General features: G+C 47.0%; 4 protein-coding genes across 7 annotated transcripts in view; 3 read left to right on the plus strand and 1 right to left on the minus strand.

Moving 5' to 3' along the window:
* ERF (ETS2 repressor factor) overlaps positions 1 to 11487 on the plus strand; it is a 38965-nt gene extending 27478 nt beyond the window's left edge. For 2 of the 3 annotated variants that reach the window (XM_078380328.1, XM_072979865.2), the window contains 3 exons: positions 2979 to 3213; positions 6263 to 6378; positions 8437 to 11487. In XM_078380328.1, coding sequence (XP_078236454.1) covers positions 2979 to 3213; positions 6263 to 6378; positions 8437 to 9656 — 1571 coding nt within the window. In that variant the 3' untranslated portion in view covers positions 9657 to 11487. Of the gene's footprint in view, positions 1 to 837; positions 2855 to 2978; positions 3214 to 6262; positions 6379 to 8436 lie in introns of those variants that run through there. The other variant, XM_072979867.2, reaches the window with a different exon arrangement.
* A 15199-nt stretch (positions 11488 to 26686) lies between these two features.
* On the plus strand, positions 26687 to 39889 carry GSK3A (glycogen synthase kinase 3 alpha). 2 transcript variants are annotated; one of them, XM_072980317.2, is made up of 11 exons: positions 26687 to 27023; positions 28901 to 29088; positions 29201 to 29284; positions 30591 to 30701; positions 32719 to 32849; positions 35121 to 35227; positions 35798 to 35895; positions 36365 to 36460; positions 36758 to 36944; positions 38878 to 38979; positions 39172 to 39889. In XM_072980317.2, the coding sequence occupies exons 1-11, from the start codon at positions 26792 to 26794 to the stop codon at positions 39246 to 39248; spliced, it is 1413 nt and encodes a 470-aa protein (XP_072836418.1). In that variant the 5' UTR covers positions 26687 to 26791; the 3' UTR covers positions 39249 to 39889. The 2 variants fall into 2 exon arrangements, with proteins under 2 accessions (XP_072836418.1, XP_020663598.1); XM_020807939.3 differs by lacking the exon at positions 26687 to 27023 and adding an exon at positions 28192 to 28340.
* Positions 39890 to 43007: 3118 nt separating this feature from the next.
* Positions 43008 to 46879, minus strand: LOC110086746 (zinc finger protein 574). The gene is made up of 2 exons (XM_020807894.3): positions 46769 to 46879; positions 43008 to 45994 (listed from the first exon to the last, which is right to left on the minus strand). The coding sequence occupies exon 2, from the start codon at positions 45987 to 45989 to the stop codon at positions 43398 to 43400; it is 2592 nt and encodes an 863-aa protein (XP_020663553.3). The 5' UTR covers positions 45990 to 45994; positions 46769 to 46879; the 3' UTR covers positions 43008 to 43397.
* Positions 46880 to 47519: 640 nt separating this feature from the next.
* DEDD2 (death effector domain containing 2) lies at positions 47520 to 57829 on the plus strand. The gene is made up of 6 exons (XM_020807905.3): positions 47520 to 47658; positions 48670 to 49348; positions 49638 to 49748; positions 50068 to 50199; positions 55974 to 56371; positions 56974 to 57829. Exons 2-5 carry the CDS (start codon positions 48874 to 48876, stop codon positions 56345 to 56347), a joined length of 1092 nt encoding a protein of 363 aa, XP_020663564.3. The 5' UTR covers positions 47520 to 47658; positions 48670 to 48873; the 3' UTR covers positions 56348 to 56371; positions 56974 to 57829.
* The last annotated feature ends 11975 nt before the right edge of the window (positions 57830 to 69804 follow it).

Here is a 69804-nt window from a genome sequence, read left to right on the forward strand (position 1 = left end):
ACACTGTGTTTGGATCTCGGCAGGCGGCTGATGTCACAGCTCTCCCCCCCCCCCCGTTTCCCCCACCGCCTTGCTAATTAGCGAGAACAGGCCTGTGTGTGTGTAAGTGGGGCTGACTCAGATGCTGCAGCCCGGGGGAGGAGTGGGAGCAAGGCGTGCTTGTTTCTCTCCTGCCCCCCCGCCCCAACTGGGAGATGGGATGAATCCATCCAGTCTGGTGCAGATGGGGCAGAACTGGAACATGGATCAGGCCCAAAAAAATATATGAAAACCTAAAGAAAAAGAAATGGGGCATGTGGGGGAAGCATGGGGGGGGTCTTTTGTTTTTCCTACCCTTCCTCTCCCCCTCCCAAAAAAAGTGGCACCTGGTTTGAAGAAGCTTCTACGTCCCCCGTTCCCTAAGAGAGGGCCTTAGATACTCATGCATGATGCATACTGGATAGTTACTCACTCCGAGTCTCTCCCTGCTCTTGTGCAAAGCGCTTCGAAAGGAGGCTGGCTTCCCCTAGAACTTCACATTGCCCCCCCTTGTGGAACGGAGATGTGGCTGACGCTGGAGAACAAGGAGAGTGTGGTAGTTGTTGCTCATGCCGGGGGGGGGGTCCCGTGCGAGCATCCGATCGGCGGTCAAGTTTCTGTGCCACCGAACGGGGCCTCCTCGGACGGCCTGGGTCCCCGCCGCTTAACGGGGTGCCTGGGGCTGCCTCTTGGGGGGGCTGCCCAGTTCATGCTGTCTCTTCTCTCTTCCTCCAGTTTATTTTTAGCTTCTGTCTCCCTTGCTGTTGCCCGTTGCCTGGAGACTGGTACTTCGTGTGTGGGGTGGGTGGGTAGGGTGGTTTCTGTTTGTAAAGGGCCTGCAGTGCCAGGGGAGCGAAGCAGAGGGAACGATGCTCGGGTTCCCTTGCGTTGGGGTGCACAACTCTTGGCCGGCTGGGGTACACACACCTCAGGCCTCTCCCCTCACCTGTTAGCAAATTCTTAGCTGTGGGTAGTGTAATATGGGTCTTGACTCGGAGAAACAACCCCCCCCCCCATGGTTGGCATGTGTGTGGGGCTGGCTGCTAGCCCTCCCACCCCTGTTTGTAGATGACATCACCATCCTAATGGCTCGGTCTCTGCCGATGCCCTTGAGCCGGCGCCCGCATCCCCAGCCTCCATTACAGAGCCCTGAATTATTGATGGGCTCAGAGCGCCTGGGGTTTGGGAAATGGGAAACCACAGCCCCCCTCCCTCACCTCCCTTCCCCCCCCCCCCGGCAAAGCTCAGACATCCCCCCCCCACAAGGCATTGGGTATAGGCTCAGCAGTTTTAGAGAAAGAGATATAAAAGTGTATTGGGAGAAAAGAAGAGGGGAGGGGGAGAAGAACCTGCGTAAATGGTGCTGAGAAAGGTCCTCCTAAATTAGCGCTCTCTTGACTTTCTCAGGGACATTGTGGTTTGTCCCGTGCTATAATTACTGGCCTGCTTCACAGGGCTGTTGTGAAGACTCCGTGGGAGAGGGGAATTTTATCTCTATACCAAAAAGGTGGGATGTATTTCTGAGGGGAGAGGGGTGTGTTTGGAGGAACAGAGGAGTCCCGTTCCATTACCAAGTTTGAAAGGGTACCGAACCCCGTTCTCGTCACTTTGGCATCCCAGACATTTTGGCTTCGCTCGGTTCAGAGGGCCACTTCGTTTGCCAGACGGAAGGAGAGGATCCCATGCCCTAAAGCGTGCTGGGAAACCATCCGTGGTCCTTATTTTCCGACTTCCTGCTTCTAAAGGCAAGGCAGAGGGGGAAAAACGGGCCCTTCACGGAGCAGAGGGGTAAAGAGGGACTTTTCGTCCCTGGCCGAAGGAGCCCATTTTTGCGTGGTATCGAGGGAGAGCGACCACCTTTGTCCGCACCTCCGTTCATCCTCAAGAGTTTTGACTTTGGGGGCTGCTGGTGGAGACTGGCATGAGTTGCCGTAGGGGTTTCTAGGGGAAGCCGTGTTTCGGGCAGACTTCTGCGTCTTTTCCCCCCTCCCCAGGAATGCTTGGGAGTCGGGCTAGGCCGCTGCCTCGTGGCTGGAAAAAAGGGCCCCTTGTCTGGAGCTGCTGACCTCAGCCACTAACCATCCCCCCACCACCACTCTGCCCAGTGAGAACATGGCACAAAGACACACACACACCCTCCGCACACATGCGCATGCTTCCAAACATGTTGATGCTTCTCCCCCCCCCCCCCCCGCTGCCATAATGGGGCTGATTCTTTCCAAGAGTTTTTGAGTTGGAGCTCTGAGCTCCTTTCTCCCCCCCCCCCCGATTTTCTCCCCCTGTGCTCCCTTCTCCTGCGTCCCCTTCCTCTGTCGTTGGAGGGTGTGTGTATGTGATGGATGTCCAGGTATGCGTCTCCTGGCCCGGACTCTTGGGTTAACTTGGGAGCGGAGTCCCAGGGCGTCAGAGGCGCTGCCAGCTCTTTACCCTGTTCCTCCAGGTAGGGAGGCTTGAGATCAAGAGGCAAACGCAGGCTGTTCCCTCCCTCCCTCCCCACCTACGCTTGGAGGAAGATCTGGACAAGACCTCGCCTGGAAGTCGCAAGGCGGCTTGGCCAGCCTCCCAGCCGCCTGGCTGCACAAGGGGAGAGGCAGCGGCGACGGCGGCAGCAGCCGGTTTCCTGTTTTCCCTCCCCTCATACATGTTGGGGAGTAAGGGGGGGGTGGAATCCACATGCCCTGCCTGGCAGTTTCTGTGTCCTGGACGGAGGTACCATTTGGGGTCTTGGGTGTTCCAGTCTGACCTTGATGTAGCCATTGAGCCTTTCTGCCATCACATACTGATAGGATGCAGGAAGTGGATGCCAGTGTGGGAAATAGCAAAGCCTTTGTTCCAAGTATGTCTTTTTCCTTTTCCAAAAAAAAGAAAAGTTTTTTCTTCTCCTCTTCCTCCTCCTCCTCCTCTCTCCGTGCTTCTGCCTTTTATCCCGAACGGGCTAACTCGGCTCTTCTCGTTGCCAGGGTTCGCCTTCCCAGACTGGGCCTACAAGCCGGAGTCCAGCCCCGGCTCGCGTCAGATCCAGCTGTGGCATTTTATCCTGGAACTGCTGCGCAAAGAGGAATACCATGATGTCATCGCCTGGCAGGGAGACTACGGGGAGTTTGTCATCAAGGATCCGGACGAGGTGGCCCGCCTCTGGGGGGTGAGGAAGTGCAAGCCTCAAATGAACTACGACAAGCTGAGCAGAGCCTTGAGGTGAGGCCTGGAGAAGCGTGCGTGGGAGAGATGGGCCGACACAGACCAGGATCTAGAAAAAGTCTTCTCCTCAGTCCATGTTCTATGTTCCCATCCCCGGCCTGCGGTAACCATGGTGTCGTTGAGTGTCCCTGCAGGATTAATGTCTGATGTAGGCTTCAGCATCCCATGGCTTTTAAAAAATTTTTGCATGTTGTTAAGTCCTTAAAGCTTTAGAAATGCGCAGATCATCTCCGTTGACATCCCAGAGGTGGGCCCGGGTGGAGAGACTGTCGGGTTTTATTTATTTATTTTATTTATTTATTTGATTTTTACCCCGCCTCTCTAGACCATGTCTACTCGGGGCGGCTTACAAAATAAAACAGAACAGTATAAAAATATATTTTAGTCTTTGATAACAGTTTGCTGTCAATTGTGTTACTGTCACCAGCTGCTTTTTCTGGACCTGCTTATGCCAAGATTTAGCTAAATGTTTTGCCCTGCTCTTCAAGAAACTGTAAACACAAACAGTGCGGTTTTTCAGACTTTGAAAGCAAAACAAATTGTAGAAAACGTTCAGCTATAGACAATTACCGTGGTGTCCCGCTTAATGAGCAATTTGTTTAACGATGAATCCGCATAGCGATTGAGTTTTTGCGATTGCAAAAGCGATTGCATAATGATGTTTTAAATGGGAAAACATCGCTTTGCGATGATCGGTAAGCTGTTTCGCTTACCGATTATCGCATAACGATGTTTTTCCAACAGCTGATCAGCGGTTCCAAAATGGCCGGCGGGTAAAGAAAATGGCTGCCCGCTGTGTTTTTGCGCCCTTTCCTCGCTTACTGGGCAGCGAAAATGGCGGCCACATGGAGGATTTCTGCATAACGGTGAGTTTTGTGCCCATAGGAACGCATTAAACGTGTTTTAATGCATTCCTATGGGCTTTTTTGCACCGCATAGCGACGAATCCACATAGCGACGATTTTTTCAGAACGGATTATCATCGCTATGCGGGGCACCACTGTATTGCATCATTTATTTTTGGTGCACAGTCTGGGATTTTTAAGGGGAGAAGGTGGTAAACACACACACACACACACACACACATGTCCCTGATCATTATGTTTTGTTGTGTTCCACTTGTTTCCCAAAGAGGCTCAGAACTCCTAGAGTGGGCGTGCTTTTTTGGGATACTGTCTCACAACAGCTTTGAAAGGTAGACCTTTTTTTAAATGTCGTAGAAATGGGGGGGTGTTTAAGAGTATGGTTTGCTGAAGGCTGTGTAATGCTTAGCTCAATGGCCCAAATAAGCATAAGGCACCATCTTTAGTCCCTACTGTTGTGCAAACAGAATCATTAAAAGACTAGATGCAGCCCACGTGCCCATTAGGATCACTTGGAGAAAAACAATCTGAAATAATCCTAGTTTCCCAGGAGCTGGAAGAGATTTTAAGAGGACATGTAATCCAGCCCCTTGCTAAACTATATCCATTCATCTTCTACCTAGTCAGCAAAGGAGACTCTGTCACCTCCTGGAGCACTCCCCTCCCCTCTCTTAATAATAAAAGAGTTGTCCAGCCACCTTAGTTGGGTTATAACATACGACAGAACATGTGGCTTCCCAAAGGAAGAGATGATGGGATTTGTAGTACAGTTGCTGGAAGATAGGCACTGTGGCTGAATGACAGAGTACATGCTTTTCAGGCTGAAGGCCTCCAGCTAGAGGTGTGCAGATTTGTGACGTTTGGACTGCGGTACCCAAAATTCCCCAGGCAGAACTTTTGAAGTTGTGATCCGGAAAGCTCGGTGATTTTAGGTATCTGGCTGTGGAGCCAGAGGTGGTTGAGTTCTGTTGCCCCTATACCTTCTTGACAGGGGCTGGATTCTGTGCTCTAGTCTATAGGATTCTTCCCAGCTTGGTGGTTGTAAGGTTATAACACGCTCAGAGTCAGTCCCTGCCTTCTCCATCCTGTAGCAGATAATGGGAAGGAATGATATCTGCTAGAAAACTCCTGCCCCACCTGTCGAGACCCTACTTGACCAGCTGGACATAAAGCGACCGGACCCTGAGGGTGACCGTGATTGCCATCCTAGTGCCTTGCACAAAGTTTGAGACCACAAGGTCTGACTTCCATCAGAGGCCAGAATTACTGATATTCTCCTAACTCGGACTTCCTTAACTGTACGGATTTCTCATGCAGTAGCTCCCACCCGTTCAGCAGCCAGTTTTTCATTATGAGAGTTCTACATATCTGGAGGAAGTCGTGTTGGCTGCTTTTACTGCTGGAGAAGAGGAAAGCATAGGAAATTGAGGGCTCGGGGCGATTTGCGCCTGCAGCCTAGTAAGTGCAGGTTACTAGCCTGCGACCACAAAAACGGTGTCTCCTCTGTTTATCTGCAGACTCCTTTTTAGGATGGTGAAAATCATCTCTGGCTGATTTCTGTCATCCCCTGAAGGAGGGGTTTCTTTCCCACAGGGTGGTTATTGACAAGCCAGGTGATATATACAGTACAGTGGTGCCCCGTATAGCGAGGTTAATCCGTTCCGGATTAACCTTCGCTATACGAAAACATCGCTGTGCGGGTAAGGAAAGCCTATTGGAACGCATTAAACTTAGTTTAATGCGTTCCAATAAGCGTCCAAACTCACCCCTCCAGCGATATTTTCGCGTCCGGCGGCCATTTTGGAGCCGCCGATCAGCTGATCGGCGGCTCCAAAATGGCCGCCGGACGCCCCAATCGTCGCAAAGCGAGTGCGGCGATTGGGGCAGATCCGTATAGTGATCCCCAAAAAGGGATCGCTATACGGATTCTTCGTTAAATGGTGCGCTCGTTAAGCGAGGCACCACTGTACTACTTTTGCAGCGATAACTGGACCCTTCTGAATAGGAATAGTTGCTGTTCAACAACCAGGCTGGAAAAGTCGACCTTTCAAAACGGTGCAAGAACCACAGGCCACCCACCACGTTTATTCAGAGCCTGAAGAGCCTCTGTAGTTGGTGTTCAATGGGGCTTATGAGTCACTGACCTTGTTCTTTCTCTTCTCTGCCTCCTCCTCCTCCTCCAGGTACTACTACAACAAGCGGATCCTGCACAAGACCAAAGGAAAACGTTTCACTTACAAGTTCAACTTTAACAAGCTGGTGCTGGTCAACTATCCTTTCATTGACATGGGCATGGCAGGTGAGTGGGAGGAACTGGAAAAGCAGATTCAGAGGTAAAGATAGATGAATGTCCAAAAGAAGGAACACACCCGAGCATCACTAATGGGGCCCAATAGCAGTCTTCAAAAAAGGACACACAGAACAATGGGCTGAAGCTAAAGGGAGCCAGATTTAGGCTGAATATCGGGCGGGGGGGAATCTGGTTGCTGTTAGAGCAGTGCAATGAGACCCATGACCTCGGGAAGTGGAGCGACGGCATGGAGTCTTTAAAGAGAAAAGTGGACCATCCTTTGTCCAATGTGCTTTGACTTGGATTCTTGCCTTGAGCCAGGGGTTGGACCCGATGGCCTTAGAGGTGCCTTCCAACTCTGTTATTCTATGATTTTCAAAATGAGAAGCAAAAAAAAAAAAGGCCCCTGCCTTTACTTAGCTTTGGACAGTGTTCACTCTGCTCTGAATGATCTTGAACATTTAGAGGTGCAGTGAAGCATCAGCTGAGATGCAAGCAGTTGCCCTACACACATCGCCTCATGCATTATGGGGGCAGTGTGATAGCGACACTTAGAGCATTGATTTCTCTTCATTAGCGCCCCTGGGATCAAATTGCTTAGTGGCTTTCAACCTTGTGAATCTCTAGATGTCATTGGAATTCAACTCCCCAGAGCTCTGGCCATTGTTGCACGCATCCAGGAATTCTGGGTGTTGTGGTTTTTAAAAACGTGGCGAGGGCCAACAGCTGAGAAGGGATGTGGCAGCCTGTTGTAGAAGTGTAATTGAAAGGGGATTGTGTTTGAGGAAGGGTAAAGAAACAGTCACGTGGGAACTATTTTTGATGATTTAAATCAAGAAAATAACTTTTTAAAAATTTAACTTGGGATTTAAGGTCAATTTTGATTTTTAAAAATGTTTGATTTTTATCCACCTTACATGGGAAAAATTGTACAAGGGCATATGCTTGGCATTTGTGATGTTCATTGCCCCATGTTTCATCTAAAAGAGCCTTGAATCATTCTTATGAAGGGAAGTACAGTGGTGCCTCGCTTAACGAGCGCACCGTATAACGATGAAATCGCATAGCGATGGGTCTCAGCGATCACAAATGCGATCGCATACCGATGGCCCCTATGGGCAAAACTCGCTTTGCAAAGATCGGTAAGCGTTTCGCTTACCGATCTTCGCAAAACGAAGCCCAACAATCAGCTGTTCGGCGGCTCCAAAATGGCCACCGGAAGCCCCGAAATGGCCGCGCGCAGCGTTTTTGCGCCCTGCCCTCACTTAACGAGGGCGCGAAAATGGCTGCCAGACCCGGGAAGCATCGCTGAACGGTGAGTTTTCGGCCCATTTGGACTTTTCTGTCCCGTTCAGCAATGTTTCGCCATAACGAAGGTTAATCCTGAACGGATTAACCTCGCTATGCGAGGCACCACTGTACGCTTCTGTATATGTTCCTAGAGGACAAAAGTCAGAGCAAGTACAGGACTTACAGTCCTGATGGCATCTGGTTAGCCATCATATGTACAGAATATTGAACTAAATGGGCTTTTGGTTTGACCTAGCATTGCTTTTCAAAATTCTTAGGACTGTATGATGCAACTGGTTACGTGTGCAATTATGAGCCTATCAGGAACTGAGGTGGTTCGGTGCACAGGTGCATCTAGTCCAGCTTTCTGTTCCCAAAGAGGTCAATCGCATGCCTATGAGAAGCTCACAACAGCTAGTATTCAGAGCCATATGATGGTCAAGGCAAAGTATGTTGCTTATAAACCACCCCATAGTGTTTAAAACTCTCTCTGGGTGGTTTACAGTTCCATTATGCAGGTAATAGATTGCCTGCCCACCCCTGCCGGCTGGTTACTCAGTTTGCCAACCTCAGAAGGATGGAAGGTAACCTTGAACCAGCTAACTGAGCCCGCGGTCGAACGCGGGTCCTGAGCAGAGTCTTCACTGCGGTCCTGCAGTTTAAACGTTGCACCACCATGCTCTATAGTAACCTTGTGAAGAAATGGTAGCACTAGATGAGCTGGGGATTTTCCCAATGCCGCCATTTTCCTAACAACTTTTTTTCCCATGCCCATAGGCGGGGCAGTGCCTCAGAGCGCTCCACCAGTGCCCTCGGGCGGCTCGCACTTCCGCTTCCCTCCCTCGACGCCATCCGACGTGCTGTCCCCCGCTGAGGATCTCCGCTCGCCCAGCGTCTTCTCCGCCGTGGCTCGCCGCTTGGCTCGCGGCTCAGTCAGCGACTGCAGTGATGGCACCTCGGCGAACTCAGAAGTGGAGGAGTCCCTGGCGGAGGAGCAGAGGCGTGGCGGAGGGGAGGCGGTCGGCTTCCGAGGCCCCTCTGTGCCGGGCCACCCCCGCTTGGCCCACGATAGCCTCTTCAGAGTTTATCCTCGCCCTCGGGTACCGGAGCCCCTCAGCCCTTTCCCCGTGTCCCCGATGGCTGGACCCGCGGCCCTCCTTCCCCCCCAGTTATCCCCAGCCCTCCCCCTCACACCCACCCACATGAACTACACCCCCTCGCCCACCCTCAGCCCCATGTATCCGAGCGGCTCCCATTTCTCCTTCAACCCCGAGGACATGAAGCGCTACCTTCAGGCCCACACCCAGAGCGTGTATAACTACCACCTCAGCCCCAGAGCCTTCCTGCACTATCCCAACATTGTCATTCCTCAGCCTCAGCGCCTCGAGAAGCCCCCTCTCCCGCCACCGCTCCCCCAGGCCGAGGAGCCCCCGACCCCCTTCAAATTCAAGCTGCAGCCGCCCCCGTTGGGGCGCCGCAACCGCGACAAGCAGCAGCCCCCCGCGGCGCCCGCCGGAGAGTCCAGCAGCGCCCTCTCCATGCCTTCTCCGTCTTCCTCGGCCTCCGCCCCGGAGCCGGCGCCACCACCGCCTCCGCTTCCCCAGATCAAGGTGGAGCCCATCTCGGAGGGGGAGTCGGAGGAAGATCTCACCGTGGAGGTGACAGACATCAGCGAAGATGACGAGGAGGTCTTCAAGATGCCCCTGGCTCCTTTGGAGAAGACCGAAGAGGAGGAAGCTCAGGCGTCGTCGGTGGCGCCCCCGGTCTCTCGGGCCGGAGAGGGTGGCAAGTGCATCCCGCTCAAGCTACGCTTCAAGCGGCGTTGGAGCGAGGACCAGCGTCTGGAAGCCGGCGCGGGGGCCGAGGAGACCGACGACAAGAAGGTGAAGGGGGAAGAAGACCCCAGCGGTTACGGGGAAGCGGTAGCGGGACGCCGGATCAGCACAGAGCTCCAGCGGGCCACGGCGGAATTGACCCTTGAGAATCGGGACTCTTAGAGCTGGGGGGGGCGCAGCTCCCCTGCCTCCGTCTCCCTTCCTGGGACAGATGGACAAATGGATGGGGCAGAGGGGGGGGGGGCTGGTTTTGCTGCCTTAACTCAGAGATGATCTTTTGGATCTTTTCATCTATTTTCCTTTCTTTCTCTTCCCCATTTATCTTGGAAATCCTGTAAATTTTATTCTCTCCTTTCTGGATGCCAGGAAAAAAAATGTAGGGGGCGGGGGGAAATATTGAACAGTTTTTACTTGTCTATATACATATATAAATATAAATATGAATATATATATAAACTCTTTGCAAGGGTGGGGGATTTCTAAAAATTAATATGCCAGTGCAACTTTTAAGTTTACCCCCTTCTTCAAAATCCTTTTAAGGTGTACAGTCCAGAGCCTTTTTAAAAAAATTAAAAACCGATAGGAGGAGTGAAATATCCTCCTGTTTTGCCTTTATAGGGGATTGTGTGGTGGTCTTACGAAAGCTACCTCCCCGGGATTTTCCTTCCCCTACCCTGCAATTGGCAAGCTTAAGCACAATACACTTTTTCATCCCCAAAACGGGTTGAAAAGATAACTTAGCCATATATTTCCATCCCCATTTCATTCGCCCATCCAAAGGACACTCCAGGAAGTGTGTTTGTGTTGGCGTGGGGGGGGGCAGTTAACCTCTCCACTGTAGGAATCACTTCTTGCCTTCTCAAATTTATAACCCATCTCGTCTGTTTTCCCCCTACTTCCCCGCCACCAAAAAAAAACCCAACACCACCAAACAAACCCACGTTGACCTGGAGGGCAGGGTAAAGTATTTTGCTGCCCTGATTTTTTTGTTTTGTTTCTGGGCAACCCTTTCCTCTGCTCCCTCCCTCCCTGCTCCATATCCTGTCATTGCGAATCTGTTTGCAAAATCCTTCGGATGGAAAGCAAGGTTGAAAAAAAATCTCTGCCCGCCCTCCTCGCACCTCCATGCCCTCCAAAGAAACTCCTTCATAATGCATTGCTTTATGTAACCAAAAAAAGAGAGAGAGAAGAAGAGAGAAATGTGGGTCTGGGTGTAGTGCAGCCCCATCAGCTTGTCCCGCTGTAGGGTTGGGGAAGGGGGGGGTGGGACTTGAAGGGGTTTCTTAAGTGCCTGTTGAAGTCATGTTTCCAAGGGAACATAAGCAGGGAGTGGGCACTCTTTCTTTCTCTCTCTCCTACCCCTACTCTGGACCCACGAAACCTATCTTTTCCTACCTCCCGAAAGAACTCGGCTACTGCTTTAGCACCTCCTTGAATAAATTCCTTCTTTCACTTCCAAAGAACAGAGTGTCTGGAGCCACCTGCCTTTCCCTCTCCCCCCCCCAAGCTTTTAAAGAGGGGGAGAGGTTGGAGATCTTTCAGGGTGATGGTGCCTTGGAAAAACAGAAAGTAGGGACCGTTCCCACCCACCCACCCCCCAAAGCATTCCCACGTATCTCCGATTTGTGCTCCAAGCCAATAAAGGCATTCCTTTTTGCCTTTCTTTTCAGCTGCTCCCCACTCAGGTCGGGAAGAGATGTTCCCGTTCTCAGCAAGGGGGGGACTTGGGGGGCGGTTGTTGTTTTTAACGTCCAGACAAAACCTCAAAAGATTAGGTTTCGGAAGGGTGCTCCTCCCCTAACGACTGGATCGAGACCATAAACTGCGGTTTGTGGAGCAAACGTAAAAGCAGGAACGTACTTGCGGGTTCTTTAGAAAAAAAAAAAACAGCCTTATTCAAATTCTTGTACATATCAAAGAAATGGGGGTGTCTCATTTTAAGAATGTAAAAAAAACAAAAGAATAACCAATAAAGGGTTTTGAGATTTCATAACTTTGGCGTCCTCTTCTTCTTTTTTTCTTGCCAAACAGCATGGCTTTTAGAAAGATCTGTCGGACGGTATTATTTTTGTCAATGTTAATATATATATAAGCCTGAAATTTTTATAAGTGGTAGAAATTCTGCATCCTGGTGATAGCACTGTTTTCACCTGTGTTTTAATTTGTCTTTTACCTTGGTTAGACCCAAGCAGTGCATTGACAGAAATCATACACACATAGACTGCTTCTGTCGCTGTAAAGCTGTATCATACCTTACACAACCCCTTTTGTTTCAAGTAGATAGAAAATTTTGACCCAGTTGATCCCACCCACAATGTTCTAAATTTGACACCCCCCTCTCTTGCCATATATATCTAAAGTTGCTTTGTGAGGATCAGTGGGGGGTTTCTCCAGTGTGTGTAGATCCTTGGTGTGATGAACTACAGCTGCCATTATCCCCAGCTAAGCATTACAGCTTTTCAAGGTGGCTTGTAGGATGATGCTCCGGGTTCCATACCATTTCCCCACCTCTATTCAGTTGTGGATGGTCTCAGCACCTCATTGTTGATTAAGTTTCAACGCAACTTTCCAGGCCTTGCATCAAGTCGTCTTAATATTCTCTGTGAGAGAGTGCAAGCAGTTGGTTGCAGAGTGAGTGGAAATGAGCAGCTGAGATCTGAAAGAAAATGATGTGGAACCTGGAACAGGCCTTTCAGGTTAAAACTTTCCAGAGATCTTTCTCATAGTTTGGAAAAATCTTGCGATACGTAGTAGTGCACGCACACCAGACCATTACTGTACTGCCTTGCCTTAAACCTTTTCAGATTGGTTGTGTTGTCTCTTATTTCTTCACTCTCCTAGATGCCCTGTTATTCCAACTGCTAAATAAATAAATAAATAACAATGAAAAGACACTTAAACAGAAACACAGATGTCGTTGGGTTTAGCTTTAGTTAAATATAACTCGGAACCTCGTGAATGGTCTGGTGGTAAACTGAGGGAGAAGCCAGATGATAAATCAAACCTATACTTCGAACAAGGCCAAATGGGTCATTCTTTGTCAAGCTTCGAAGAGAAAGTTATTCTGCTTTTTCTTGCCGTTGGTGGGTTGGTTGCACTTTTAAGCGTCGGGAGAGGATTGGTGGAATTGGAATTTATAATTTGTTTTGCTCCATTCCGTTTAGAAGATGACCCGATAGTAAACTGCAGATAGGAGCTATCCTTTGCTCTTGATGGATGTGCCACCATTAAGGAGTGATCGACTTAATATTGTGCCTGCCAGCCAGAAAGACCGGTTTGTGCTGAAAGACAGGGCTTGTCTTCCACTGTTTCCTGGGGCAGGCTTTACCTTTGAAGGCTGTAAATGTTTTAGCACATTGGCTTGCCTATAGGAGAGAGCGAGCAGATTTAGCACTCAAAAAAGGAGCACACCAAGATTTGCCCCCCTCACCCTCTTGCATGGCTTTCCTCTACCAATATTCTGTAGATCGTCTAGCAATATTCTGAAGAATACGTCTCTTATCAACCACAGTTGGGGATTAGCCAGTCGTAATGGGCCATGGCCATTACTTGGTGTCATTCAGCCCAGCTGCAAGACTAATTTAGGGAAGGCTGATGTAGATCAGACCTGGGCAAAGTGCGGCCCGAGGCCACATACGGCCTGCGAGCCACTCCCGTCCGGCCTGCGGACAGTTTTGAACATCAAAACCATTTATAGCTTTTTGTGTAAAGTTGATCAGTTGCTTATCTTTAACACCACAAAAAACCTCTTTAGTGTTTGTGAAGATTAACAAGTTTAAAATAAAAACAATCATGACATCACTGTTTCATTTTAGTTTTAAGTAAAGTTGGTTCGGCCCCCGAGCACAGTTCAGATTTTTCATGTGCCCCCCCCATAGAAATTAATTGCCCGCCCCTGGTGTAGATTCTTTGAAAAGGTGGTAGGACTGGCCTGAATCAGCATCTCATGCGCCTTCATTTTCAAGCTTTCCAAAGAAAGAAAGAGAGGTCTTTGATATTATTCAAATTACAATCAAGGAACAAGCAACGCTAGCATTTTGAGTGACTAGTTAGAAGCAACTTACCTGAAATGAATTGGTTTGGGGATAATGAAAAGTCTGTTATAGTTAAAAATTAGTGTAAATCAGCGTCACCATTACAGAATTGCAGGGCTAGAAGGGACCCTATAATTATAGGGACCCTATAATATATATGTTACTAAGGAATAAGCCACAGTGTTCACTATATATACTGTATATAAGTCTCAAGGAAATATATATATTTTTAATATTTGTATACTACTAACTATTTTTTTAGCTTTGAAGTAATTGTCTTTTAATGATGTAAGCTGCCTCGGGTATCCCTTTTTTTAAAGAGAAAGGCAGGGAATAAATAAGTGTAGAGACACATGAATTGTTGGCAACGAATTTTTACCTATTTATATTTGAAGAAATACCAAGTTTAGGATTCAGGAAGGAGAGCGCTGTTCCCCACCCCCTGCAGAGATGCTTAGCAGCACCAAGGAAATAAGAAATAGAAGTTCAAAGTGATTTGGGAAGGAGAGAGAACTATGAAAGCAGAAAAAAAAACCTGTGATCCTTCTAGTGGCCAACCCTAATTTTAAATGAGGAAGTACGTGAAGCAGCGTAGGGGGACTTTCAGAGGCTCTCTGTACGTCTGGGCTAGAAAAAGAGGAAATAGTGCACCCAAGCAAACCAACGTCTGGAAATTGAATAGGTTTTTTTTGGGGGGGGGGAGAACTTGAGGGTCAAGGGCTCCAAAGCCTGACTCCCCCACTTGCACACAGTTATCTATCCTCTGTCCATCTTCTCTGGCTTGAGATTTTGGTAGCCTTCCTGTGCAGTTGTACAGTCACGACAAGTAGAATCATAAGGTAAAGGTAAAGGTTCCCCTTGACAATTTTTGTCCAGTCGTGTTCGACTCTAGGGGGCGGTGCTCATCCCCATTTCCAAGCCATAGAGCCAGCGTTTTGTCCGAAGACAATCTTCCGTGGTCACAAGGCCAGTGCAACTTAGACACAGAACGCTGTTACCTTCCCACCGAAGTGGTCCCTATTTATCTACTCGCATTTGCATGCTTTCGAAAAGCTAGGTTGGCGGGAGCTGGGACAAGTGATGGGCGCTCACTCCGTCCCGTGGATTCGATCTTATGACTGCTTGGTCTTCTGACCCTGCAGCACAGGCTTCTGCCGTTTAGCCCGCAGCGCCACCACTGTAGAATCATATTTGTTAGTATTTACTCATTTAGACACTCAAAGGTCTGAACTTTTGGACTTCTAGGCCTTTCTCTCTGGCGGATCATTGTGCACACTTGAACATCTGTGTGATGTATATTTTAGTTATTTTTCAAAAACTCTCCTCGAGACCTGCCTTTTCCCATGAAATCTCGTGACACAATTCCGTAGTCTCCCTCCTTGGCTGGGCAATGTTGTCTTAATTATGTGGTCTTTCCTTCCTCACCACTTTTCTCCTCCTCCTTGGGCTGTTCCTCTGGTGCTACACAACCCTAAGCCAATTTTTAGTGGTCTAATAAAGATACTACCCATCCTTGCCTCCAGATTGAGTCTGAAGAAACCCACACAGCTTCCCCCCCCCCCCACTTTTCTTTCCTGAAGATTTGGAAGCATAAGGCCCCTTCATGGCAGGAAACCTTTTCCTTGCTACTTCATATAACACCATTCCCCTTGTAAATGTGAAATGCAAATACAGTAGTAAGAACAATGAGGTCTATTAACTCTCAAGAGCGAAGAGGGTCAGTGTCTAGCAATAAGCCTCTGAACCTCAGGGCTTTCTACTGTCCTAAAGGTCTTCTAAAAGTCCCTTGGGACTTTTTTCTGTTCGAGCAGAAAGTAGTAGAAGGAAGCATGGATCAGATGTGGGTGCCAGAATATCTTGTCCTTCCTGCTGTTCCTGTCGTGCCTAACAGAAAGAGGAAATTCGACAACCCAGATGAAATCAAGACTCCACGATTCTAAGAACAGCAGAGACTTCCTTAGAATATATCAGAAACTACAGTGGGTGCGGGGTGTGTGGCAGGAGGGAGTAACTTAATTGTCTGAAATGGACCATGCCATTCACAAATTCGCTTTCCCATTTATTGAGCACTAGGCACCTTGACCGGGGGGGGGGGCGGGGGGAAACGGGTCATGTGCTGTTCTACTGCAGGCTGTGGCACTGAAGTGGCCTTTCGCTTCATGCACGTATCCTGCTGCTATGGAATGCTGATTCCCTTGTCTTGCTCTAACAAAGGATTCTCTCCTTTGACACCCAGTTTGTGCAGGGGGAGGGAAAAACCCACAGTTGCCTTATAAAGTGGCGTTAGCTGATGAAAAGCCTAGCTTTATTGGCTGCAGTGTGTGAAGATGCACACGATGGTTTTCCTGCAGTGAAGCCGGTCCTGCCATTAGAGCAGGGTGGGAAGGGGGCAGAGTTTGTGTAACTGCAATTCCCAGCATGTATCATGACCGGCTATGCTGGCAAAGGCTGCTGGGGGTTGCAGTCGGATGCCATCCGGAGGGCAAGCCTTTGCCCAGACTTCCTTTAGAGCAATGTTTCCCAGATTCTAGTTCCCAGATGTTCTTGGACTACAAATCCCAGAACTCCTGGCCAGCACAGCTAAGTGTGCTTCTGGGAGTTTTAGTTTCAAGAACATCTGAGGGAACCAGTGCTTTAGACCAGTGGTCCCCAACCTTGGGCCTCCAGATGTTCTTGGACTACAACTCCCAGAAGCCTTCACCATCACCTCTGCTGGCCAGGATTTCTGGGAGTTGAAGCCCAAGAACATCTGGAGGCCCAAGGTTGGGCAACCACTGCTTTAGACAGAAGGAAGCCAGTTATCTCAAGGAGCAGATGTATGGGCAGTAACAATGGCAGCCTCCTGGTGATTAAGGCTCGACTCCATGTTGTTACCTTCTGTCACATCCCTAGTTCTGAGTTGAAGCTCCCTAAATTAGCCCCACCGCTCAGTTGTAGAAGGAGGTTGTTCTCCCGCTGTCATGTGTCGAAGCGACACGGAAGTCCCGTTCCAGATGTCTTGGGTGGAGAGGACAAGGTGGGGAGCGACCATCTTGTCCTTCCTTTAGGCAGCAAAACATCTTGGGAGGAACCTGAGCCGAGACTTCCAAGAGTTCGCGGCTGCGTGTAGAGACACGAGGCAAAAGATTTTTTCCCTGCCTCGGGCCCATGAGATGTGGAGAGGAGGAGGGGAAAGCGGTGGGTAAAAACAGCAACTCGCTCGAACAAAATCTTAAACAGGTAGACTTGCGATGATGCAACAGAAGAGGCCTTAGAAAGCCAGGACCGCTCCCAGTTTGGAACACGTTTAATCTGCTTATTTCTCTTCCTCCGGACAATCTGAGGAGGTGTCCATGGGTGGTGGTCCTTCGTTCTCTCCAACCATCCCTTTATCCTCACGAGCCACCTGGTGAGGCTGGTTGCACTGAGAGACAAGGGAGGTATATTTAGTTTCCTTCTGTATCTCCCAAGTCCTTCTTTCCTGAGGTAGATCCAAAAATACTCTCTGAATTTGTTCTCGGGCAGAGAAATCATCCTTGTTGGATGCCCACGTAGATCGTGTCAGGCCCTGCATGAGACAAACACTCTGTCTCGGGGCTGAGATCGGCACCTCATCGGGCCGACGGCCTCGCCTGGGCTTCCCGAAGGACGGGGTGGGTGCAGGTATGGGGAACCGGTTGGGGTACCTCTCCATGACATGACTATTTTGGGAAGCGGGGCTCTGAGCCAAAAGCAGTGCGTCTCTTAGCAACAGTGATGTCTCCCTTCTGAGCAGAGGGAAGGTAAGAGGGGGGCCTTGTCTTTGTGGCAGCGGGAAGTGTGGGAATCTCCAGGAGATGCTTCGGTACATTGGTGGACGCTCCCATAGGCCTTGCCTCTCTCTGCTGTCTCCCCCTTGCTACCTCCGAGGTTGCTGGCATGCAACCCTGTTGACGGTGGACTTGCAGGTGTGCATGCATGTGGCCCAGTGCTGTCCTTCCCTAATTGAATTAATCTCGCCCGCTCCCAGTGGGAGGCTCTTTGCTTCTTGCTCTTGACTGGCTGCATAATTCATTAACCTCCTCTCCGTCGCTCTTGCGAGCCCCTCTTCCTCCTCTTCTCCCCCTACCAGCTTGACCTCACCTGCTGCCACCATGTTTAATCCTTTGGGATTTAAAAGACTCCTGGACTGGGAAGGCGGGATGAGGGGGTTGGTGGGAAACTCCCTTCAGGCTCGTGTGTGGCTGGCGCCAGACTGGGCCCAAAAGTTTCATGTGGGTTTGGACAACCGATCCTCCAAAGCCATTTGATAGTTTCGCACTGAATTGGCTGGATCCGTGCATTTGCTGGATTTAATGAGGATTTAAGCTTGGGTCTGAAACAGAGACTCTGTCTTCCAACAGGCTTGCTTTCCAGAGCTATCCACAATGTTTGTTTGTGAGCAAAACAAGGAAGAAACAGCCATTCTCCGTGACTTGCTCTAGACATCTGTGAATCGCAGGTATACTGTCTCTGAACACAGAAGTTCTGTTTCGCTATTACGGCTAATTGTCACTGAATGACCAACTAACTGTCCATGAGATAACTTCACAAGTGTTGTGTTGGATCGAGCCCAACGCTTCCCCATTCCAGCATCCTGTTCTCAAAGTGTAGCTGCTGCGAAAAGAACATATATCACATACGTCTGCGGAAGAGCTTCAAAACATTTGTGTGTGTTGTATTTTTTTAGGTACAAACTCCCACTTTCTTATATACTACAACTTTCAGAAACTCATACGGTATGTGAAAGGACCCAGGTCCTTTCTAAACCCTTCTAGGCAGCTGGTTACCTTTGAAAAGGAGATGTTCTCGCTGAGCGAGTACGGGAACCCCCATAACTAGTGGACCTATGATGGGCCGCCCAGCGGTCTAATAACAGGTGAAGGACACACGTTGCCCACTCTGTAAGAACAACAGCCTCGAGGAGCGGTGAAAAGGTGTGGAGAACGTTTCTAAGAATTTGTAATGCGGCGTATTGAAGGTTTAGGAAAGCAAAAAAAGTCTACAGAACCATAGATAGTACATAGTTATACAGTATAGGAAACACAAATAGGGCCATAAAATGAGTAATTTAAATTGGTAGGTTCCTTGTTTAAACTGGTATTCCTTTGAACTTTCTTTCCCAGGAAGGTCCTTTGAAATTCCTTGCTCAGGATTTCTTCCTTCAGGAAGAAGGCCGAGTATTTTGTTGTTTTATCACACCTTTGCTAAACGTGTTTCTATGCTTCTCACACAATGGCTGACTTCCCATGATTCGTGGAGGGACGCTATATACTGGACTTTGCCATACATATCAAATTCATTGGCTCTCTTTATATAATCGCTAAATCCTAATATATATGGTTATATTTCAAAGTTGCGTTGTGCAGGCAATAGGAAAAAGAAGCAAAGGCGAAAACCCATATGGGGAGGTAAATGCAGGTAACACCCAACAATGCATCTGGAAACTTGGACTGCGGTTAACGAAAGCTTATCCCCAATAGATGTATTAGCTTGCAAGGTGCCGTGAGACTCTGCTTTTGCTAAAGAAAAGGTCGGTCCTCTAAGCCCTTGGTAAAGACGTTCAAAATCATATTACACATGGGGCAGAGTTACTCGTTTGCGAGCAAAATGAAACCCAAATGGTGTGCAGTCCTAGCGCTCAGTATGCCAGAAAGTGTTTTATTATATATGGATTACCATATGCACTCAGATTTGCTTTGAGCTTGCATGGCTTTTGATCTTTCAAGGCACTTGAGAAAAAAGCAGCAGCAGCATGTGTTTGTGTGTGTGTATGTATATATATGTGTGTGTGTATATATATATATATGTTTGTGTATACACACACACACACACACACACACACACCAAAAAAATGAAGAACAAATGGGGGGGAAGAGGGGGAACCTACCAAAAAACCCACAAGACCATGGAAGTTAATCACACCAGGAAGATTTGCCCCTACAGTAATTTGGAGCCATCTGAGTTTCTATCATGGAAGGAAAGACATTATTTTGTACAAGTACAGAGACACTTTAATTTGTAATGGTTTTATAGATTCCAAAGATGGGGGGGGCAGAGGGAGGAGATGGGTTCTGGTGGCTTGCCCCCTTGTTCAGAAGAACAGGGAATGTATTCCAGAACAAAACGTTCGGGAAGGGGCTTACTATTGCTGGCTGGATAGCTCAGTCGTTTAGGTAGGTTGCGAGTTTGATTCCTTGTTGTGCCTCCCAAGGAGAAGAGCCGGCCTGTGCGGCTTTGGGCAAGCTCCACTGTCCCAGGGCACCCCAGAACATGGGAATGGTAAACACCTTCTGTGTACTTATTGTTGTTATTCCTGTCCGACGCGATCTCTCCCTCGGTTATATGTACAGCCTTCTCCGCCTGGTGACCTCTAAAACTCACAGGCCCGACATAAATCAGGGCCGTTGGCATGGATAGCAAAGGATGGGCCTCCTCCCAACTTGTCACCTTTCCAACAACACTGGACGGCAGCACTGGCCATATGGGCTGGGGATAATGGGAGTCAAGAGTCAGAAAAGGTCCCACCGTCTTAAGCAATACAGGATTCCAACTGGAATTTCGGCATTCTGGAAGATTAGTTTTATTATGCTACCCCTCCTGTCTTCGCTTCCTTCCCCATTTTCTGAATGTGAAATTTATAATCCTATAGCTATAGCTAGCATATCCCTTGGACTGCCTTCCACCCAAAACCGTAGTGGTAAGACATTGTGTGGGTCTACAAGTGGGAGCCCTTTTTGGTCCTGCATGAACAAAGTGCTCCAAGCACCCTCTAGCGGGGACCCAGTGGAAAAGCACTGTCCCAGACGATCTAGGTTTAGATCCCTCCATGCCCGGAGTGGACCGATCGCTGCCAGGCTTCTGATGAGCTAGCTAAACTGGTTGTGGGTTTGCTAGAGAACAGTTCGAGGGGTTGGCAACTCTGGTCTTCCAAATGGCTTTTGACCCTTCCCAGCATCACTACTGCTATAGGACTATACAGTAGTCCCAAACTTCTGGAAGGCCAGAGTAGCCCTATGCTCTCCTGCAGAATGGGTTTTTGTAAGGGTGGATCTACTACGAAAGTAAGGAAGTATAAGCTTCGGGGCTCCTCATCCTGGAGGGGGGCCCAGAAGCATCTTTAGTCCACATTTTGTTTTTAAATAAATGGTGTTGATCCCTCATGGCACAACCCCGCTGAAGAAGATGACAGGGGTTACCCAGACCTTCTTGTTGATTGTCAAGGGGGCCCCATAGCAGTTCAAGCTTCAGGGCCCCAAAAATGGAGGTCTGCTACTGGGTTTTAGTAGTCAGTTGGGGGCACCAAGTCCAAACATCCCTGTTACTGTCAACAGCGGCTGTTGGCAGCTCCGTGGAAGGATTTCCCCAACCCTATACCACACATCCTTCAACTAGAGATATTAGGGCTTCAACCTGGGACCTTCCACAGCAGAGTTCAAGGCCTTTCCACCCAAATAACAGAGGGCCTGTAAGAGAATCCATCTTGCTGACTAACAGTGCGATCCGGTACGAGCCAATTCAATAATACGTTCCATTGAATTCAGTGAGACTTGCTTCCAGGTAGGCGAATGCGGCTTAAAAGCCCTTTTGCATCGGTGGAATGCCAGGAAATGCTATGACTCATATTAACATGCATTATTATTTAACACATTCATCACACATGGAAGAGTATCCAAGCTTTCCAGCACATTTTTATCCCTATAGCAACCCAGTATAGGAAGGCGACATCCTCTTATCTTAGTAATGTTTCCTTACCCCCGTCTCTTTTCATCTCTGCCACAGCTAGCTAGCTATTGATTGATTGATTGCATTTCAGCCAAGTTCTATAACCAGAACAGCTCTCAGAGCAGTATACATTTCAGTACAACTAGACAGGCCCCAACTTGCAGCATAAAAAGATATAACACACAATCTGAAGGGTAAACGAAGGTAAAAAGAAAACAAGAACATTTTAAAATATTTTTTCTTAAATGTTACGGAGCTCCTTATCCTGAATGATAGCTAGGATGGCCTTGTGAAAAACAAGACAACACTTGAAATGTCCTCTTTGACACAACTCCTAATGGTACAGAAGCTCCGTCCTCTCTTTGTTAGTTATAGTTCCACCTCGCCTTAAGCTCTGCGTATTCATTGTCTATCTCTTCCCTATCCCTTCAACCTTACGACACCCCAATGAGGTAGGTCAGAGTGACGTCCACGGTCAATCAGCATATTTCATGCCCAAGTAGGGATTTAAACTGAGGTCTCCCAGATGTGTCCAAAACGCCAACCATAACACCACAAAGGTTCCCCTTGACATTTAGTCCAGTTGTGTCCGACTCTTGAGCGCGGTGCTTATCCCTGTCTCCAAGCCACAGAGCCAGCGTTTGTCTGTAGATAGTTTCTGTGGTCACGTGGCCAGCGCGACTAGACATGGAACGCCGTGACCTTCCCACTGAGGTGGTACCTATTTATCTACTCGCATTTTTTACATGCTTTCGAACTGCTAGGTTGGCAGGAGCATAACAGCACACAGATTGTCTAATTTCAAGTCCTTAAGTGTCTCTTACGACAATTGAAGAAAAGAAAAGCTCGGTGGGAGCAGATTACAGCTGGTGGCAGCAAGTAATCTAAAAAATATTGTCACTTTTCCATAAGACCAACTGTTTCATGTGTGATTGGCTGTTCTTGGGGGCAGGTAGCTATTCTCAGAAATTTAATCCATAAGGAACATTCCCAGGAGCAACACAGGGTGTAGTCAAGCTACTCCTGTGCACAGCTGTCCAGCAGGAAATCCCACTACTGTATATTTAACAGGGCTTACCGACAAGTGTGTAAAGAAGTGCAACCTTGTGCCCAACTCTTAAAATCCCCGAGGATAGCAAGGAGCCTCGATAGTATTCCAACATGTCCCGACAGTCACACTTTTACCTGTCCATAATCTATCTGCTGGGAAAAAAATAGCAGCCTTGAGGGCAAAGAATAAAAGCATTTTTCATATTTCTTTTTCTCTCATGTTGTTTCAATCTGCGTGCAAATGGCAGGTGTGGTTCCCTGCATTTTTTTTAAAAAAGCTCCATAAATTTCCTATGCATGAAATGATGGTGTTCACGGGTGCAAAAAGGCTTTTAGCTTGAAACGCATCTGCAGTCTTTAGAAAATACATTGAAAGGAGTGGCATCTCTCACGTATTCATTTAATTTTTATTTATCTGTCAGGATTAACATTTTGCTATCATCCTTTTAGGATAATCATAAAGCCAAGACAGCAAGTAACGGGATTAAAATTATGATAAAAGATAATAATAAAATTGAATGTTTTTTTTTGAGTGGTAGCCCAAACATGCAGTATCCCCAAATTTGGGGAATACACAAGTCAGGGCTTTTTCTATAGCAGAATCTCAAACAAATGTGTAACTCCCTCCTAAGGGCGGAAAAAGCATAGATCCATACCCGATAGGGATTCCCAGTGTGGTGTTGCAGATAAAGTGACAAGACTAGGACTCTGGAGACCAGGGTTCAAATTCCCGCTCAGCCATGAAAACTTACTAGGGGAGTGCAACAGGTAAAACCATTCCTTAAATGTCTTGAAAAATCCCTATTATGGTTGGTATAAATCAGTTCTGACTTGACAACACTCACAGACTCACGATACCCGATTAAGTTTTGATGGCTAGGTAATGTTTTCTATGACCTTTAGTGTTTAAAACTGGTTTTAAGCTGACTTTCAGAGTATTTTTGCTTTGCTTTAAAGTATGCTGGCTTTTAGAAGTGTTTTTTCCCCCAAATGAACTAAAAATAATATTTTAGTATTTTTGGTTCTGCACGGCTCTGAGGGTGCTCACTGAATGAGAAACAATAAATAAATTCTAAAAAGTAAAAAGTACATATGCAAGTGATAAGCATTTGGAAGCCACAGAAATTATGTTCCAGTTCCTCCCATTATCTGTTGCCAAGCAAGAGAGGCAACAATAACTGGGCAGCCAGGACAACAACAGGCTTTTGCTCAGAGATGGGAAAAGTTGTTTTTAAAAACTAAAAGTCCCAGACACCATGCCAGCACCAGGATTCAAGGACTTGGCATCAAAAACAGTAAGTTTGCCAGCGGTGGATTTGATGGAACCTCTCTCTGGCAATGCAGTAGGAATTCTTGGCTCATTTTGATCCATTTCTTTTAGTTCTGTCCTCATTTTTAACATTTCCATTCATTATAAGTTTTTAGGATATACGGCTGCCTGCACATGGACCACTTATGTATGAAGATCATATATATGTAAATCACAAACTGTGCAGTACAGGAAACTTTAACTCTCTTTCCTTCTTTTGTTTCAGTTTTAGAGTTTAAATTCTTTAGGAGCAGGAGCATACAGACTATGCAACGTTGCAAGGCATCATATCATGTAGAGCAAGCTATTGAAATACTATTTGATCTACACTCCAGTAGCAATCCCATAACATCCTGTACTATAAGAGATGTCTGCATTTTGTTGAACCAATTAGCAATCAGAGAGCTAGACGAAGACACAGGACACCCGGTTCCATTCTCCACTTGGGAAACCTTTAACCAAACACTCTTTCCTACTATACTAGCTCACAATGTTGTCATCACAATAATCAGGAAGAGGCCTCAAGTACCTCTGAGGAAAAACGAGGCAACAAGCAAATCCAATGGCATTGTGCTGGGTGACCAGGCCTGCATTTTGAAAAGGTCATTAACTTGAGATGCTGCTAAACTTCACAATGGTCCGCTTGGACGACTAAACTCCCTTTGTTTCATGCCAGGAGTCGGTATTTCGGAAAGTCAGAAATTTGTAACTCCGCTCGTAAGGAAATAATTTGAAATGAAAAGAACAGAGCTACTGTGAGCAAGTGTGGTGTTAAGAGCTGGAGACTGTCAGGAAATCTAGTCTTGAATCCCCGTTCCATAAAGAGCACACTGAGACTTCGGTGGCGACTCTCTATTCTTTTTTGGCATAGCAAACTCACAGAGTTGCTGTGAGGCTAATTGTGAACAGGCATGTCTGGCACAATAGTCCTCCCCGAAGGGTTCAGGGAAATACACATACACTTGATTCATGTCAGTTTTCCCCCATGAAAGTTCAGGAGAGAGTTTGCTGGAGGAGCAGAGATGAGCCGACGGGAAGTTCTCAGGTGTCTGGCAGATCCACTATGGTTGCGAAAGGCAAAAGACCTAGAGCTGAAATTCCTGGGTACAAGAATTTGTTCTGAACACCAAGGCTTAAAAGAAGCCCACAGTCTTCTGACACAAATTATGACACCCGATTATTCCTCATTTCTGCAGGATCGGGGACAATTCTGTTGCTGCTCTGCCTAAGCAACTTGTTATGTGCTGTCAAGTCCATTCCCGACTGACGTGACCTCATGAAGGAGCTATCTTCCAAATGTCCTGTCATCACCTGCCCCTGCAAATTGAAACCTGTGGTTTCCTTTAAGGAGTGGATCTATCCCATATGTGGTCTTCCTCTTTTCCTGCTGCCTTCCACCTTTCCCAGCATGATTATCTTTTCCAAAGAGTCCCGACTTCTCATGATGTGCCATTAAGTAGGACAGCCTCAGTTTCAACATTGTTGCCTCCGGCGATTGTTCAGGCTTCGTTTGATCTAGGACCCACTTGTCTTTCTAGCAGTCCAGGGTATCCGCAAAGCTCTCCTCCAGCACCATGTTTCAAAGAAATCATTTTTCCCTGTCATTTTTCTTTACTGTCCAGCTTTCACACCCATATAGGGTGATTAGAAATATGACAGTATGGATGAGCTTGGCCTTTGTTTCCAGTGAAACATCCTTACACTTGATGATTTTTTTTCCGAATTCCTTCATTGCTTCCTTTAAAGTCTTTGTCTTCTTCTCATTTCTTGGCTGGAGTCTCCATTTGGACAAGGAACTAAGGGGCAGAAATCCTTGCAGATGTTATGCCTATCAAGTAGAGATCTCCCACATCCCTCGAAGCATATGGTGTCAATTCACTAGTCCATCTAAACCAGGGTTTCAGGCAGGATTTTTCACACACACACACACACACACACACACCAAAAAAAAATTGTAAGTATTAATATCTGTCAAAAAACCGTGGCCACCTTAAACTAGGTTGGCTAAAGCCTTACTGGTCGAAATGACTAAATAGATGGGGTATAAATACAATAAATAAAATAAAATAAATAAATAGTGCAGAGCCTGCGGCTCAGCTTGCCAAGCCCGGTGCTTAAAAACTGATTTCACCAAGGACTGAAAATACCCTTCCTCCAAAGGAGCACACTACATATCCCATGCACTCTCTCCTCCAGGAACAGGGCTGTGCACCATAGGAATTGTAATTCCAACCTTCCCCCCCCCGAAACACCGCAGTGCATGCCGGGACGACTCCTCCTGTTTCTGAGGGCTCCACCAAGCCATCCTTTCTGCAGGCAGGCCGTTCGTTTCCCTGGGCAACGGCGCCCATCTTGCCCAGTGGGAGTAAACTCAAGGGTCTGCAAGTCCTCTGAGGGGCCAGGGGCCTCAATTCCGCCGCGCGCCACCCCCACCCCCCGGCCTCGGCCTTTCTTCTCGCGATGCATGATGGGAGGGGTAGTCGCCTCCTTGTAGTCCAAACCTTCCCAAGTCACGAGGTCTGCCCGGGCCATGAAAGGAAAGCGGACCCTTAACTCCCATCATGCACCGCGTCACAGTTTCCTAGGCCTCACCTCTGGAACCGTTTATTTATCAGAGTCCATAAGGGCCCAAATCCGTTCTTGGTTCTCAGGCGGCCTAAAGCATTCCCCCGCTCTTTGCCCTTTTCCGATTCCCCCTCCCCGCCCGCTCTGCCTACGAGAGCCTATGTAGTAGCCCCATTCTGCGATAGGTTTAGCGAGCCTCCTGCGGAGGATGCTGGGAGACGCAGTCTTTTCCCACCCCTTCAAGGCAAGCGGTTGAGCGGCCCTTGACTCCATTTCCCACACCTCCTTGCCGCAGAGCGTGTCCCTGCGCATGGCACTCTGGGACGTAAAGTCCTCGGACCGAACCCACACCGGAACACTGCGGCGTTAGAGGACTTCAGGACCCACCATGCCCTTCGGCAGGAGTCCGAAGGGCCTGTCCCTTGGCTGCCGCTTCTGGGAAATGGAGTCCTAAGGCCCGTCCCTGCTAACCAGGCGGAGAGCGGCGGGGACTGCATTTCCCGTCGGCTCTTGCGGCAGGGCCGGGCTGGGCCGGCTAACCGAGCCGTCTGAGACGGAGCCAGGCAGCCAGCGCGGCCCCCCCTCCCCGGTTCCCTTTCCCCGGTCCCGGCCTCACCATGAGCAGCGGCAGCGCCGGCTCCTCCCGGCCCCGAACGAGTTCCTTCGCAGACCCGTCCGGCGGGGCTCCCGCCACGGTCCCCACCGGCCCCGGCCCGACCTCGGGGGCAGCGCCCGCGGGGAAACCCGGGGGAGCTGCAGGGCCTGGGCCGGGGGGAGGAGGAGGAGGCGGCGGCGGAGGAGGCGGGACCAGCACGGCGGTCGGATCCTTCTCCGGGATCAAGCTGGGCCGTAAGTCCGCGCGGGGGTGGGACTGTTGTGGGGGGGCGGGGGCACGAATTGGTGGGGGGGGAAGAGGAGGAGGAAGGAGGGGGGGCACAAAAGAAATCAGGGAGGAGGGGAGTTGGGGGGGTCCCGGGGGGGTCCCTTGGAAGGGGAAAGAGCATGGTGGTGGGGGGGGGGTTGGAAGGGCAGAGGGGAAAGGAGCTGGAAGGGGGCGGGGAAGGGTTAAAGGGCAGAAAATCGGGGGAGGGGGCAAAGGGGGAGGGGGCAGACACCTGGGGGGGTGGGCAACCCCAAGGAAGACTTGTAGGGCTAGTAGGGTCCCTCTTCCCCCCGATCAACCCCCCCCCCCGCCTGGCTTAGGCGGAGTAAAAGGAGGGGGGGTCATTTAAGGCCTCTGAAGGCTCAATGGGGGTGGGTGGGGGAAGCCCTGGGGCAGGAGGCCTTTGGGATGACGGGCCATCCTGGGTTTCTGGCCTTTTAAGGTTTTTCAAGGAGGGCAAGTGGATCCAGGGCCGGAGGAAGGAAGGAGGGAAGGCACCCCAAGCAGGTTGCCAGAAAGAGAAATGGGCAAGAGTGGTCTGGTCGTCCAGATAGGCGGGGTATAAATAAAACATATGATAGATAGAGAGATAGATAGATAGATAGATAGATAGATAGATAGATAGATAGATAGATAGATAGATAGATAGATAGATAGATAGATAAGGGTCATAGGATCGGATGCCAGGGCCCAGGGGCAGAAGAGGCAAGGGGCAGGGATCTCTGTTGGCAAGACCCCAGGGCAAGGCCAGGCCAGGGGACCGGTGGCGGGAGCTATTCGAGGTCAGCCGAGGGGTCCGGATTTATACCAGTGACATCAGGATGAACTCATGGAAGGGGGGGGGGACGTCAGGGAGGGTAAGCCAGAGAGGTATTCCTTTCCAGGAGGGGGTTAGAGAGCGAGGCTTGCCTGGGAGCGCTGCTGCTGGTGCTAGGATGGCTTCACTTTTATTTAGTGCCAGGTAGGTGTTGAGAGGATTGGAGTGTCTAGAAATGACCTGGTGCTTTCCCCATGAAAAATGGCAGGAGTATGAGAGAGAGAGAGAGAGAGAGATGCTTGATGAAAAGGTAGAGAGAACCGGAGTAGGGATTGGTTGCCTAGTAACTGTCGGATGGGCGTGGCCACTTTCGCTCAGGTAAAGGCAGGACAGGTGTGGAGTTGGAAGGTGGTGGTGGGAATCAGGTGTTGGGGGTGCGTGAAGGCTGAGGCGTGACTGGAAACTGAAAAGGGGTACAATTTCTAGTGTGGAACGACAAAAGGGAGCATGGAATGGCAAAACCTAGGTTGGTATTTAGTATGTTAGTCACCTTGAGGTGAAAAGTTATTTTTCCAAGCTCTGGAGAATGGGGAACAAGACTCTCCTAGCCTCAGTGTGTTTGGTCACTTAGTTCTTCTTCCTATAGCTGTCCCTCTCTCTCTCTCTCTCTCTCCTTCTTGGTTATGTCAGGGAGATGGGGGGTTGTTGTATTTGATATGGAGGACTACAATTGATGCTCCGTGTTACGAAAAAGTTTTTGCAGTAGTGCGGGTTAATATGAGGTGAGGATTTCACAGAAAGTTATGCCAGGAGATGTTTGCTTACTCGTTTCAGTTGTTGAGTATAGAGTGTGAATTTGGAGGCCAATGGGCTAGAGTAGCTCGGGTCAGACAAAGGTAACTCTGTTCAATTCATATCCGGGGGCATTTAGTGTTCATAGTGTTTTGATAACTAGGAAGGGCCCAGATATGTTTGCAAAGAGGAGGTCAAGGAGTGCTTCAGACTCCTTGGAAGTAACTTGGCATTTCATTGGAAGTTCAGAACCCTGTTTCTATAATATTTCTCTTCTTCCCCCCCCCCCAACAGGAGACAGCGGCAAAGTGACCACGGTGGTGGCCACACCTGGCCAAGGCCCGGATCGCCCCCAAGAAGTCTCATACTCTGATATCAAGGTCATCGGCAATGGGTCATTTGGGGTCGTCTACCAGGCCCGACTTGTGGACTCTGGGGAGCTGGTGGCTATCAAGAAGGTGCTGCAAGATAAACGTTTCAAGGTGAGTTGGAAGGAAGAGTGCCTCTTCTTCTCTCGGGGTTTTTATTATTATTATTTTTTTGACACAAAGTCTCTGTGGCTCACCTTTAGTCTTTCTTATTTTTTAACTACAGAACCGTGAGCTGCAGATCATGAGGAAGCTGGATCATTGCAATATTGTTCGCCTGCGGTATTTCTTCTACTCAAATGGGGAAAAGGTGAGGGAAGGAGAAGAAGAAGGTTGTTTTGCTCTGGATTTCAGGAAATCCAGTGGTGTAGAGCATGGAGGAGAAAGCGTATCCATCTTCTCCAAAACACATTTTTAAGGGCGCATACTTAAAACAATCTGGCTTAATCCTTTAACCACCATTGTTTTTACGATCAAGGTTACTCTCCCTCTACTATACACACACACACACACACACACACACACACACTTTGGGTAGTCCAGTCTGCATTTGTGACCGAATACATAGTAGGGATGTGGATTAAGGTAGAGTGCAAGGATACAGTCCTCATTATAGAGGATGAGATGTCCAGCTGTTTCTTATTTGTATCCCATTTTTTTTCCTCTAGGAGGCATCCAGAACTGCTTTCAGGCTAGTTGACATATTTCTGGCCACCTCCATTGTATTCTCACCGCAGCCTTGTAGGCTGAGAGATAAGAACTCTGCTAAGACAGTCCTGTATGAGTTTCATGGCCAGCTGGGGATTTGAACATCAGTGACCTTGGTGGTAGTCTTCACCCTTGAGCGACACTGCCTCTTCTTTTTCTCAGAGAGGTGCAAGTGGACAGAAAAAAAACCCAGTATGTTTAAACGGCTTCAGTGAATGGACCTTGTATGATTCGCCCACTGAAGGCGACAATAGTATTGTTGGCCATTTTGTTCTTATTTCATCCATTTAAATCCACCTGGTTTTCAGGAGTCTTCATCTATCTGCTTAAAATACGAGATTTGTGAGACGGCTGTTCTGTGGGTGACTGTGCTGCTTCCTCAAGCCAGGCTAGGGACTGAAAATTAAAGGTGATAATAATTAATGATGTACCGAGGCATCTCTTCAGTGACCTTCTTGATTCCAGGTCTTTGGTATTTTTTCCCAGAGCCTAATTTGAGGAACGGCTCATCCGACGTGGTCTACACGGTGCAGTTTTCATTGCTGGACCTCAGCTTGAAAGTTGTGATTGTGGGATGCCGAATACCTGGCACTTACTACCGAGGAAGAAACAGCTGGCCCCTCTCCAACGAGGATTGTAGCTGTGTCTTCCGAACAGACCAACAAGCGCTTTTCTCTTTTGAGAAATACAGCGCTCATTATTTGCTACTCCACTTTTGCGTTTTGCTTCTCTCCCTCTGCGAGGTTTAGATATTTCACTTTGGTTTTGGAACAAATGTTTTGAGATTTTAACAGGGGACAGTGGTATGTACAGGCAGTGGCATCGTAGACTATGTTGTCCACTGTCACCAAATTGCCGCTTTCCCGAGGTTCCAACTTACTCCCATCTTTTCCCACAATCTGTTACAGAAGGATGAGGTTTATCTTAATTTAGTCCTGGACTTTGTGCCCGAGACGGTCTATCGTGTGGCCCGCCATTTCACCAAAGCCAAACAGACCATCCCTATCATCTATGTGAAGGTATGTAGCAATCTGCTTTTTAAACTTTTCATGTTCAGGAAAGTGGCCATTACTGTGTGCTTTGATATTTAGGCTTGGGGGGCGGCTGTCTTCACTGCTTTTCTGATTTTGTCATAACAAGAGCCTCCCCTTTTGCTGCCCACCTGTTCACCCCTCAAGAGAAGCCACCAGTTCCTAGAAAGCTTAACTCTGTCCCTACCAACGGTGAACTTCAATTAGTTTCTATTTGCCTCATGGCTGTATTGTGTCATTAACATCCTGTGTGACCTATGAGCTAAGTACATACACGAACCTTTTGCTAGGAATTAACTGAATTTGGCAAGCTACAGGGAACAGACAAATGGATCGCATTAGCCTAGTGTCTCTATTGGGGCATTCCTGCTGTTGTCTGATCATTTAATTCTGTCTTGGTTAGTATGGAGGAGAGCTAAATAAGAATACCGAAGCCCCATCTGGGTCTGCTGGAAATCTTATTCAGACGCCTTTCAAGCTTCTCAAAGTTCAGCCATAATGGTCTAAATCAATGTGAGCCTATATTTGGTGCCATAAAGGGCTAGAAATGTGTAGTTTAGAAATGCAGGGTGTAAAAGTTGAAATGAATGGAATTATGGAATTACTAAAAAGAGGCTGGCTGCTACTGAACTCTCCTGTTCCGGAGGAGATACTAAGGATGTGAATAGTGATATTGGTTCAAATCAATGATCTGTTTGGGCTCGCATTCTGTCCTTTGGGAGGGATGACGGTAAAGGCTCTTTAGCAGAACATTCTAGTGATACCACTTGCCTGCTGGTTTCAACTAACTGGCGGGGGGTGTTTACAGGCCCGTTGGAGTTGGAGGTGATGCTCATGGTGTGCGGGAAAAGATCATGTCCATCAGACAAGACTAAGAACATTTGTACATGTCACCGTTTATTTTGTTGATTTTTATAAAACGTTTTGTGTGCAGATGTTCAAAGCAGCTGGCAAAACTTAAAAAGCAAACGTCCTGGATACTTGCAAGAACAATGCTCTCAATAGATGCACTACAAGACACAGAGTAGCATATTTAAACACTACTTTTTTTAAAAAAAAAAGTTTTTTAAACGATATCTGAACTGCTTGAATCAAGTCTGTGCACTAAGCGTGTGAGTTTTCCTCCCCCTCCCCCCCAGGACTTCCCTTCTGTCTTGCTTCTCTTTGCCACTTTTCTCTGGGACCCCCTTTCACCCCGTCTCAATATTCTTGCCTACCTCCTTTCACCTTCTCAGAGTCTATTTTCACCACCCGCCTTCCTTAGGCTCTCTGGCCTGCTTGTATTTGGCTAGAATCGAGGCAATGTAGGAAAAGAGGGTAGGAAAAAAGTTCCTTTCCTTTTTTTTTTTAATGTGCTGTTCGGGGTGCCTCCTGGGCCTCACCACGGCTAAACTCTCTTGGTGTGTTGCAAGTTTCCCCAAGCTGTTGTGTTCCGTTTGTTTGTTTGTCTTTTTGGATCTCAACTCCCATCAGCCACATCCACCCTGGCCAATAACTGGTAATTCTTGGCATCGTCGTGTAAATGGTCTGGAGAGCACTAGATTTGAAAAGGTGATGCAGCGTGACTTAGAACTTGTCAAGAAAGTAGGGCGCGTTATTCTGTGTTGCCACGATTCTACCAAAAGTGACAAACCAGTAAGCTGAAATACAGCCTGTATTTTGGAAAGCTGGCTACATCGGTTTGTTCAAGTGATTGGGGGTGACGTGGCCTCCGTCAGACTCTGCCAAATGTCTTTCTGGCTGTTGTAGCAACCGCAATGTCATTATATTTTGGTTAACTTAAAACCACATGCTGGCGATCCTGGCATCCCCACCATAGCAGGGCTCCATAGTTTGGTCTATGTACTGTGCGGAGGCACTACCTCTTACGTATCTTTCGGCCTACAGCGTTGGTACCCATAGATGAGTTGGTTGCCCTGTACAAGAGGGGGTTCTTCGGCATGTGGCATCACAGAGGCTTTTCCTGGTCGAAACTAAATGCCTGTCTCTTCCCTCCTCAACCAAGGTGTATATGTACCAGCTGTTCCGCAGTCTGGCTTATATCCATTCTCAAGGCGTGTGTCATCGCGACATCAAACCCCAGAACCTGCTGGTGGACCCCGATACAGCAGTATTGAAGCTTTGTGACTTTGGCAGGTGAGAGAGCGGCAACAGAAGCCGCTGCCTGTAGCGCAGCTACTTGTGCAGTCGGCTCAGCTCTTTTTCTTTGTCATGTATTTTGTGTATTCATAGCATTTGTTTAAAGGTTCCCCTTGACAATTAAGCCCAGTCGTGTCCGACTTTAGGGGCCGGTGCTCATCCCAGTTTGTAAGCCAAAGAGCTGGCGTTTTTCTTTAGACATGTTCGGTGGACACGTGGCCGGCATGACTAGAGACACAGACCACTGTTACCTTCCCACCAAAGTGGTACCTATTCATCTACTCTCATTTGCATGCTTTCAAGCTGCTTGGTTGGCAGGAGCTGGGACGAGCGGCGGGCGCTCACCCCGTTGCGCGGATTCGAACTGCCGACCTTTTGCTCAGCGGTTTAACCTGCAGCACTGCCTGTGTCCCTTTCAGCATTTGTTTATCGCCCTTCTCCTTCCTAGAGCTCTCAATATGGTTTTAATGAGGCTACCATTATTTTTTAAAAAACCAAGACAGTGTTTTTAAAAGCAAACCTAAACCAATCATGATCGCTCCCCAATTACTCATGAGTCTTCCTGGCAAAGTACAGTACATAGCCATTTAAAAAGGGGGCTCCATAATTCTGGTGCTCCAAACATTTCACTAAGCTGTCTTTTTAAGGGATTAGTTTAATTGATGAATTAATGACCTGGGCAGATTACAAACCTTAAAAGCCCGTAATCAAAGGAAAGATTCACTAAAGTTGTGTACAGCCTTGTATACAATTACTACATGTATTAGTGAAAAGGTTCTGCCTGTGCAGAGTGGATTTGGTTTAAATCAAATGGATTTAAATCACAGTTTTAATTGAAATGTTTTCACTCTACGATTTAAATCGTGATTTCAATCCATTTGATTTTTAAAAGATCTTTGATTTTTATCTACCCTGTGCCTGTGGAACCTAAAATTTTCAGCTAGAAAAGCAAGATGGAGTGACCTGCATAAATTAAACAAGCTTGACTTCTTGTGCCGTGGCATAATTTACTGTTTCACATAATTTATTTTCCTTTTGTTAGCTGGAGGGAAAGGGGCAAGGAGCTGAGATGGTCTACAGCTTGTTTGGTTAACTGAGACCTGACTAGGCATGAGCTGTAGACTCGGGACTGTAATTTTGCAGTATTGTGGGCTAAAGTAACTTAAGTTGCATTTGTTTTAAATGCAAGCAGTAATGCTTAGGATGGTGTGTTTAATGCTTTATTCAGCATCTTTTCTGCATGCCTGTGGAACAAGGTTGAACATGCAGCTTTGTGTGTGTAAAAGATATATTTATCTTTAGATTGTATAATTGGCATTGGTTTGGTCTTGTCCAACTGCATACATTACTGGAGTGACGGTGCAACTGTGTATTTTTCATTGTGTCTTGGGCTGGTTCCTTTCTCTCGTATTCTGAAACTCTTGGGCTTCAAATGGGGTCGATCTCTTTATTTAGTAAATTCATATTCAGTGAATAGAATTGTCTCTCCTCCACACCTGCTTGCCTGTATTCATCTGTAGTAAGATAGATGATGATGAGATCCGGAGCCAACAGCTTTTTACTCTCCCATGTCCTAAAGGCTTATGAATTCAGGTTCATGCTGCTTTTATCTCCTGTTTTTATTGATGGCCTTTAAAGACTTCCAGTGGAATTTTTACTACTGTACTTTGTTTTGGTGGCATGGGAGAAAAATCCTTTATATCAGGGATGAGCAGTGTATGGCTAGCAGGCTGGCTGTGCCCCCCCCCAACTATTTTGCAACTTCCCTTGTCTTCCCAAAACAATGAATGAATGGCCCAGAAGCGTTGGGACTCTTCCTAATGCAGCAGTTCCCCCTACAAAACCAAGCACATATAGGGTCTTGCTTGAACATATGTGTCAGGAGGATTTTCTGGACACAGAAAACTGGAAATGAACTTTTATTCACTTCTCATTTAGGGAAGAAAATTGCAAAACAACATCCCCCCCCCAAAAGAAAAGAATCACATTTTTGTTGGGGGGGGGAGATTTGTAGCTCAAGATGGGTCTCCAGGGGGCAAAACGGACCCCTCAACCAGCCAGAATTTTCCATTCCCTGCCATTTTGTCCTTTTGGCATAGCAGTGAGGGTAAAAACAGAGAGGAAGCAACAGGCTGCTGATCATTCATGGAGCTTCAAGGCTAATGGTGGATTTGAACTCTGCCCTTCCCAGTCCTGGTCTGACACTACCCACGAGAAAAGACTGTCATTTCACAGACACCCCTACTTTCCTCTTCCTTTTCTTTTCAGTGCAAAGCAGCTGGTGCGGGGAGAACCCAACGTCTCCTACATCTGCTCTCGCTACTATCGTGCTCCCGAGCTCATCTTTGGGGCCACCGACTACACCTCAAACATAGGTGAGAACCTGGACTGTCTCCCGCCCCCCCCCCCAGCTTGTCTCTCTTTGCTCCCTGTACATCCATGCAGCATTAATATTTGTGGGGGACCTGGTTGCCGAGGAAAGCACATTTTGCGCATAATCGGATATGACAGCTGCTGGAAATGCCACTTGTTAAGATGGTGCGATGTGGCTTCATTCCACCTAAGTTGTTCTGGCCGTGGCCTCGGCAGCAGTGGCCCATGAGATGTTTTGGATTTCGGCCCTCAACCTCTCCTCCCGCGGGTTGTACTGGCTAGGTAGGGCCGATGGGAGTTGAAGGCCACAGTGGCCCACCTCGGCCTTAAAGTTCACCCACCACTGCGAGTCCAGAATCTTCTGCTAATCAGCCATGGGTCTCCCAGGTCTTACTCATCCTTACTTGGCAATGTGAGGCGTGGAGACTGGGACCCTTTGCATGGCACATGCAGGTATTTCCTTTTCTGTAACGAAAACGTGAACTCCAGTCTCCTGGCCTCCTGTATTCAACACCTGGGCTGTTTCCCAGAAAGCCCACTGCCCCTGAACAACCTTTTCCTCTCTTTCCTAGATATCTGGTCTGCTGGCTGTGTGCTGGCAGAACTGCTGCTAGGGCAGCCCATATTTCCTGGAGACAGTGGGGTGGACCAGCTGGTGGAGATCATCAAGGTAACGACGGAAAAACTAAAAAATAATGTCTTGTAGCGCATTTAGGATTAACCGGTATATTGGAGCATATACTTTGGGGGATTACAATTCACTTCTCCAGTTGCTGTCTTCTGACGTTACTTCGGCCACACGTTTAAATAGTTTTAGGGGTGAGGTCAGAATGAAATAGGACCCAGAAAGTGACAGTGGCTTTGTTAACACTGGTAGGGATGGTTGTGTTGATTATGCCATTGTTCCTGCATTAGGTGAAATAGTTCTGCTAATGTTAAACATCTGTGGGCTTTATTCAAAAGGGGTGGATAGTGGTAAAGGAGAGGTGAGGACTGGAGGCATGACGATTTCTTAGATAAATCCAAGAATGCAAGGGAGCGTGATACCAAAACGTGTGGAAACTGCTGAGATGGACGGAATCGGAAAAGCAGCAGCGGGAAGCCTTCCTTTTAACTGTGTCCTCTTCTTCCCCCCAAAGGTTCTGGGGACCCCAACACGAGAACAGATCCGAGAGATGAATCCTAACTACACAGAGTTCAAATTCCCCCAGATCAAAGCACATCCTTGGATAAAGGTACAGGAGATTGAAATGATGCTGAGATGAATAGAAGGGGGGCGGTCTTTGCTTTGGCCGCTCACTTTCCTTTTGGACCTTCATTTGTTAGATATTCAGCGGATTCGACTGTTTCTAAGATGCAACTGACGAATGTAAATCTCAGATAGGCTGATTCGCAGAGATTGGTTCGTTAGGCAATCCTTTTTCAAAGAAGTGGAAATGTGGGGATGGGGTGGGCAGGAGGGAGGGAGGAGGGCATTTTTTGGCTCAAGGATGACCCCCTGTACCCTTGTCTCTGGTGTCTCCTTGTACCAGGTGTTCAAACCTCGCACGCCGCTGGAGGCCATCTCGCTGTGCAGCCGGCTGCTGGAGTACACGCCCGCCACTCGCCTCTCCCCGCTCGAAGCCTGCGCCAACAGCTTCTTTGACGAGCTCCGCGAGCCTAACACTCGGCTGCCGAACGGCCGTGACTTGCCCCCACTTTTCAACTTCAGCCCTGTGGGTAAGTGGCGAAGAGTGGGAGAGAGAGAGGCCCACGAGCAGGGAGGAGAACCCACCCACGCTGGCCCTTGAAGGGTTCGGCCAATCTGATGGAACCCCAGGCCCCGGCAGGGAGAGGAGGGCTTGGGTCGCCATTTAACCTTGGCTTTGAGGGTGCCAGGAATCACATTAATGGCGTTGAATATTGATAAATGAGATGGCCATTTATTTTTTAACAGCTGCCTCAATGCTTTTGGCTGTACCCATCTGCTTTTGAGGGGGGGGTTGCCTCTTAGTGCCCTTCCACATTTGGGACCACCCTGAAGGCTAGGCAAGTTCTAGGAAGTTTTTAACATCTTGGAATCTGCCGTGACCACACAATGCCCTGAAACTAAACCAAAAAGTCCCACTTCCGGCTTTGTTCACCCTATACTTCACGAATGTACAGGTATGGGTGTAGGCGTGTTTCTAAGAAGACCTACTGTAGAACAAGACTAATGAAAATATTTCTTTACCCAGCATGTTGTTAGTCTGTGGAACTCCTTGCTACAGGATGTGGTGATGGCATCTTGCCTAGATGCCTTTAAAAGGACAGATTCCTGGAGGAAAAGTCCATTTCAGGTTAAAAGCCATGACGGGGATGCATCATCTCCAGGCTTCAAATGAAGGGACCTCAAAATCCAGGGGAGGGGGTATCAAGAGACAGGTCTTGCATTGTTTTGTGTGCTCCCAGGGGCATCTGGTGGGGCCCCTGTGAGATACAGGGAGCCGGACTAGATGGGCCCCTGGCCTGATCCAGCAGGGCTCTTCTTACGTTCTTATTGGTAGTTCCTGAAACAGCCATTGCCCCCCTTTTCCAGGAATGTTGGCAAGTCTTTGTGTCCAGGGTCTGAGTCTTGGTACCAAGCCCCAAGTCTGAGTCCTTGTTAAAAACAAGCTTTTTTTCTCCAGCAAAGGGAGGAGTAGGTGGGTTTCGTGAGTCAAGTCATAGTCATTAAAAAAAGGGTCAAAAATCAGAGTCGAGTCACCCGTGCAATTTCAGTCTGTCTTGACAGCAACTGCTGTGAGTGAAGTTCCCATATTTGCCCTTTTCTCCCCTAAGTCTTTTCCCGATAGTAGTGGTGGCAGAGAAGGGTCTTTAGTAGTGCATTAGTGGGAGGTCTCTAGCTGTCCATAGACTGCTTGTGACACACCTAGAATTAGAGGCTTCTGTCTCAGCTTGTGTCACTTCATTGTATGTGGCCTGCCTCCGTTCCCTCGCCGACCCTGTGCATGAGTAACCCTGTGTGATTTCACAGAAGGGGCTATCAGTTAAACGGAACTGGTAAGGGGCTGAGTTCAGTGGTTGATCACCTGACCACACAGTGCCTCTTTTATGTAAATCCCTTAGATCTGGTGTGAAGCATCATATAGACCAGCTGCGCCATCAGTTACACCTACCTACCCTTCTGCTGATCCAGCACTTAAGTGGAGGAGGTGTTGGTACTTCTGATATGTGTCTGTTCTTATCCAAGCTTTTGGAAGGCTTAGAATTAAAGTGCAAGAGTTAGGGTTTTGAGATACCCTGAGCTTCAACAGCTGGTTTGTTAGAGGTCTTCGGTGCTATCCCTATATATGGCTGGATTCCAGCTCTTAAACCTCATCCCTTAATCAGATTTTTTGCTTCAACCTGCATGCATCTCCCCCCCCCAACGAAGATGCTGATCCCAGCATCAGATGAAGTTCCTTTTTACCTGCAAGAATTGACATGATTTGTTCCATCCGCCTTTTGCAACATTGCTCCCTTTTAATTTTAGCACCTTGATCCAAAATGGTGAAAGAGAAACACGCTTGAATTATCTCCCCCACCCCACCCTAGGCCCTTGGATGCACTACAACCCCCTTCCCCATGTCCCTGAGTTGCCGTCTGCTGACAAGCCCTACATACGAGTCATCCTGTCTCTCTTCCCTTATAGAGCTCTCCATTGAGCCAGCGTTGAATTCCAGCCTCATTCCACCACACATTCGGTCCCAAGCGAGCTCCATGGGATCCCTGCCTGGCCCCACGACTGCGCACAGTGAGTGCTTTCTCTCTGGCCTCTTTGGACTCGAGCAGGGACAAGCAAGAGAAGACGAGGAGGAAAGGCTTGCCTGCCCTTGTCCATGGTGGGGCGTTTTAAGACACGGGACCCTGGCAATTTCTGATGCCTTCTGGGAACGTGGAGAAAGGTTTGGTCTTCCCCCTGAGTCTTTTGTCTTTCTCTCTGTAGGTGATGGAAGAATGGGAACGGACAGGAGCCAGGTGACACAAGCAGACGGCGCCGGACCCATCACTAACACGTCCTGAGGGGCCGCTCGGCCGGGGGGCAGGTCCCCCTCCACTACCCCCTACCCCCCAGGCCACCCACATGGACTTTTACGAACTGTGAATGGTGGGGGGGGGACGCATCTGTGGTCTGGGGGGGGGACCATGTGGAGCCTGCCTCCCATTGGCCAAGGGGGAGGCCAGTTGGAGATGAAATGGCCCCTTGGAGGGGAGAGGGGGAACTCCCCGTCTCCCCAAATCACTTGCATTTCCCTCCCGTGTTGTCCCTTGATGCCTCGGCATGGGGAGAGGGCAGAAAAAAAAAATCCCGTGGCTTAAGGGCTCCCTTTTTCAAAAGCGGTTCAGGTTGGTGCCTCTGGGAAGGGGGCAGGGAAGAGGCTTGAGAGCTGCCACCCCCACCCCCATCCCACCCTCCCTTCTCTGCTCCCACTTCACAAGTATGTCCCCAACTTGGGTTTTTAAGTTAACCTTGTTTTTAACATCCCATGGAGGAACAATTTTTTTTTATTTTCAGTTTCATATTTGCCTACAGCTTCCCAGCAAAATCTCCTAGGGGCCCTTCCTACTCTGGGCCCACTCCCCCCCCCCCCCCCAGATCCCAGACCTGTCTGCCTCTGAAACACGGATGCTGTATTTTTAAGCGGGTCAGTTTTTTGTTTTTTTTTTAAATCCCAGTAAACTCAAATTGGTCACATTCAGGTGGGGAACTAGAACCATTCCTCTCCCCTCGACGCCCCTTCTCCTGCTGCCCTCTTGTCATTTGCTGGCTGTGCCTCCACCACAGTCTCTTAACTGGGAACAAGTAACTCCTCTCCCCCTTGCCTTGGGTTGTGAGGGGGGGGGGCATGGCCAACCATTCCTTGCTTGTCTGAGGCCCTCATCTGTGATAGCACCTGGATTTCTCGTGTGAAATCCTCCCTCCCAGGGCAATGTATTAGAGAGCTGTTCTTTCCCAATCAGGCGGGTGAACAGCTGATGCCTCCTCTAATGTTCAGTTGTGTCAGCTCCGGGGGGAGGGGGAGAGAGACCTGCCCCCCCCAAGCACCGATGCTGTGGACGACAGGGTGCAGGCGCTCGAAGGGGGCCTGGAGAAGGCAAGTTCTAATATGGTGCCCATTCCCCCCCCCCCGCCTGTAAATACATCTTTTCCTTTCCCATCCATCACTCTCAAAATGGCTTCCGTTTCCCATTTTCCCTGTAAATAGATTATTTTCCCCCCTTTTTCTTAATGCAACATTGCAATGATAGCCCTGAACCCAATTTCCCTCTCCACCTTCAAATCGCTCGAAGATTGAAGGTTCCCCCTGGGGAGCCAGGGTGCAGCCTGTGGATGAATTCCCCCCACCCCGCCCCCATCCTCATCACTGCCCCCTCCTCTCCTTCCCAACATTGTGTGTTAGTTTCTTTCTTAGGTTTTTTGGCTGTGTACAGACATCCGGTTCAATAAATTATTGGCATGAACGGAAAAAAGAGCATGGGGTTCCTTTTTCTGCTGTGGATGCAGGAGACTTGGTCAAGTGGATGCTTTGGGCCCAGAGAAGAATAGCGCTAGGGACGGTTGGGTTGCTAAACAAATACCTGGAGGAGGCAGGAGCCTATTGGCAAAGACTTTAGTGTTCCCAGCCTACAGAACATCTCATGGTAACCCTTTTTTAGGCTTGAAGGAGAGCAACTGCTCACACCTGCCGATGTGGCTACACAAACCTGTGAAGCACAGTACTCAAAACACCAATTCATAAAACATGCCGAGACCAAAGTCTGCATGCCCTAAGCATTTTGGACTGTGGGAGACATGGAAAGTAGGCGTCAGCCCCTGAGTTTGCCTTCCTTTGTCAAGAGGCCCCCTGAAATGTTCTGAATTGCCTACATCTAACACAATGGCATGCGGAAAAGGCATACAGGTGGACAAATGTGGTAACATGTTAGTAGTATCCAATGCCGAATAATATACTGAGCAATACATTCATTGTTTAGTGTCCCATGGTAAACATTTCTTGGTCATTTTACATTATAACCATCTAAATTTGTTTGCCATTAGTTGTGCTTGAAGCAAGCCTTTAAGTGATATTTAAAGTGATATTTATAAAGAACAGCTGTGGCTTTCAAGCTTCAATATTTTGTTTGCATCTTATTGCCCTGTCAAGGAAAAAATCAAGAGTCAGCCTTAATCCTGTGTATTCTTCCCTATCTGGGGAGGAAACTGAACGGTGCAATACTGTGAATATGAAATATTTCCAGGCTTTAAGCGGTTAAAACAAAGAAGCAGAGAACTGTAGAATTTTCTGATGAGGTTATTCACTTCTCCTGTCAGGGAAATGACCCCATGAGTCTCAAGTCTGCTTGTAAGAAACAGGCCCTCAACTTCTGGCCCTCCAGATGTGAGCATCTACTATAGAAACAGCTGGCCATAGTTTCTGGACACAGAAGTAGAAAAAAGCTAAAAAGTTGAGAACCACAGCTATAACAAATATAATGCACCTGCTACTGAGGTAACAGGATAAAAGTCTAGTATTTTACTGAACACTTATGAAGCACTAAGTGCACAGATGCAGAAAGCATCTGTGGCTGTTATCTTTTTTCCTCAACTCCTGTTTGAATTATACAAATTCAGCCACACCTAAAGTGGCTATGCTGACATTCCTAGATTCTTTTGCCTGCTTTTTTTGTGGGAGAGCAACCAGCTTCTATTTAAAGTAGTACAGATTTTTCAGGTGCATTTTATTAATAGAAATATTTGTAGGCACACTATCGGGAACTGCTTCACATCAGGAGATGGAAGATGCGTAGATTGGAAAGGCTCTTTAATTAAAAATCATTCCCAAGGCAGGGGGACACGGACAGAGATTTCAGTAAGGGGCATGTAGGAGAGAAAGGAAGGAAACTAGGTCTCGTATAGTACTGGATTTGGTCCAATACAATTACATAAGCATGAATTAAAACTTGATTTGCAAAGCAGTTCTGTCCCCTTTTTGCTTCGTTGCTTAATGACAGTTAAGTTCTGAAAATAATCCTTTGGTTTCAGCTAAATTTAAAAGTATACCTGGGTATTAACTTTTCTATAGAACCTTTTCTATCATGTACACAATCTCCTTGTACTAGTCAGCACAGAGGACCACAGAAGCAGAAACCTGGATCAGCTTTTGATTATAGATGCTACAGATCTGCTCCTACATGCCAAACCTTGTTGCCATGAACGACAGTAATGGCACTCTGAGTCCCATCTGCTGATTTTAACAACTCTGAAAGGTTTTCATCCTGTCCTGACAACCATCACAGTGGCTTTAACCTGCTGAAACAGCAAATCTGAACCAGCTGCTACAGAAGCCATACGTGTCATTTACTGAGGGACCTACTGTGATTTACTCAAAAAGTTTCTCAGCAGACATTCACGGCCACAGAGATAACTTTTCTCACTATTATGCTAATCTCTGTCCCTGAAATAATCTTGGATTCTCTTATCTTTGTTATTTAAAGGAAAAAGAGAAATCCAAGCTGATTGAAATAAGTCAACAGAAAAGGATGTGTCATCTGTTTTCCCCAATGTTTCTTTTTAAAAGCCCCCACTCATCTTCAGTAAACATCTGATTTTTTTTATCCGTTACACAGAAGAAATTTTAACAAAACTTTTTGTTAAAGATGTTGTACCTGGCAAACAGTTCCTTCTCCAAAATTATCAGAGGTAGCTGCCCCAGTTGCATTGATTTAGCAACACAACTCTATTACAGGAAAAAAGAGCTTTGCTGCAGTTTCCCTACAATTGAGAGAAAAAGATGCCACATATTTCCTAAGAACAGAGGAATAATTTAATGGAAACGCTAACAGTAGATGGACATGTTCTAAATATCAAGTAATTTCCTTGTGCCTCACAGGCAAACACAAAACTGGAAGATTGTAGAAGAAATTTTTTAAGAAGTTTACAGTAAGTGTAGGGTTGTGGCACGGTTGAGCGATGAACAATCCACAGCACTGCCCAAGAAACCTTCCAGATGAGGCACATTGACTGAAGATAGACCCGAAGAGTAAACCAAATAGGTTGCATCTGGGCACTATAGGCTCAGCTTCAGGGAGACACACACTGGACTGATGCATGGAAGAAAGGAAGCTGTACTCTGCTTCCTGATGATGATCATAGAGCTCTTCAGCAAAGAAGAACTAACTGTTATTCTGACCTTATACAAAGGCATTAACCTGGATGTTGCCTTCAAGCGTAGCTTGGTAGATTTCTATCGTTTCCACCAAGGGCAGAGGCTCAGCACTCTCAATAATAGCTATTGTCTCCCCAAATTCAGTGCACATGATAGTCTGGATGGGTTGGCCAGTAGCCACCAGGGACTCAGCAGATGGCAGTGCATCCTCCTGGCAAGGAGCTAGTTCTGTGTGAGTTTTGCGGTGGCTTCGCAGATTAGACAGAGTCTTGAAGGTCTTCGGGCAGTGGGGGCAGGGGTGAGGACGCTCCCCAGTGTGGATGCGCCGATGCTCTGCAAGATGCATGGATTGTACAAAGGCTTTTCCACATTCTGGGCAGCGGTAAGGGCGCTCCCCAGTGTGCAGACGCCTGTGCTCCCGCAGATGGGTAGCCTGACGGAAAGCCTTGCCACAGTCTGGGCACGGAAAAGGGCGTTCCCCTGTGTGGATACGCTGGTGGAGCTGCAGCCCAGAGGCTGCTACAAAAGTCTTGGCACAGACTGGGCACTTGTGAGGGCGTAGGCCAGCATGGCGCTGCTGATGCCGGCTCAGCCCACTGGGGGTAGTGAATGCTTTCCCACAAAGTGGGCAAGAGTAGGGCCGCTGGCCTGAATGTACCAGCTGGTGGAGGGCCAGCTTGGCCAGAGAGCCCATATACTTCCCACAAGATTTGCACGGGTAAGACTGCGGACTCGTCTGCTCACGGCGCCTGGCACAGCGGTGTTCCTGCAACTTGGAAGCCATTACAAAAAGAGCACCACAATCTGGACAACGGTGGGGCTCGTGCCCAGAATGGCTGAGCCGATGCAATTCCAGGAGACGCCGCCGAGGGAAAGATTTGTCACATTCGGGACAAGGAAATGGAAAGCAGCCAGTGTGCACAGTCCGGTGCAGGGCCAGTTGGTGGGCTCGCGCAAAGGCTGCACCACAATCTTTGCAAGAGTGGGAGCCCTCCCTATTTGGGCCCATGTGCAAGAGGCGATGCTGGCGAAGGTTAGAGGACTGGGTGAAGCGCTTGTTGCAAACCTGGCACTGATAGGGACGCTCTCCGGTGTGTGTGACATGGTGTCGTGCCAAGTTAGCCTGAGACACAAACGTTTTGCCACACTCGGAGCACTGAAATGGCCGTTCACCAGTGTGTGTCCGCAGGTGGTTTCGCACATGCACCAATTTCTTGAACTTTTTGCCACATGTGGGACACTTGTGTTTGCGCTCCAAAACATGCACCACCCGCTTGTGCCGCACCATCCGTATGTAGGTGGAGAAGGCCTTCCCGCACTGAGGACAAAGAAACCCAGAACTGGCCACTTCTGTTGATGGCCCTGGTGGGGAGGAGGAGACTGAGCCGTTCACAACTACCTCCCCATCACTGGGTGCTGGCTCAAGCGGCTGACTGGTCACTAGGTCTCCTGCCCCACGAGTGGGTGGAATCCCACTTTTGCCCACATGTGTACGTCGATGGTAAAGGAACTTGGTCATGTTGCTGAAAGTCTTGCCACAGTGGCAACGGTGAAGGGGATTGGCTGTATGGCTCTTGCGGTGCATAATCAAGGTCATCTCTGTGGAGAAGCCAAGCCCACAGTCCATACAGAGGTAGAGTGCTTCACCTTTATGGATCCGCATGTGCTGCTCAAGAGAGGCTGCCTTTTTGAAAATCTTGTTACAATTTGGACATTCGTAGGTGCCATCCACATGTACCCGCTGGTGAGCCAGCAACCTCTTGGCTGTTGTAAAACCACGTTGGCACTCACCACACAGAAACTCCTCAGTGCTCCCTGTGTGCTCCTGCTGATGCTGCCACAGTGCCTCCCCGGTTCCAAACACCTGCTTGCACTCCTTACAGCAGAAAGTCTGAGCAGGTGGAAGCAAGGCTGGGGGTTCAGCAGAATTCAGCAGTGGAGACTCATGGGGACTGCAAGTCTCTTGTGCTACCCCCTCCGAGGGCTCTCCACTCTCTTTCTCAATCTCCGTAAAATGTTCTCCCTGATGTTCTAGCAGCTCTTCGGGTGTTAGGAAGAGAAAGGCACACTCTGAGCACTCGTAGGGATACACAGGTGGAACAGGTTGTGGGGATGATGGGAGTAATGCCTGAAAGGGTGGTAGGGAAGGTGCCTGGGATGGCTGTGAAACAGATGCTTGTAAGGAAGATGAAGAAGCTGGTGGAATTGATGGAGGGGACTCAGCTGGAACGTTTTGCTTCTGGTGCGTTTGTCTGTGTGCCAGCCACAGGGCAGTAGAAGGAAAGAGTTCATTACACTCACTGCACTGATAGTGGATCTGTCCAGTGGTGGATGGTGGAGGTTGGGGGCGGCTTGGCACCTCCCTAGGGTGTACTTCCTGGTGTGCTAAGAGCTCATCAGGTGACAAAAGGACACATCCACATTCCAGACACTGATAGCGGCTATCCTGCTGGGACTCTTGGCCAGCTACACTGGCTGTGGCTGCAGGCTCGCATGATTCCTCTAGATGGCTCTGATGGTGGACCAGTACTCCCTCCAAAGTGTCATACAGAAGCCCACACTCTGAGCACATGTACTGGTGCTGAAAGAACACGGACTGAGCCATCTCCTCTGCCATGCTACCTGCAAGGGAAAGAGAGAAAGAAACCTATGTGAGTGGGAAAAGCTATCTCAATAAGAAGTAATGGTGGGATCAGGCTACAAGAGCGTAATCCATCCTTCATGGTGGAGGCATGGCCTCCTGTCATGAGAAAATGATGATTTAAATAAAACAAAGGACCTTATAAACACACAAGTATGGGTATCCCATTGAATGCAAAAGGTACGGACCATTTTCCTTAAAATAACCCTGGCCTGGATTTGCAGGGCCCCTGGAAGCAGAAAAGCCACCAGAAATGTTATGGAGAAAAAGTAAAAAGTACAGTAATTTAGAATTTCCTCCAGTAAACAGAAGTATCTGAACAACAGACAAAATAAGTTGTGTAAAGAGAATACAGTTTCGTTCTCCTGAGTAATTCCAGCGTGTTACTGTATACAGAACTATTTTTTCTCTCTCCTCCTCCTGCGTGTCCATCTAATGCTACTACTCGGGCAGATGAAAAAAGGGAGAGGGCTTTAACAGGAGGCTATGTCAGGCGCTGCTGATTCGGGGTGGGGTGTCTGCGTGTGTGTGTGTGGGGGGAGAGGGTCTCCGTCCCTTCTGTTCTCTGGGCAACAGGTATAGACCCTGCCCCTTAAAAGAGCAACCCCAGCCTCTACTGGCCGGGCCCCTGGAAGCAGAAGGGCCACCCAAGGCACCAGGGGGGAGGCGGAGGAGGAGAGGGAACGAGGAGGCGGATGAAGAAGAGGCCGTTGGCGGAGGGGGAGGTCGGGCGGTGGGAGGAGCGCCACACTCACCCGGCCCCGTGGGCCTAGCCCACTCCGGCTACGGCCGCTTCCTGTCCTCCCTGTTTGTGCTCTCCTCAGACGGGCCCGACTCGGCCTAGCCTGCACCGCGCCTTCTCATTGCCTCTCCCGCAACTCCGGGGGAACCAATCGCGGGCCTCGATACTAGGAGGCGGTTCGGCTCGGTGACGTCATGAGGCCCAACACGCGCGCGCGCACGCGCCCCCACCCCCCCAGGGGCGGAGGGATCATGCAAAACGTCCTGAGCAGCGGCCTCTCAGGGGAGGGGCGGAGGGAGCGGCTTTTAGGCCCCGCCCCGTCACGAGGCAGGAGAGGTGCGCCCCGTTACGTGGGTTACGTAACCCTGCGCCGCCGCTCGCAAGCCGCCCCACGGTTTACGCAGTCAGCGCCGTCTCCATGACACCGCCCAGGTCCTTTTATGTAAACGTTTCAATTCATTACGTCTTGGACGGGGCGGCGGGGGTGGGGAAAGGCGACGGAATTGTACGCTAGGAGTGTAAAGCAAATTACGTAACGGCAACGACATCTGCGGGGAAGAAGTCGAACAGCGAAAGGGGCTCTCGCCCATCCTTCACGGGGAGGCCGGCCTCCGCGTGGCTCCTCCCACGCACGTGGATCACGAGGACAGCCGCGGGCCGGCCGCGTGAGGGGAGGGAGGGCGACGCACGCGCCGTTGGCCTTTCGTCAACCCAGGCGTCGGAGAACGCATGCGCGGAGGGCTAGCTCGTGACGTTAGGACAGGGCAAAGGAAAAAAAACAACCCGGACGCATGCGTCGAGGGAGGGAGCAGGAGCCCAGGTTAGTATAGCGCAAGCGCAGTTGCGTCGAAGGTACGAGAAAGATCGGATCGGTGGGGCTGAGGTGGGAGCCGCCGGAGCTCGGTAAGTCTGTTGTTTTTAAAAATGGGTGTATAAGAGAGGATAGAGTAGGAAAAGAGAGACTATGATGTTTTTTTCAAGTGGAGGGTGGGGAGGAGAGAAAGGAGCCGCCTGGCTGCCGGCTTCATTTTATGCGAGCGAGGGGGGCTCGTAGGGAGGGGTCGCCCTTCGCCTTCGGGGGAGGAAAAAGGAGATTTCCCGTGAGGTAAACGAGTTCTGGCCCGTGGGAGTCACGAAGAGTCGGACACGGCTAAACGACAAGAAACGAGGGAAAAGCCGTCCAAAGGGGAGTGAGGCGGCGGGGAACCTCGACGAATACCGAACGGGGAAAAACACCGGGAAGGAGCCGGGCTCGGGAGGGGTTTGTGTGGAGGAAGCGGTGAGGTGGGGGGGGTGGGGGAATCAGAAGGTGGCCGTTAAGAACGAGGAAAGCGAACGGTTTGGAATGGGGGAGAATGGCGGAGATCAAAACAGCAGGAGGGGGGGAGGAAGAGGAGGAGGCCGCTCCCCTCCTCCCCCGGAGGACCCCCCCTCGGAGGTTGGGGAGGGACATGCGCGGAGAGCAAGCTCCTCCGTACGTGTAGAGACGGTGCTGGGTGCCAAGAGGGGTGCGGTGGCTGCGCCTCAGACACGGGGCTCGCCCGCCCCTCACCGGGCTTGTGCTCGCCCTTGTGACGGACTGGTTGGTGGGGGGGAGGGGGCGCCGCCTAGTTTCTTGGGGGTGGCGCTGCTGCCACCGTGTGGCGGGTTGGTGTCTTGCGCCGGCGCGGCTCGAGCATGAAACAGCATTTTGCTGTGGGAAAGGACGGCCGGAGCGAAGGGTCCCTCCCCAGCTAGCTTCCCTGTTGCAAATCCCTTCTCTGTCCCCGCCCCTTTGGGTGCAGAAGCAAAGGCAGAATGGGGATGAACGGTTGCTTGCTTTCTCCTTAGATACGCCTTTTCGTTTCTGCGTCTTCTGTGTGAGATGGAGCAGGATAAATCTCATTTAATTGCTTGGGTGTTTTTGTTTTTCAGACCCTTCTGTAGCAGTGCGGCAGCTGAATGTAATAGGATTGTTCTGGAGGCATCTCAACCGATTTTTTAATTCGTCATTTAAGTTGTAAAGCCCGCACGGCTGCTGAGATATCTCTGTTCCTTCTCTCTGAGTTCAAAGTACAACTGGTCTTTCCCACTAACTAGTTTGGAACAATTAAGATCTGTTGGGATTCAGCTCTGCCTATGGCTGACATTAGGAAATCACTTTTTGTTCACATGTGGGAGGAGGAAGAATGTCTAGAGTACTATGGGATGATTTCCCTGCATCGAATGTTTGACGTGATCGGCTCCCAGCTGACAGAGAATGATATAGAAGTACTCTCTTTCCTCCTGGATGAAACACAGCCATGGACCCATCCATTGGATCCTGCCCTCTGGGCTGTAGCAGCAGCAGAAGAGGGGGGTTCTGAGACCACATCACCTATATTAGAGAGCTGGAAAAAGAAGAATCAGCGCTGGTGTAGTTTGGGAAAGACTGATCCTAATCTTGAGGAAGCTGCAGATAGGCAGCGGCCCAAGAATGGTGTCCAGCTGCTCCTGGAACTAGAGAGGAGAGGCATATGTGATGAAACCAACTTTGTGCGGCTGTTGCAGCTCCTACGAGTTCTAACAAGGCATGACCTGCTACCATATGTCACCCTGAAAAGGCAACGTACAGGTATTGGGAAATTTCATCAAGTATGGGATTTTGACTTTCTTGAGTGAACTTACTATAGGATTTTTATTGTAAATAACACTTGCTGTCTTTTTCCAGGAATATTGGCACTAGGAGGCATAGGTGGGGTGGGGAGAATAGGGTCACTTTACTCTCTCAGTCACTGAGTTCGTGTATTATGATACTAAGCACATTTTTGTAGAGTTGATATCTAAACTTATTTGACTATTGGTGTTTCGAGCTGAAGTTGCTTCAGCTTTGTTTTAATTTTGAAATTCTTTTCACATTTTAGTTTCTCCTGAGAGATATACCTATGGACCATCTGTCCTATCATCGGACCGTCAGGTGGACAGCTGTCTCAGTTCAGCCTCTGCAGAGCCTCGGAATGATCAGTGGGAAACAGGTGTGTTTATTGTGTAGAAAAGCATTCATTCCTTTTCTGGTTTCCCTTTTATATCCTGTTTGCTGTAAATGTGAGATTTGCACAGTACATTAAGTATGATGTGTCATGAAACCAGTTTCTGTGCAATTCTGAGGTTGCATCAGTAGCAAGACACACTTCCCATGGTTTTCAACTTCTGTTGCAGAAAACAACTGTTTGTAAATAGTTTATCTGATATGGTTGGTTCGAAGTATAGATTCACCTATTATGTGAAATTTGAGATATGATTACTAATGATCCCATGTACCTGATTTGCTTATGCTTACCTCTTTCTTTACAGGCTCTAATTCCAGCAAAAGGAAGCGAGTTAGCAGAGGCCGGGCAAAGTCTGCTCCTCCTCGCAGGCGACGAGGAGCCAAGGCAGCTTCTACTCCAAAACAGGAAGTTCAAGCTCCCACCAAAGTGACCTGTGGTAGGTGTCTGCCTAGCATATGCTGCATTCCTGGAGCTCCTTTTTTGGAGTAATTCTCTTTTTTAACGCCCACAAAGCCATTTTAATACACTTGTTAGTAGTTTTGGTTTTCCTTAAGGGATGGATCAGATATAATCTTCTCTTTCTAACAGAGAGAAGTAAGAGTTGATCGGTAGACAAGATAAAAGGTATAATACACAGTTGTAATGAGAAAATCCTGATCTGTATGAGTGAATGTGAATTTTTTTCTTGCACTACTAGATGCAGTTTAAATAAATTGACGAGAGTTCATCCCAATTCAGTGGAAAAATAGAAGCTCTGGTCCCCTGTACAGAGCAGGGGTGGGGATGCTCTAGACCACTCCACCATATGCTGTCTTCAGTTCCCAATATGATGTGGCTGATTCCAGTGTTCATATCCAGTCCTCCCAACTGGTCAATTTTATTTATTTGCTGTCAGTACCTCTTACACCTCGTCCTTCACAAAAACAAAGATTTCCATTATGTATGGAATAATCTAAAATAAACTGAATGAGCGAAACAGTGTCTTCAGATCATTAGTACCTTAGCTCAGTTACTGGGAGGGCTGTGGAAGTTGTGACCTCAGTGCACCAATATGATATACTGGTCTTGGAGAGAGCAGACTGTCTAACCGCTCTGGTGTTGTTTTCTGTGATTAATTGGAGAAGCATTGAGGCAAATCTGGACTAGTTCCATTGAGTCTGTCTGCCATTTTTCTGCTTCAGTCACTGCAGATTAAAAACAACTCCGTTGAAATTACATATGTACACTTTAAAAGGAAAGAGTTATAGATTCAGAGTGTGACAGTGTCTGAAAGTTTCTGATGTGTTCCGGATAATGTTTTGTGGAGTAAGTGTAAATAAGAATAGAGTTAAACTCATTTGAGAATAACAAGGCTTGTTTATAAAAGTTAGTTTTTTCTTGTCAAGATATCATCTAAAAGATTGATTTCTATTTGTTCTGCAAGGAACTTGCAGGCACAACTGCTACCTAAGATAAAACTAAATAAGAATAGACTTCAGTCTAAATGGGCGAGATATAAATTAAATAAATAAATAATTACGCTGTTGGGCAAGAATGATTGGTCTGTATTTTTGAGTTGTGGCCTAGATTGTAAGTGGTCTTTTGGCCACGTGGCTGCAGAATGTCCAGGAATACTTTAGCCATCATTCCATCTAACGCCCAGACAGAGTTTTGGCATTATCATTGCCAATGCTGCTTGGTTTCTATACTACATTTCTCATTAGGGTCCATTTTCATGGTTTGGATGATAGTAGCAGCCTACTATATAGGTTTTGCTTAAATCCCATAGACTTCAAATATTCAAGTGAATGATTTGCATTCAGATTTACTGTAAATCTCTTATAAATTCAATAAATCAAATCCTTGCTTGATATCCTGGGTATTCAGTTGTTTGTCTCTAAGACCAGCATATATCATCTTGTTTCTATAACTTACGGCTTTTCTGTGCGCGTCTGGGTGATAATTCCACATGGAGAAACTGTGAAATCTGTTAGTAGAGATGTGACAATCCATACACAGTTTTCACAGTTTCATTCCACAGATATGGATTAAATCTAAAGCTTACCTCGCAAGTAGATGGATGCCAAGGGCTGGTATAGGATCCAAACAGAAACCAGTGTTCTCTTGTCTTTATGTCAGTGCAATGCAAATGAAAAAAAAAAGCGAATGCACAAAAACACTTGTCTTAACATCTGACCAATTTACAGGCAATGGGTTCTAACGAAGAAGGTTCAAAAATAATACAATGAGTGTCAAAACTGCAACTTCAAGGTGCAGCTAAGGCTTCTGCCGGGTAGGTGCAAGGATCAAACTGTAAGCTCCATTCAACACTAGATTTTTGCCTGTATACTTTGTAATATTACTTTGTTTCACTGGGGCAGATCCTGAGGACTTGTGTTACACAGGCAGCTGCAGTTGAATTAAGCTCTGTTTCTTATACCCTTCTGAGTTGTACGTATAATCTTGGGAGTGTGATTTCCATCTCCCTTTCCAGGGTGCAACCTCCTGGGCTATTTTATCCTCCAGGAACCAGAAGTTAGTTGTTGGGGGGAAAAGTACAACCCCCCCCCATGATCTTTTTGTTGCTATTTGCTTTCTGCCAATTCTTTCTCAATCCGTCATTTAAATTCCAGGTTACTAAGCAAAAGTTGATGATAAAGAGACTCTGTCTCTCTTGTGCACTCCTCAAAGAATGGTCTCGCAAAGGTAAATGAATCCATGCACCCAAATTTCCACCAGTTCTTTGTGAAACAAAACTGTGTTTAAATGTGTGCTGAATTATCTAAATCTGGAGGAGCCATCGGTTGCCCTCTTCTGCATGTTAGCGTCTTGGACAGCATATTAGCTATTCAGATGCTCAGTGGGGACAGGGCTGCATTGGCAGCTCCTGGGAATATAGAGCCATTCCAGACTGGCACCGCAGGGGGCTTGTGCTGCAAACCTCCAGCAGGGTCTGATGGAAACAGGCTGAGGAATATGCCCCATACAGGGCTGTTATTTGTTGATGTCTTAAGTATCAATCCATTGAAGCCTTTACTTAGCTAGGTAGGGAGACAGTACCTCTTACGTCAGGTGAGCCTTTTCATGGTATAGCCACTGCTGCAGATATTGGGTCATTGTTAGTTTTTACAGAATCCCCTTTGGGCTTTGTTCAATCTTTTTTCGTTGGGGGCAGAAAAATGCCCTTAATTTCTTCATCTTGTTCAGGTGCTTTTAACAGTTGTGTGCTGGCCAATGGGGTTTATTATTGGTGGATGTACTGCCAATGTTTAATAATCTACCCTGAGTTATGTTACTATTTTTCTTTCAAAATCCAGTTGATACTGTTCTACTGTTACAGTTTTAACCAACCCAATATTATAATAAAAGTGATATTGCATTGGTCTATGTGCCATTTGGCACTCTTAAAGAATAAGCATTCTGTGTTCTTCCAGGGAGAATTCCCGTGCTCATCTGGTATCTGCAGCAGTCTGTATCAGCTTAACGCAGAAGTTAACATACCTCCTTTTCTCCATTTTGTGTTCTTTTGCCATATTGAATCTCAAAATGATTTCTTGCTGTTACCATGTGCTAAAAGTCTTGAACCATCTTTCTCTCGGTCCACAGTTGAAATCCATCCCTGGAAAAGCATAAGTATTGGCCCAGGCAAGCGGGCCAAGTACCAGACACTGGTAAAAATACCCAGACAAACTAAAAAGCAAAAACTTAAGTGTGCCCTCATGATTATTTCAGCTGCCTCTTCAACGCTTCTCCTATTTTAGAAGCGACCCTGCATCTGGACCCTGCAGCGCTCTTGTAAAACAAGCTGTGAGGGACACGACCTTGGACTCTGGGACTTGTTGCCTTCTGCACAGTGGAGGCATTTTTCTGCTGTTAAACTGTCTGTAATGGGTTTTGATGGCTTGTGAAAATTGTGTATCAAGTGTGGGGGACAGAATGTAGTATAATGAGCAGAACTTGAATCAGTACTGTACGTAGGTTCCAACTCTCTTTTGCAAACCTGGAATTTTAACATTGCTCTGTTGGGTCTTTTGATCTCGGTTTGTAATTACGTAGTACTGAATACATGATGAAAGGGTTGTATGGGTGATGAGGTGACAGGCCTCCTCCTTTGAAACCATCCTACTTGAGTGGTAACGGACTTGGCAGATTCTTTAGTCTTGCTACCACAATTTAAATGTGGGAAGGCAATATTGATGGAAGCCTCTGCAATGTGGGGTTCTCTGGTGTGTGTCCAAGCTATATATACTTCCAAACAATGACCACAGTGGGATTATTTCACTGGAACTGGGGCCTGAACCTGGAGAATTGAGTGGGTGTGGTTCTGTCTTTGCAGCCTCAGCTAATGTCGGTTTTGCCCGAATAGGTCATGTCTAATCTAATGCAGCTGCTCAGGGCTTGCATTACTGCTGGCGGGGCAAGGTCACGGAACCAGTTCTCACTTCTTTCAGCCAGTTCTGCCGAAACCGCCCCACAGCCTTGCAGTTGACATGTATCCTGCGTGTTTGAAATAAAAGTTAGGTTCATCCACTGTAGTCTGTACTTAGAGGTTTTAATGCTGTCCTGGGAGAGTAAGCATTTTTAGTCACTTATGCGCAACATGACTCTTGACTCAAGAGATGCCAGTATGTTAACGCCAACTCTGACAGCTGCTGTCCTTAAGTACTCAGCACCCTTTTGATATTGAAAGCTGAGCGAGCTGTTCTGTTCTGATAAAATCCTGTGCCAACCTATGATAGATGCAAAAATATCTGTATCTAAGCTGTGTACAGTGCTAATAAAAATGGAATCTTTCACCTGCTCTGCATATAGGCAGTATGTCGGTTGGGAATCTGTGGTTGGGTTATGAAGATCGTTTCCAGTGGGCCCAGCAGTTGATCTCCTTTAACATGCTGCTCCATCAAGAGGCGCAAGTGTTGGCGTGTGAAATAGTAAAAGGAGTCTCTGCGTTGAATTCATAGTTTCAGATACATGGAGTTTTTCCTCATGTGGAAGATGGCACTGCCTCTAACAGAAATTCCCCCTTTTGAGTGGAGTGGTGCCATTTACTGGATAATCTGTGGAATGAAAAAAAATATGACTACAGTTATCTAATAAAATTTGCTGCTGTTGCCCATCTGGAAAGAAAATGGTTCCAAGTTCACTCTTGGTTGAGGCTTAGTAATTCATTACCAGAAATTTGTCTTGTATCTAGATGTTATGGGTGGGTATGGGCTCCAGGCAGTACAAAGTTGCTGGTAAAGGGCTGTGACTGCACTTTGAGTTAATGCTTCTACAGGTGATGACCACAAGACACAGAGAAATTAAAGCTGACGGCCTTGTTGAGCGTATGTAATACACCACCTGCCTCATTTTTTAAACGTATCCTGCTCTGTATTTGTTCCATTTCTCCCTCCCTCTTTCAGCTACACTGCTGAAAATGTTTTCAATAATTGATCAAAACTAAATTTTTTCCACTGTCCATCGTTACAGCTGAACTTCACTGATTTTTTTAGCGTGTGTATAATGCATTGATAAGGTTACCTTGGCAGCAAGTCAATTTCAACATAGCTCAAACCTAATTCAGAGCTTTTTAAAGCAGACTTTCAGTGGTGAGCCTTTTTCCTGTCATCTTGCTCCAGATCATGGGACTTTATGGCCTAAGGTGAAGCAGTGATCCAGGTTAATTAAAAAAGATGTAGATACGGCTTTAAGGATTGTGGGTTGAAATAGTTTGAAAGCTCTTGAAGAAATACTCCATTGGCATCAACAGTAATCGACAGTTGCTGTAGTTGGCTATAACAGGCGTGGAATAGAGAGAGGAAATTAGACCTGTAGGCTTCTTCTGATGCTAAGGGTGACAGCTAAGTCAGAATGTATCTGTGTATTTCACTTGCTATGTGTGTCACTGGCGTGGTTAGATGTAGTGTTGATGGACATTAGCGAAGTTCAGCTCTAACTTTGTGCCAGTGGTACAATTCAAAAAGGTAAACACCCCTTGCTGGAACTGACCATCTCAAGGAACCTGAACTTTTGTGGAAACCTGAGTGGCCTGGATCATCAGCTTGGTGGGTTTTTAAGTTCGGCACGTGTTCAGGGCTTTTGGAGTGCCCAATCCTAGAATATTGCTGCATGATTGTGTGTTTGTCTGCACTGTCCGTTTGTGACTCCCAGCTCTAACGTTTCTCCTCCCTTTTTTCTCCCCCTTCCCCTTCTCTCTCTTTCTGTCTCTATTCATTATGTTATGCTCAGACATCCGGCTCCGTGTTCGTGCAGAATACTGTGAGCATGAGCCTGTCTTGCGTCAGAATGTGATGTCAAACAAGCAGAACCGGTTGGAGCGCCAGTTTGATGTCTTTGGGCAGTCCAACACAATCCTCAAGTCTCGTGACCTGGGTTCAATCATCTGTGACATTAAATTCTCGGAGTTGTCCTACCTGGATGCCTTCTGGAGTGACTATATGAATGGCTCTCTGTTAGAGGCGCTGAAGGGAGTTTTCATCACAGATTCCCTCAAAGAGGCTGTCGGCCAGGAGGCTATCCGACTACTAGTCAATGTGGATGAGGATGATTATGAGGAAGGACGACGGCTCTTGCTGGAAAGCGTTTCTCCCCAGACGTGGTAGCTAATGTACCTCTAGGAAATCTAGGTAGGTTCCCTTAGGATTAGCTTGCACTCATGTATGTGGTTATAGCTCCCTAGTGATGAAGCTGTCTCCTGTGTTAATCAGCTCTTATTTTCCATTGGCTCAACAATAATAATGAATTTTGTAGGTGGCAGTAAGGGCTACAGTTAGGTGAATGTAGAAGGACTCAGTACCTTAATCTAGTGTGAGTGTTGTTCCACAAAGACATCCAGCTCAAGGAAATGGAACGTCTTCTGCAAGTGATAACCAGTACTTTTCTTCCCGAGACCTAACTAGCTGCCAGTCCTCGTTTTGCAAGATGTATTTTATGTTCATAGCACGACTGGATTCTGTACTGACTTTTAAAAAATCATTTAAATTGTGTAATGCAAAAAAGGCATTTAAAATACATAATGTAAACCTCATAAAGAGCAAGATTAAACAAAACTAATAGAACTAGAAAAGCAACTAGCCTAGATAAGAGTATAGGTAGACCCTGCAGATCTCATGATGGTCGGCAGACCAAAGGCTCTCTGGAAAAGAATGCTTTTTCTTTTATCATCTGAATACAAACAGGGATGCATGTGGAACTAGTACTCTGCTTAACACCCTCTATTTTCTCACAGGGCACTTCATTTTGACTCCCTGGTTACCATATCTGCATTGGATATAGACTTCAGGCGGGAAAAAGGACTTAGAAAAAGAATCCTCTTCCTGTCGTGGGGCAAGGCTGGATCTTGGCAGCGACGGGATTCCAGGGAGTCACGGTTGTCTCATGGCTGCTCCTGTAGAGGATGAAGCATTGAGATGCCAGCAGGGAAAAAGTTAATGGACATTAGAGGGTAGCAGGGCTTGGATGGAGCATCAACAGTGCAGATACCTCACATTCTGGGTTGAAAGAGGAATATTTCATGGATGGGTTTTGTCCTGATGAAGCATAAAAAGGGCTTGATGCCCTTTTGATATAAGTTGGTGTGCACATCATGCTTTTGCTACTAGTATTCTGTTGTTGTTTTTTTGCCTCCTCTCTTGCAGAGGTGGGGAATGGTCTCACTTTGAAGCCTGACAGCGAAGCATGCTGTGCTAACTATTCTTTTTCTTTAAAAAGAGAAATAAATATATTTCTCTCAGATCTGATGTTGGAGGGTGGACTTCTTCCCTTTAAGTTAAAAATTTGACCAAGCCCCACAGGGCACGGAAGACTGTAAAAATAAAAACTTGAGTCACTTTTCTGAGGACACTTTTCAACTCAGTGGTTGTTTGTACATAGTATAAATAAGGGGGGTTTAAAAATGCAAAGAAGCCGCTCAGGCAGCGTCTCCAGGTGGAGAGAACTGCTTGGCTGCAGTTTTCAGGGCCAGAGGCCAGAAATATGTAATTTAAAAAGTTGTATTTTTTTTACAGCAACAAAAGACTTTTGTCCAAAATTCTTAATGTATTGTATTTGCAAATGACAGTGTCAATAAAGAAAAGAATTTGCAACGTTTGGATTCATTTTTAATTCTCAGCAAGATTGTCGTAGAATGTCAACTCAAAATCTCTGATGCTCTGCTTAAATCTCTGTACTCTCCCTTCGGGAAAAGCAGTTGGGTGTAGGTTAATTTTTGTGTTGTGTCAAATGATGTGACTGCCTTGTCACCATAAGGAATGGTGGCACTGCCCTCCTAACAGATTTTAGGAGGGTGGAAGCGGAAATTCACTCTACCCCATGTAATGAACAGGAACTGAAGAAGTCTTGCTTTATTGCAGACAGTGCAAAAGTGTTTTCTGGTGGTCGAGATGGGGAAGGACGTTTGGGCAGATGAGTCTTGGCTGGAAGGCTTCCAGCCACACAAGTTACTGAGTCTGCCAGACTTTGTGTCAGCTGCCAAGAAACACTAAGGTGTCTGATTTTGGCAGGATGCATTCAAACACAAGAAGAGCCCTCCTGGATCAGACCAAAGGACTTTCTAGTTCAATGTTCTGTTCATGTAGTTTCCAAACAGTTGTCTATGTGAAGCCCATATAGATAAGTACATGGTTCCAGCTGTATTTCCTCATGTTCTCCAGCAACAGATAACACCCAGGTCCTGTTGTTTGGTACAGAAGATGATATATAAGTCATCCTAACCACAATAGCATTTTTTCACACATTGAACCTTTTAAAGTCCAAGTTGGTGGCTATCTGCAGCTTGCCCAAGGCCGTTGTCTCCCGGAGGTACAGCGGGGAATCAACCTGTGGCTGTTGAGCCAGATACCTAACTCACTGAGCTTCATCTTGTGGCAGAGAATTCCACAGATTGTGTTATGTGAAGATGCACTTCCATGTACAGTATTCTGAATCAACGGCAGTGGATGACTCAGGCTCTAACAGGAGAAAGGGAGTGCTTTCTTTTTGCCTCGGCTTCCTGGATGATAATTTTACTGTATATACCTCTTTAATTTCATATGTAGCATATGAAAAGCAGGATTAGATTAGGAGATGAAATAGGAAGGAAGATTAACATTTAAAGATGCATAGATGAGACATAGTGGCAGAAAGCAGTAGTGATGCCCGAGAAAGGTGAAAGAAGAAATTGCAAAAGCACAATTGCTGTTGAAAATTGAGAGAAAAACGAGAGTACAGAAAAATCACATGTTGACAATGAATAAAAAGTGCATACATTTTCTATACTTTGGTTCAAGTAAGGATTCAAGTGAACATTACAGCCAAGAAATCAAGATGAGAAAAGATCATTAGAATGTAGATGTGTCAGTGGAGACCAAAGCCAAGTTCTTCTACCCTTTTCCCCTGAAAATAAGACCTAGTATGATTTTTCAGGATGCTTGTAATATAAGCCGTACTCCGAAAATAAGCGCCAGTTAAGTGAAAGCCCGCCCTCCAGCATTGTGCAGCAACCAGAAGACGATGACATGACTAAAATAAAACATCCCCTGAAAATAAGCCCTAATGTGTTTTTTGGAGCAAAAATTAATATAAGACCTTGTCTTATTTTCTGGGAAACACGGTATACTGTGGTATTTCTAGTAACTGTAAAAGGATGTGGAAGGTGGATAGTAAAGAAAGCTAACAAAAAATCAATTTATTCAAAATATTAATAGTGAATGGAGATTTTTCTGAGCAGAAATTGTATTGTGGATCACTAGAAAGACAAGTACAGTAAGTGGTTTCTAGAGCAAATCAAGTCTCTTAGTAGAAGCTAAAATGAATTCACGGAGGCTAGTGTATTTTGGGCATCTCATAAGATCAAGTTTGCTGGAAAAGGTAGGAAAATGTATAAGCAGAGAGAAAGGAGAAGATAGATGGATTGACTCAGTAAGGGAAGCCGTTACCTTCAGTTTGCAAGACCGGAGCAAGACTATTAAATGGTATTAACAATAAGACCCCCTTTTGGAGGTGGTTAATTGAGAGGATCATTGTTCAGTAAGATAACTGGATAGCCCACAGCATCAATATCATGCCTACCCATAATCAGCTGCTCTACGACAAAACCAAGTTGATCCAGTCTCTATGCTGATTCATTTTTACACCTTTTCCACTGTTGTTGCTGTGTTGTCAAGTCCATTCCGATTTATGGCAAGCCTTTCCAGGTATAGAAAATACTCAGAAGTGGTTTATCATTCTTTTCTTCTGGGGACACCGTGGGCCTGGGCAGCTGACCCGAGGTCACACGGGCTGGCCCTTCTCTCGGGAGGCTCAGTGTTGAATCGGTCTCCTCTAACCTTTGGCTTCTCACCGAGTTATTTATTTTCCAGTTTTAGACAGGAGGAAGAGGTCTTGCACAGAGAATGAAAGAGGCTACAAGGATAAGAAGGCGGCGAATGTTCCGTTGCTTTTCTCTAATGTGATTCCAATCCTAGGTTTACTAACTTGTAGCATGAGTGAAAATTTAAACGGGCCTCATGAGAATGGGAGCTACTACCATGGAAAAGATCCTTTTACTTAAATGGTGCAGTTTAAGAGCTAAAGGATAAATATGGCAATACAGGCCAAAGAGAGGAAGCAGCAGCTATGAAGGGTTAGTGAATGTTTGGCTTTCTGGATCTTTTCAAATTTCCAGCACTTCCGGATAGCAGAACTGCAGTTGAAAATTAGGAGGAAAATGAAAGAACTACACAGTACACCCATAATGACTTTTCCACCAATTAATTGGCTTATGGTGAAAAGGAATTTTAAGCATTATAGTAACAGACATTTTCCCCTATGGAAGAGGGTATTCTCGGTTACTTAAGAGCTCATTGATAGACCAATCTTGAAATTAAATAAATAAATAGAGTGATGGGCTAGGATCCAGCACTCTTGCATTCAAATGCCTGCTCTGCCATGAAAACCCACAGGGTGGGAGAGGGCTAGTAAAAACACTCCTTAAATCTCACCTTGAAATCCTTGTTAGGGTCACTATAAATCAGGTGCGGTTCGACAGCACATATCAAGCAATTATACAGACTTTGTGGGACACAAAGCGGAAGTGACGTGGGGGGTAACCTTTCTGCTGAGATACATAATTTCCCCCAATGCTCTTCCTCCTCTTCAGCCCCAATCCCAAATGACCCACAGAGGGTCAGCCTGATGAACAGGATGACCTGTGATACAGGGAGAAGCGGACGTATATAACTACCAGGATGAATGTTGTTTACCCCTGCGCTGGGAATGCGTCCCTCGCTTGGAAGACCTCTTTCCTCCTCATTGGCAAAGCAACCAGAGTAGGTGCCATGTACTGCTTCTGTGCACAGGTAAACCCTTCAAAGAGAGGGTCTTCCTCTCTCCCCTTGAAAGGGGAAGTCCACAGTATCTTATGGATGATAAGAGTTGTGTCCTGTGGCTTCCTAGAACCAGAGATATTAAAAAGATTCTTCTGATTAAACCCTAAACAGTAGCAGATGAATTACGAAATGTTTGCCTTATACTATTCACTTTATAAGTTGAATCAACCAGCAACGAGTTTCTGTTTTTACAATACGAGTGGTGCCTCGCTAGACAGTCACCCCACAGGACAGTTTTTTCGCTAGACATTGGCTTTTTGCAATCGCTATAGCAATTCGCAAAACAGTGATTCCTATGGGCGAATTTCGCTGGACAACGTTTGGTCCCTGCTTCGCAAACCAATTTTCACTAGATGACGATTTTGACAGCTCCCTCCGTGCTCGCAAAACACGGAGCTTGTAAAAGGATCCATTAGATACTCGTAAAATCACACACAGACATGCGGGTAGCATCCTGATAAGAGAGTAATAGCAACTAGTACTGCATGGAAGAACTCACTGAGATGAAAAAGAGGGTCTTATATAATAACCTTAGAATTGCAGAGCTGGAAGGGACCCTATGGATCATCAAGTCCAGCCCCGACAAAGAGGCCCAGTGGGGGAATCGAACTCCCAACCAGATGGCTCAACCACTGAGCTATCCAGCGAGCTGAGATTTAGGAGTACATAACTGAGTCAGGTAAGCAGACGTCACTGCCTTCCCCCCATGGGCTGTGGTGCAGAAGGAAGGGGGAACTTTTGCAAATGAAGTGCATTCACAGACCGCAGAATTTACAGGGAGAACTGAAGGCAGGGGTTAGTGTCAAGTGTACGTCAGCGAGAGTTTAAAAGCATTGCTTCTCTCAGAAGGCGTGCTGGCTGTTTTTTCTTTTCTTTTCGTTCTTTTTTTAAAACTTATTTCAAGCATTTTTAACCTGCTTTTCAGCCGAAATGGCTCTGAGTGCCGCTTGAAAATCTGTTTTAAAAACATATATGGTCCCTGTCTTCTCAAGCCAAGAGACAGAGGGAAAAAAGAAGTGGGGAAGGAGAATTAAATAATTCAGTGCCCAAGTTACAACTTTGTAATAACCTGCGGCTGCACAGATGATCTTGCTGTGATTTACCATCTCTAGTTGAAGGTTGAGAGTGAACCAGAGGCAGCAGATCTGCCAGCAGAACTGATGGAAAAGTTTTGCTTCCTTTCTTTCTCTTTCTCTTTCTCTGCTTTGCTCTTCCTGTTCTTTTTTCAGGCAGCAAAATAGCTTGGGCTGCCCTGCTTCAGCATCCCAAGAGTCCAGTTTTCATCCTGAATGCTAGATCTTCCCAATCTTCTGGAGGGATAGCGTTACCGCCGTAGGCATCTGATGTTGGGTTTTGTCACAAACGGGGCAGTACAATCTTAGTACATTTTCCTGGAACGGATTATTGTCGTCAAGCGGGGCACCACTGTACTTTAATTTCTTATTAATGCCACTTTTTGTTGCCGGGTAGGAGAAGAGGAACTGGGTGCCAGGTATTGCGTGTGACTCAAGTGCCAATAGGTCTCGGCTGACTTTGAGTAGGGATGCATCACTTACCTTTGTTGTTGTTTAGTCATGTCCGACTCTTCGTGACCCCATGGACCAGAGCATGCCAGGCCCTCCTGTCTTCCACTGCCTCCCGGAGTTGGGTTAAATTCATGTTGGTAGCTTCGATGACACTGTCCATCCATCTCGTCCTCTGTCGTCCCCTTCTCCTCTTGCCTTCACATTTTCCCAACATCAGCATCTTTTCCAGGGAGTCTTTTCTTCTCATGAGATGACCAAAGTATTGGAGCCTCAGCTTCAGGATCTGTCCTTCCAGTGGGCACTCAGGGTTGATTTCCTTCAGAATGGATACGTTTGTTCTCCTTGCAGTCCAGGGGACTCTCAAAAGCCTCCTCCAATGCCACAATTCAAAAGCATCAATTCTTTGGCGGTCAGCTTTCTTTATGGTCCAGCTCTCACTTCCATACATCACTACAGGGAAAACCATAGCTTTGACTATTCGGACTTTTGTTGGCAAGGTGATGTCTCTGCTTTTTAAGATGCTATCGAGGTTTGTCATTGCTTTCCTCCCAAGAAGCAGGCGTCTTTTAATTTCGGGGCTGCTGTCACCATCTGCAGTGATCATGGAGCCCAAGAAAGTGAAATCTGTCACTGCCTCCATATGTGTTGGGTTTATCAAGTCAATCTCTCAGGATAACACAAGGAGGGAAGGGATGGGATTTGAACCTCTGGCCCGAGATAACACTCTAAGCACAAGTTTGATGATCCACCACTATTTCTACCACACCATGATCACCGTCTTAATTGCTTCCTCCGATCCTAGCTACATTTTTGTGCTCTTTTTCCGGTAGCCTTCTGTTATCTTTCGTATTAGCTATTTTTATATAGTAGAGATTTGGTTTTCTTTGTCTGATATTTTAATTTGGTTTTTATTGTAGTTTTATTTCATGTCTACGTCATGAGATTGTATGGGACATGGTGGCGCTATGGGCTAAACCGCAGAAGCCTGTGCTGCAGGGTCAGAAGACCAAGCAGTCGTAAGATCGAATCCACGCAACGGAGTGAGCGCCCGTCGCTTGTTCCAGCTCCCGCCAACCTAGCGGTTCGAAAGCATGCAAAATGCAAGTAGATAAATAGGGACCACCTCGGTGGGAACGTAACGGCGTTCCGTGTGTAAGTAGCACTGGCCATGTGACCACGGAAGATTGTCTTCGGACAAAAACGCTGGCTCTATGGCTTGGAAACAGGGATGAGCACCGCCCCCTAGAGTCGAACACAACTGGACAAAAATTGTCAAGGGGAACCTTTACCTTTACCTACATCATGAGATTATAAGCTGTGCAGAGTAGCAGCCTTGTTCACTAGATGGTGTGTGTGTGTAAATAAATATAGTAGATGTCTAACCATGAGGAAGTGGAGGCAAACTAACATATTTGTTATTAGCCACAATGACCACCAGGTGGCCCTACCAATCTATATTTATCGCGTGTCCAATATTTTCCCATACTGCTTTCTCAGGTCACTAAATGAACATCATTTGCCCAACAGTAAATCCATAAAGCATCAGTGGTAAATTATGGGCGCAGGAGGGGGACAACCAACAGCATTCCATGGATGTGAGAAGATATTTCCAACACTCTGGTCCCAGTGTGGTCTCGCTGCTGCAGGCAGCTTGCAAATTGATAAATAGGAAAAGTTTCATTTTAGGATTTTAAAACAGACACAATTTTATATCGGGGGTCACCAGAGGAGAAGTAGTGTGGGCCGGGGTGTGTGTGTTCATTTCATTGCTTCCTGGTGGATCAAGGACTGGAAACTAGAAAAGGGTAATTTCTTTTTGATAAGAATTTCCACATTTAAAAAATTATAATTTGAAGGGAAAAGAACATGAGATTTCATACATTTGAACCTATGAGAAACCAAAATGAACAGATGCATTCATACAGGCCCAGGGCTTAGAGTCCTTAACTTTTAAAAGTTTGAATTTTTACCCTTGTGCATTTGAATCATATTAGCATTGAACAGCGCCTGCCACCCCTATTTTATTTCAGGATTTCAAGGCTCCTCCTCTTTCACATCCAGAGAGCTGGCAGGTACAATATGGATCATGGCATGCTGGGAACAGCTATAGGTATTTAGTGGTCCAAAATGGGAAATAATTCTAATTCTATTCATGTTTGAGCAATTGACCAATATTGACAAATAATATCTGTGATGGAGAGAACCAGGGATTAGCTGGCTGATTTTGAAAGAATTCAATGTGGTAGAAAGCAATACTAACAGATTTGCCCGCCTCTACTGGAATCCGGGCTTCTAATCTAGAGTGTACAGCTCAAATTACATTTATGTTTGTCCCTCATTAGCAGAGTTTAGAAATTTCATCTTTTTGGATTACATCTCTTGAAACTTCCCAGCCACCGTAGGTTTTTAGTACAGGGAGAATCTTATTAATTTAACTGATATTTAAAAACCTTTGTCACATTTCCCCCCTCTCTGCAGCAAGTTAGCAGCTTCCTTCTCTTCTCCTCTACTGCACCCCACCATGCCAGGTCTGCCCCCCCTCTGTTATTCTTTGCCTCCCCTCCTGCAGGGTGCATGTTTTGTCTGCAAAAGCTTCCAGGTTCCATTGTGTAGTAGGTAAGGCCAGAAAAGCCCACTGTCTGAAGCTCTGTTGAGCTGCAGTCAGGGAAAACAGGAAGAAGCGCTGATGGAGGGACCAAATGCACCCAGTTGGTATGTGCCACTTTATTATGTTCCACAGGGAGAAAATGATGATGCCCCCCCCCCCGCTAACTGTCCCTCAGTGATGTGCCTGCCATGGGGCATTCTGCAACAGTAAATATTTAGATAGCCGCCACCACCCACTTCCTGTAGTCCAGGAACTATTTACCATATTTTTCTGTGTATAAGACTATAATTTTGTCTAAAATCTTTAGACTAAAAATTGAGGGTTGTCTTATACACGGAAGTAAGCTAAGGTGAGAACAAAAACAAGTGGAGGGGAAAGCAGGGATCAAAGCGATCCTGCAGCGCTTTGATCCCTTTCCCCCTACACTTGCTAAGCCCTACTTAAATTTCTTAATTTTGGATTAGAAAAGTGGGGGGCATCTTATACATGGGGGCATCTTATACACGGAAAAGTATGGTACATCACAAGTCTACCTGTGACATTATTTGTTAGCCACTTTTCCCCTTCCCCCACCCCCCTTTTTTACAGGCCAAAACTTTTCACTGTTCTCTTTTCCTCAGCTCACAGCTCTCTGTGCATCGCTTTAACCCAGGTCCCATTCTCTTTCTCAGTATCACATATCACTTATTTTTCTTTGCTCGGTACCACCAGAGGTCTTTCTGCAGTCTGCAACCATCCCTTTTTACACTCCACCCATCTCCCTGTTACCCCCATTGCTTTTCCCCACAGATGTTTTATTTTTTTCAGCCTCTGCTCTATTTTTGTCGCAATTCTTCCCTCCCTTCCTCCTCCTCTTCTCTTTAGTTCAACAGCAGTGGTACCCGAGGCTTTCTGGTCTCTCAGCAACTCACATCTGGGAAAGATTCTCAACCTCAGGTGGGCTGTGAAGTGTCTGTTTGGAATCTACTGCTGAATTCACCAGAGGCTCCCTGAAATGCAGAGAGAGAGAGAGAGATGGATCAATTGAGGTAGAGCGATGCAGTCATTCTCCAGTCCCTTTGATAACCTCAGGATGGGGCTAAGATATTCTTACACAGAAGTTTGAAATGGCCACCAACAAGTTATTAAAGAAGACCATATGTTTTGTATTTCACTTCTCATGTACATGTTTATTTATTTGTTTGTTTGTTGCATGTATAACCCATTTTTCCTCCATTAAGGTCCTCTGTGAGGATTTGAATCTTGATGACTCAAATCCCAGTCCGTCACTCTAACCACTACACTTAACTGCCTTGCCTCTGTAGTTTAGATAGAAAGGGGCCAAGTGGGGTGAGACATTTTAGCTAGAGAGGAAAGCACTGCTTTTTGATGGAACCCCCACTGATCCTTTGGTTAGTCTCTGATAATAACCATCTTGTACGCGCATGCTTAGCATCTCTGTCCTTCTAAGAATCTATGGCCATGTAAAATGATGTCTCAACCTTCTGTGTCGTGGCCCAGCTAATGTTGATTATACTAAGCCGCCTCGGAAGGAACTATAGTTCTTCCCCATATGCTACCGTGCCTTAGCAACATAAACTGCTTTTCACACCAAGGATGGCCCCTCCAGCTGTTGTGGGACTGGGGTCCTCATCCTTTTAGCTATGCTGGCTAGGACTGATGGAAAACTGTCGTGTTGGGAACATCTGGAGGGCCAGACATTTCACACTGCCACTTTATGTCATGGAAGCTAACATCTGCTAAAAGCAAGAGCATCAAAGACATGCATGGGAAACTCAGATGCGCTAATTCAGAAACATTTCTCACTCCAGATGGCAAAGTACTCTTTGGTTAGCTCATATCTTAATGACCAATAGATGGTTCTTTTAGAGCCTGTCCTTCAAGCAGTTTGAAGCCTTGCACCGATCTTTTAGGCCGTGCCCAGGCAAGACTGTTTTCTCCGATTATTTTTGCTCTTAAGTTTAATATCCAAGCTGGGTTTAGAAAATTTGGAATGATGTCAAAAGGCTGCTCGCAAAATAAATACAAAAATGGGAGGGCGGAGCACTAGAAATGATGTGGCCTCTTTTGTTTAGTTAAAAACATCCATATCCACCTCACACACACACCTTTCCTTCACATTTGAACCAGGTTTGTGCCTGTTCCTTCCCAAACCCTTTCTTCCACTTAAGGCTTCCCTGTGACTGTGAACTTCGTATATAAATGGTGAAAAAGCAGTTGTGCAATTCCAGTCCAAACAGAAGGCTTCCTTCTCTTGCCTACTTTTAACTGAGGGGGGCGAAATCCAGTATCTAGAGATTCACCTTGGCCTAACTTTGTCCTGGTAGAGTGATTGAGTCCCTGAGCTACCCAGCAAGCTAAAGGACATCCTACCGACATGTTTAAAATGAGGTCTATTATGGATAAAGATCAAAGTGCACAGATTTTTCTGTCTATCTTTTAAGGCTAACGGGTCAGCAGCAGCCGATGTCTTCAGATTTCAAGCCAAAACCTAAGATTGGAGGTTGGTGGGCCCTTGTGATGTCACTGAAGGGGGGACAGACTAGGTTTGGGACTGGGGTAGGACTGCTCCTGGACCGAAAGGCACTGGAAATGATCACCAGGGGGATTCCAGCTAGATGGGTCCAGAATCTAATTGAAACCTGTTGAAGCAGGTCGTATGGATGCGGTAGAGTCATCACTTGACCGTCTTTTTCCTTGGCTGCTCTGCAAGGCTATCAGGATTTAATAAAACAAGAGGGCTTGTGAGTCATAGTGATGGTGCTTCGTCCCTTGCCTGCTGCTCACTGTCTCTCTTCCCAGTGCTTTCCACTCCCTTAAGACATTTTGGGGCACTGATAATTGACAGGCACAACACACATAGCTGCAACTTCTTATTGAGCTAGTGAGCCCAAGCGTCAGCTGGGAATGGGTAGTGATGGATATCCAAGCTTTCAAGCCACTTCACATTTTAAAAAAATCAAGCTTTCTAATCAAAAATAAATCATAAATCAAACTTGCTTCCCTTTTCAGCCCGAGATCTGCCTCCCTGGTTGGAGATGTGGAGAAATGTCATTTCTTGAGACAACAGCCCAATCTGGCAAATCTGGCAACACAACTACATTTTTTTTTAAAAAAAAAATTGCTTGCCTCCCACAAAATCAAGACAAAGAGTTGAGCTTGGGGTCAGTAACCTTGAAGCTAACACACACCATGACAGGATTTTGAAATGGTTCTGGTTAGTGGCCCCCCGATGGAATTTTATTAATACTGTAAGAAATGACCACCTGTTCCTTGATATCGTGTTTCTCCAAAAATATATTTAAATTATATTTATTATATTTATTAAATTATATAATTATATAAATTATATTTATTTTTGCTCCAAAAGGGTTTAGGTCTTATTTTCAGGGGATGCTTTTTTTTCATACACAACAACCTACATTCATTCAAATACAGTCATGTCATCTTCTTCGGGTTGCTGCACAATGGAGGAGGGTGGGGGTTCACTTAACGGGGTTATTTTATGAGCATCCTGAACAATCATACTAGGGCTTATTTTCAGGTTAGGTCTTATTTCTGGGGAAACAGGACGTGGTGGCACTGTGGGTTAAACTGCAGAAGCCTCTGTGCTGCAAGGTCAGAAGACCAAGCAGTCGTAAGATCAAATCCACGCATCGGAGTGAGCCCCTGTCGCTTGTCCCAGCTCCTGCCAACCTAGCAGTTTGAAAGCATATAAATGTAACTATATAAATAGGTACCACCTCGGTGGGAAGGTAACAGCATTCCATGTCTAGTCATGCTGGCCACATGACCATGGAAACTGTCTTTGGACAAAACGCTCGCTCTACGGCTTGAAAACGGAGATAAGCACCGCGCCCTAGAGTTGGACACAGCTAGACTAAATGTCAAGGGGAACCTTTACCTTTACTAGGATATATTTAAACCTGCTTTGGGGCATTCCCTGCTTGCTTTGAGACCAAAGACCTGGGCCTTCTGCCACAGCCATGGACAGGAGGATATCAAGAAAGAAGATGTCACACAGTTGTCAAAAGATATGTCAGCAGCATCAAACACAGGCAAACTGGGCCTTTCAATTTGAAGGCTGGATCTTTTGTTCTGAAGTTCATGTTGCTTAACAGCATTGCTTTGGAAAAATTGCAGATATTCTTGGGCCACCAGGTCAGGATGTCTTAGGCGTGGTTCATCCATTCATCTGAAGACGTTGCATGGAACGCAGCTTTCATCTGAAGCCCAGAAAGCTGTTACAGTACATGCAACTAAACTCTTCTTAGTAACCTGGGAACCAGTTGTGCTGGGATTTAGTCCTAAGCGGACGTCGTCACTTGGAAAAGTTTATTTTTTTTTAAAAAAAAGATAACTCCCAGACCCCAGCCAGCCAGCATGGCCATATTGACTGGAAGATCTAGGGATGCCTGTTCTGAAATATTACATTTTCCACGCCCTAGCAGACATGCCTAGAACTGAGATGCACTCTGTATGCATGACATATATTGTGCTGAGCCTTACTCCTTGAATAAATGTACATACAACTGAGCTGTACTTTGTATACCTGGTAAGAATGATGTTTGGCCCCCATC

Source organism: Pogona vitticeps, chromosome 9 (genome assembly GCF_051106095.1).
Source record: "Pogona vitticeps strain Pit_001003342236 chromosome 9, PviZW2.1, whole genome shotgun sequence".
In the NCBI taxonomy this organism is placed as follows: domain Eukaryota; kingdom Metazoa; phylum Chordata; class Lepidosauria; order Squamata; family Agamidae; genus Pogona; species Pogona vitticeps.

Coding starts and splice junctions, on each gene's coding strand:
- GSK3A (XM_072980317.2), top strand. CDS start 26,792: ATGAGCAGCGGCAGCGCCGGCTCCTCCCGGCCCCGAACGAGTTCCTTC. Junction 29,285..30,590: donor TCTACTCAAATGGGGAAAAG/GTGAGGGAAGGA, acceptor AATCTGTTACAG/AAGGATGAGGTTTATCTTAA. Junction 36,461..36,757: donor AAGCACATCCTTGGATAAAG/GTACAGGAGATT, acceptor TCCTTGTACCAG/GTGTTCAAACCTCGCACGCC.
- LOC110086746 (XM_020807894.3), bottom strand. CDS start 45,989: ATGGCAGAGGAGATGGCTCAGTCCGTGTTCTTTCAGCACCAGTACATG.
- DEDD2 (XM_020807905.3), top strand. CDS start 48,874: ATGGCTGACATTAGGAAATCACTTTTTGTTCACATGTGGGAGGAGGAA. Junction 49,349..49,637: donor CCTGAAAAGGCAACGTACAG/GTATTGGGAAAT, acceptor TTCACATTTTAG/TTTCTCCTGAGAGATATACC. Junction 50,200..55,973: donor TCCCACCAAAGTGACCTGTG/GTAGGTGTCTGC, acceptor TGTTATGCTCAG/ACATCCGGCTCCGTGTTCGT.